Source organism: Sciurus vulgaris, assembly GCF_902686455.1.
Source record: "Sciurus vulgaris genome assembly, chromosome: 8".
NCBI lineage: Eukaryota > Metazoa > Chordata > Mammalia > Rodentia > Sciuridae > Sciurus > Sciurus vulgaris.
In genome coordinates, this window is record NC_136468.1 from 40057496 (window position 1) to 40129584 (window position 72089).

Below are 72089 nucleotides of genomic sequence, written 5' to 3' on the forward strand. Positions count from 1 at the left end.
GTCGGTGCTTAGTATGCCTGGAGAAGTGTACAAGGCTATCAGTTCTACCCTAAGATCTAGCATTTCTTATAATTGCAGGATGTCATCTTGAGACTCACAGTTAGGGGTCTGTGCATTAGGCAGTTCCTACTGCTTTTTTAAAGGATTTTAAATTACCTCATAATAACATGTTTAGAATCCTTACTGCTTTAGTCACAAATATTGATCTTTGTGAGCACAAGTGCCTTTATTTTGATAAATGTGTTTACACAGATATTTTTTTCCTGAATGCAATGCCTATTGCCAAAATAACATTTTTTTTTAATATAGAGTATCAGACTTTTTCAAAGAACAGCTCTGTTTAACCTGTTTAATATATGTCATCTATGAAAACAATTTCTAAATCTCAGGCATCTTCCTGGAAGTGTCTGTTTACTCATTTCTAAATTCATATTTCTACTGCTGTCCATAACAATCAAATAAGAAAAAGGAAAATCAGTTAATGATATTGATGACAGACTTACTAGATGTATGATCCTCCACAAAGCAGCACAGGCTATAAAACTAGTTCTTTTATTTTTAATAATCTCAATATTTTTTATGGGGAGGCTTAAAGTGTTTTTCATAGAAAAAGTAAAGCTAATAGAAAAAAACATTTAATAAAGTCATTTTAATCAAATATCTCTTAACCATTGAAATTGTACTGAATAAGTATTGTGACTTTTCTCCATTTATCTCAATTAAACTTGTAGTAAAGAATGGTTAGAACATAGAACAGATTGGAGAAAATATGTAGGTCAGTGTTATTTTGGGGTAATTGCAGTAAGTTTTAGTAAAGATTGAGTCTATCAGAATAAAATCAGTTATTTTACACTCTATAAAACGTATTACTTTGTTCTCACTGTATGGTGACTTAACTTTGAACTGGGAACCCAAAACTCTGGTTATTGGCCATCCCCAATGCAATCTCCACACCCCAAAGCATCAGGATCTCCAATCACAGGCCAAACTGAACATACATGGTTATAGAGTTCCCACACATTCGATAACTGAAAGGAAATAAATGGGAGTTGCAGAGCAGAAATCAGAAGGCTAAGGGCTAAGATGAATCCTTCTTTTTCACACATAATAATAATGTACTTATTGATCCTGTTGAAACTGATGAAAACATCTTCAGTTTTCCAGAAGGAAAATAAATTGTCTAAATTTTCAACTAGAAAAAGTTGACCCACCTTGAAACTTTCTGAGTACATTGTGAAGATTTACAATGCCTGTGGATTGCTACTTACATTTTATGTGTGGGACAGAAATAAGGATCAAATGAGACAAAAAATTTGATAAGCTGGAAAATATGTGGTTCCACAGGAGTTATGTATTAAAACAACAATGCATATATCATAAACCCTTACATAAACATTTTAGCATATGGTCTATAGATTTCAAGTGAACCAACGTGAAAGAAAATATGCTTACTACAAATTGACTAACTTCAACCTTGTAAAAACCATAAATGAATGGAAAAGAAATATGAAGGAAAATTAATGGATATCATAAATGTCACAAGAGCAAAGATGCTACCTTTTTCTTGGCCTAGGAAAGAAACAATTGGGGGCAATAAATTCTACCAAATAATATTTTGGTAATGGTGTTATTTCTATTGCTTTTAAAAATGTATTGCTAATTGTCCTAGAGATTTCCTGAAGCAAACACAAAGAAATCAAAGACTTGCCTTATCATAGATCATACCCAAAGCAAGCAATATTATTTCCAATGCTAAAGGTTTTAAATATACCAGTATATTCTACCAGTCTACTGTTCTCTACAATGTTATCTCACTGTGTTTTTATAAGACTTTTATCAAAGTGTTTTTATAAGAGACCAAATTCAAAAGAAATAGAAGTCAAGGTTGCATCTGTAGGTTCTCAAAGCATAATCTACAGAAGATTCAAGCTAATTGCTGCTGGAAAGAAGATACTACTGTATGCATTCATTTAATGTTAAAAGTACCTACTACAACTGAGTCTGACAAAATGAGGTTTTCCTTGTTAATTATAATCAAGTCAACTTCCTTCCTGTGTTCTTTTCTCCTTCACTTTTTCCCTTTCTCCATCTTTTCAGCTTATTTTCTCTTTTGTCCAATAGTAAAAAATGGGTTGCTAGCAGGTTAGACAGTCTACACGTACCTCAATTCTACCTCAGTCTTCACTGAAAGACCAATGGACTCATAACAAGTAAACATGTCACCTTTCTACCTTGGTACCTACATTAAAAGCATATGGAGTGTCACTTTTGCTTGTCATCATCCTACATCAAATGAACTATCAAGAATAATATTGCCCTCACACTCTTGCTAAATGTCCTCTCAAATCTGCTCACTTTCTACCATCTTCACTGTCTCCACCTTAATCTGGGCTCTGACAATCTCTTCCTTGTCTCCTCCCTAGGTTCAATGCTCCGCAATGCTCTTCAAAAGCAAATCAGGTCAAAGTACTTATCTGCTAAAGATGCTTCAATGGTTCCTCATATTGTTAGGATAGACTCTTACATGCCTACCAAATAATATTTTTGTAATCAGACTCCTGCTTACTCCTCAATCTCCCTTCTCCTTACTGACTTTTACAAAAATTGGCTGCATTTAAACCATCATGAACTACAAATGGGCTTTCTCTCTAAGGCTTTTGTACCTATTGTCCCCTCTTCCAGAAAACCCTCTCTGCTACATTCTCACCTTTAATCTGGCTAATTCTTATTCATCTTAAAGGATTCACCTCAGATAGTAACTCCTCCAGGATGACTTCTACCCTGCCTGCCTCAAGGTTCACACAGGAATCAACTGTCATCAATACGGTGTTCACTTTTAATTTTCCCACAAATCAGTATTTGTGGGGGAAAAAATGAGGCAATCAAAATCTTATTGCATAATTGGTTTGGCTATTGCACTTGTGTATAAAGATCCAAGACAAACAACAAATCAAGCCACTAAGCTTTGCCTCCCACATTTAAATGTTTGGACACACATATGATCAAGTTATTTTAACTGTATACTATCAAAAGTTGATAAGAGCCCTGCTATCATCAAAGATAAGTGCTATAAATAGAAAAATAGGCTTATATTTTCCAAATTTGCTGCAGTTTTATTAATATAAAAATACAACTTTATTGTTGCAGAGTTGTCCCAGTGACATGCAATTGTGTAAAAGCTGATCAATCGTTTCCTTCTCATAGTGATTAGTAACCATAGGATTAATAGAGGGTGGAACATCGCACACTTCTAACATGCTTAATGTTATCTGCATCAAAACAAATGTGAAAGCAAATTCAATCAAAGAAAGCATTACCCTTTTCTCAATGACTAATTTTAAAAAAGTTACATGACAAAAACTATATTTTATAGAACCCTTTTGAGTCTGGACTTAGGAGTTCATGAGATTCAAGCTTAGTCTATGACCCTACCACCCTAAATGCACCCAATCTCATCTGATCTCAGAAGATTCAAGCTTAATTCTGTTATAAGCCAGCTGGCATCAAGATGACCAATACCTATTCAATCTAGAAGGATCTCTTGATAAGGAATGTAAGGTTTAACTTTCAAACATGATATCTAACTTTGATTTTTTTAATGGAGCAGGTAGGGAAAGGGCTATTATGTGAAAATTATCCTTTTGTCCTGATGATCCGGAAATAAGAGGTAGGGTGAGCATAGTTATCATCCTAGTAGTAGAAGTCGTAATCCACAAGGACTCACTTTCTTGTTAACCTGCTATTCTATGTCTTATGTGGTAGGCTGAAGAATGCTGTGCCACCTTACCAAATGTGGTTGGTATGATGACAGTCAGGGTTAAAGTATCCTCCCAGTTTTGTGGAATGTTATCTGCCAACAATTCAGAAATGTCTCTTTTAGATAAGTACTGTTGGCGGTAGGACTACCTCACTTAAGTTTAAGCCCCTTACCAGGAGAAAACACAGTCAATGACCAACTCATAAGGGGAACCAAGATCTCCTCTGTTTCCATTTGGAACAACTCTGAAGGGGCATGCCAGTTCCAGAGCTCCCTGGAGGATCTTCTGAGGCTTTAGTTGCATTGTGGCATTGTGATTCAGCTTCTCTCTCTGTCCAATCTTCCTTTGCTCATTTCCTTACAGGAGCATCTATGGAAAGCTCTCCTCAAAAAACAAAAAACAAAAAAAACTTTTCATAAAACTCTGCAAATCCAAATTCTATTTTGAGGTAACCTAATCTAAAACCCAACTCAATAATTGTGTAAGGCAAATGTAGTAGCATGTGGCAGTTTTGCTGACTTCTTCAATAACTGCTCAGTCTTGGTCTTTTATTAGAGATGTGAAACTATTCATTGAGACAAAGACAAGATATAGAGAATAATCCATTACTCCCTGGATCCAGTTCCACTTAATTGAAAAAAAATTAGGAACCAACGCATTGGAATTAAAATGTATCTAACTTCCACTATTTATCCTGGAAAATTTTGCTTGACAAAAAATGTTAGGTAACTTTATATCACCTAATTATAAGAGGTGCACAAAAAAAAAAAAAAAAAGAAAGAAAAGAAAAGAAAAAAAGAAAAAAAGAAAAGGAAGAAGAAGAAAAGCAAAGCCAAGCAGTGGGTACATGCCTGTAATCTCAGAAGCTTGGGAGGTTGAAGCAAGAAGCATCACAAGTTTTAAGGCAAACCCTCGCAACTAGTGAGGCCCTAAGCAACTTAGACCCTTTCCCAAAATAAAAGATAACAAAAGGGCTGGTGACGTGGCTCAGTGGTTAAGCACTCCTGGATTCAATCCCTGCTATTAAAAACAAAAAGAAAAGAAAAATTATTTGACCACAATAGATTACTATGACTCAAAGATATGGGAAATGTATTTTGTTGGATTTTAAAGATCTAGTAAATATTTTTCTGATCAAAATTTTAAAAAAAAGTACAATAACCTCCATTTTTCATGTTCTCAATCTTTTTTTTTCATGGTAAAATCTTCTTTGGAAATTAATAAAAGGTTGCCACAGAATTATCCAATTATGTATCCAATCCACTTCTCAAGTCACAGAGTATAAAATTTGGAGTGTTTTATCTTGTATTTTGTGGTTCTTTGTGATCATTGTTGTTTGGGTGGCAACATTTTGAAGAGTAGAAGTTAAATTAATTGGTCTACCCAACTGAGGTCACATTCATCTCAACTGATGCGAACCTAAATTTCTTTTCTAGGACACATGAAAAAATACACATAGACTCCCAAATAAATGAAGATACAAAAAAAAAGTAAGAAAATATAACTTTTATATATAGAAGTTGCCAAACATAAAGAAGGTTATTTGCCCACAAAAATGAATCTTGTTTTATTTAAATGGAAAATTGTTTCAAACGCAGATAAATCACAATGGTTTCAATAACTAAAAGGCAGGGTCCTACTCTTATTGGGGAAAGACACAGATGCAAATGAACAGAGACCCATTTATTTGTTTTCTGGGAGTGGGGGCTCTAGTTCTGAATCACATGTTCCCTCTCCAGGCAGGTGGAATCTTGAACTCTACCTGGATCTGGACATGCTCCCCGTCATAGAAAAGTCACCAGACCTTGTTTCCTTCACTTTGTAAACGTACTTTGACCACTCCTTTCTTAATTTTGTGGTCATAATAATCTTTTCTGTCTACTGATAATTGAGTGTTTCCTTTAAAAAAATGAAAAACACTTCATAAAATTCAACACTGATCACATATTTAATCTTTTACTTTATCTTTTTTCAGGTTTTGCTTCCCTGAGTAGCTAAGCACCTAGACAACATGATAAGCAATGTCAACACACTTCCCAATCCTGACACATATTTTGGTACTTACATACTCAAGACAAATATACTTTGATGTCCAATGTTTAAGAGATACACTTACTTTTGAATCAAATCGGAAGAGCTAATTTCCTAGCCAGTGCGGTGGCACATGCCTGTAATCCCAGGAGCTAGGGAGGCTGACACAGGAGGATTACAAATTCAAGTCCAGACTCAGCAACTTAATGAGACCCAGGAAACTGAGTGAGAACCTCTCTCAAAATAAAACATAAAAATGGCTAGGGATGTAGCTCAGTGGTAAATCTCAGTGGTAAAGCACTGGTACCAAAACAAAACAACAACAACAACAACACTCATTTCCTACAGGAGCACCGTTTGAAATTTAGAATAAGGAAACATATAAAAATGTACCTTGATCTAAAATGAAAAATCCATGTATGGTACAATGACATGATATTTGTAAGTTTGTTAAAATTGTTCTGACTCATGGTAGAAAGCATTTTGCAGATACTCCATAAGAAATCCATTTTCAGTACATATCACATTGAAAATATTAATCAAGTTTATATTCTCATCTTCAGATTATAAACCTTTGCTGCTCTAAACAAAATACACAAAATCCATCTTTTTCACATATTCACTTTAGTCTACATGATAATTTGTGAAATAACATTGATTCCACAGGCTTGATGGTAAAACATGAATAATAATATTAGCAATATATAGTTATGTACATAAAAATATAACAAAATAACTATTCTTTTCAGAAATAGAACAAAAAAAAATTGATCCCCCCCCCCCGAGTTTGAAATAAAGATAGGAATTCTGAAATGCTAAAAATAAAGCCTTTAAAAAGATAAATAGTGGTGTCTTGGAAAACCTTGAATGAAGTCCTTGTAATGAGACCAAATACTAGCTTAGGATTTCAGGATGGATGGGAAGAGAATCAGAGAATCATGAGAATCAAAGAATGTCAATTTTGGATGCAGCCTTCAAGGAAATGTATTGTAACCATCTTTTTGAAGTCTAAATTCTTTCTACAACATCTTAGTCAAGTATTCCTTAGGCCAATATTCTGCTTGATCAAGAGTCACAGTTCACCAAGACGGCCAATTCCTTCTTAGAATACTAGAAAGTTATTCTTTGTTTTGGGTTAAAACATGCCTATTATTTTCACCAGTGGATAAAAGTAATCTAGAACTTGTTCAATTTCCTTCCTCTAGGGCCTATCCAATGGGACAAGCCATTGAAAAATAGCAGATGGTCTCAATGGGTCATCTCATTTAAATCCCATTGTCTTTCAACTGTGTTCTACCACTGAGAATTCTAGTCTCATCACAGTATTTAGTTTTTTGAATGTTTCTCTTAAAATGGGAAACCCAAAAAGAACGCCATGCTGCTAGACATGGCCCAAACTGGAAAATCAAAGCAAAACTTACCCTCCCTGTTCTGGATACCATGTTTCTATTCCTGCAGCCCAAGATCACACTCACTGAGCTGGTGGCTATATCACACGTTAATTCTGACTGAGCTTTATGCTGACTAAAACCTTAAAGTCTTAAATTCTAATGTACTCAACAAGTACTTATGGAATGCTATGTGGGTATTAAGAGTCTAGACATTACATGAGATACTGGTGTGACTAGGCCAAAAAAAGACTGGATTCTGGGCCTACACCCCACTTTATTCAGCTATAATAGTATGATAAAAAAAAAAAAAACTTGTTAGAACGGCTCAATTTCCGTAATAGGATAACTATCTTGCTACTTGCTGGTCTCAGTTGCAAAACATATGGATAGGCCCTCAGCCAGCAATTTAGAATATCAGCACTCCAGGTTATCCAGTTCCTTCCAAATACCCACTGAGAGAAGAAGTGTTTAGAGAAAATAGGTCCAAGTCCTCATAAATTCAATCCTTGGTTAATATTGTCACCAGAAAAGTACATATTGGGAAACCACAGAACAACTCTCCTGATCACCTCTAGTGAACTGCATTGAATGCTGTGTCCCAATCTTTGATAGAAAGTTGTTATAAAATATAACCAGATAAAATTCGTGACAGCATTATTGTTTCAGATAACAAAGGATATTGTCCTTCCTGTTATTCAGAGTCCTCTTCAGTACTAAGGTGGCATTTTCCCTGAAGAATCAGATGTTTTCACATCTGATGGCAAGCATTGGAATTGTTTCACATATTTAAAAAATTATATTTTCAAGAAAGAAAAAGACTGTAAGAAATAATGAGGAAAAAATCCATTTGATACATATACAAATACCATGAAATATGTGTATTTCCCACTTCATCAATAACTGGAAAGGAGTCCATAATAGTAAGATTGGTAATTCTAATTGGGTCACATTTATAGTTAATTAAGTTAAAGAACATCATTCAGTTGCCCCTGGCTCTTCTCCTCCCAAATAACCTGCCTCAATAATTGATTTTCCTCAGAGACAAAGATTCTAAGTTCATACAAACCTAAGAACAACCTGGATAATTTATTTTAAAGTACTGCATTTTCAAATAAATTCTTCATATAATTTTGGGATGCAAATGAACTGCAGAATACACTTGGAGAATGCTCTTCCTGGACAAATTCTCACTAATTTGAATCAACCCTGTCACCCTTCCTTGGGTTCTCTACTGTCTCTACAGATCTCTTTTAAAATGTAGTAACCAAAAGTAAGTAGAATCTTCTATTAAGGTCTCACTTTTACACAGCACACCACGTTCACTTCAATTCATTCACTAGTGTTAATAGGCTGCTTACAAAAGCTGTTCCTCACTCTCACTCTCAGATTGAGGGAAACTACTTATTTTGACTCCTTCTGAGAAATGAGGGTTTAAAATGCTTTAAAATGGATCTAAATAATAATCCAAAGAAACTGTGAATTGCATTGTACAGGATTTTTTTCCTCAATTGAACTGCTTGCAATCATTTTCTTACACATCACCTATTGCACCTTCAATATAAATAATTTTATTTTTAACAGAAAAACTGACAACCTCCTTGAGTAAAACTATTTTTCTGTAAAGCAAGATTTTTTGTTGCAAATTTTTTTATTACTTATGAACATTTTTAACTCAAACGGCACAACTTTCTGTACATCATGATGTCCTTTCATGATGTACAGACAACTCCTTTGCCATAATGTACTCAGGGAATACATTTATAAACAATCAAGTATTACAGGCTAGAGATTAAATTTATTGTTGCTCTCCAGCTCCCCATTTTACAGATGAATAAATCCTTCCATGACAGACTGATGATTATAACACACAGTTCTCTACCTAGATCTTCAGTAAGATTTAGCAAAAGTAATAAACTTAAAACTAAAAGTGACCAATCATTTACAATCTCTCAACTGAAAATTCACAATGGATGTTTACATAAAAAGTTCAGGTGCTCAACCAAGTTTCCAAGATCAGTTTGGAAGTCATGGCTTCCCAGACATTGTTTACCTATCAAAACTCTAGCCCTAAATGCATTCCAACATGTCTAAACTGACTCTACATAAAGGGCATTATCAAATGAATGACACAAGACATATAATATGAAAATTCATAGTCTCAAAAGTAAGTGATTTTTCTCAGAAAATGACAGAAAGAAATTTCTTAAGTCTTTAGATTTAAGGGAAACCAATCTAAGACCAGTTGGGCATGATTCACTCTCCTATGCTATTTGCATTTCTATCTGCTATGTTTTTAATTTTATAAATTTCATGCTGTCTGTCTCCATGGTTACCAGTTCTTAATCATAATGAGCACCTGGTCTATACAGAGGAATTAATATATCCTGTCAACTGCATGCTCTAAATTGTTAATAACCTCCCTATATTTTTCCAGCAACCAGTTTAAACTCTTGACCAGTACAAAGATTTTCAAAGCGTCCCTGTGACTTTGTCTTTGAATTTTATATATTATATGTACTTCAAGGATTTCACGATAATTGAGATTTGCCTGACAAAATCTATGTATTTTGATATGTAACGTCAATTCTAAGTGTGCATTTGAGCCCGAATTAGATAAAGTTCATTAAAAAAAGTTTTTTGTATGTATTTATTAAATCTAACTCAAAACAAATTGATAAATTAGAGGGATACTGGGGGTCTGTAAGTGCTTATGATCCCTTAAGAGGTCACCAGGAATAGTTTTCCTAAGTAACACTTATTTCAAAGAAAATTAAAATGGTGTTTGATTTTGTAGACATTTCTCACATGTGGGAAATGATTAAAGTATGGGTAGATTGTTGTCATATTTCCTACGTTTTAGAATGCCTTTATCACTCACTAGTTATGTGTCCTTGGATAAATTACTTGATTTTGCCTCAATTTTCTCATCTGTAACAGAAGATAATAACAACTAGCTCATAGGATTATTTTAAGGAGTAAAATATTTGTTATATTTGTTAATGTGTGGAATAGTTCCTGATAGTATTAGTGACTATTTTAAGAGTTTGTTAAACACAAATGTCATTGATCAATCTTGTCCCATGCTATGGTGTGAATATGGTTTGTGTCTCCAGAGGGTCCAACGTCATTAAAGGCTTGGTCCCCAGGTAGCACTGCTGGGAGCTAGTGAGAGGTGGTCTCTACTGGGCTGTCCTTAGGTCATTGGGCATATTTTCTTGGAAAGGATTGCAGAACCTTAGTCTCTTTTTCTCTCTGACTTCCTATTTGGTGAAGTAAGCTCTTCTACATATTCACTCTTCCATTCACTTCAGACATAGCCAAGAGAGACCCTCACCAGAACTGATGATGTCAGATCTACATTCTTAAATGTCCCAAACTTTGAGCTAAGTAAACCTTTTTTCTTTAGTTAGATGCCTCCAGTATTTCATTATATTACTAAAATCTGACTAATACACCCCATGTAGCATAAAAACATATTTACTAAGAAAATCTTTTTTCCACAATAAATATTTATTTATGCTCCCATAAAATTAGCTAATTCTGACTTTAAATTTCCTTGTGTGGCAGTTAATAAATAATTTAATAAATACTACTTGATCAATTACTTACATGTCTCTGAAAGTACTAGTCTCTAAGGATAACATACTGACATTGACCATACCAAGGCATCTGACATGTCACCTTATTTAATCTATGTTGGCAATCCTATGAATATTGGTTATTTCTTCATTACGGATAAGAATTCTCAAGTTTCAAAAAGTTAGATAATTGCATCTCACCTCAGTTAGAATACCTACTATCAAGAAGACAAAAAACTGAAAATCCTGGTGAGACTGCAGGGAAAGAAGAACTCTTATACTCTGTGGTGAGAATATAAATTAGTAGCCATTATAGAAAACAATATGGAGGTACCTCAAATAATTGAAATTAGAACAATTATATAATCCAGCAATGCCACTACTGGCATACATATCCAAAAAAAATAAAATCATTATATTAGAAATGTTTCTGAATTCCCCATTTTTACTACAGCACTATTTACAACAGTCAAGCTAAGGAATCAACCAGATGCCCAATGACAGATGAATGGATAAAGAAAAGATGGTAGACATATTCATATATCAACTAGCTATAAGAACATGGAAGTATTTGAAAGACATCATGTTAAGTGAAATTAGATAGTCACAGAAAGATAAATACCACATGTTCTTACTCATTTATGGAAGCTTAAATAGTTGATCTCATTAAAAAGCAGAATAGTGGTCACTAAAAGCTATGGATAGTTGCTGGAGGTGAGGGGGAAGAGAGAGAGAAAGAGAGAGAAAGGTATTGAATAATGGGTACTAAAATACAGTTAGAGACAGGAATTAGTTTCAATATTCTATAGCACAGCAGGGTAACTATAGTCTCCAAAAATGTATTATTATATATTTCAAAATAACTCAAACAGAACATAATGTTCTCAGTAAAAAATGTCTTATTATTTATGGGAAATACTAACTAGCTCTGTGTTGGTCTTTTTTAATTGTGAAGCTCCAATAACATGTTTTCACTCACTTGGCTTGGCTCAATTGCCAATGAGGAAGTCTGGGTTTTATTCATAGGAATTATCAATTCATAGAAATGATAAATACTTCCATACTACAGAGACACAGCCACATCAATGTTCATTGCTGCTCAATTCACCATAGCCAGATTGTGAAACCAACCTAGATGCCCTTCAGTTGATGAATGGATAAAGAAACTGTGGCATATATATACAATGGAATATTACTCCACCATGAAGAATGATAAAATTATGGCATTTGCAGGCAAATGGATGAAATTGGAGAATATCATGCTAAGTGAGATAAGCCAATCTCAAAAAACTAAAGGACGAATGATCTCTCTGATAAGCGGATGAGGACATATGATGTGGGTGGGAGGGGTTAGCGTTAGGGTTAGGTTTAGGATTAGGGATAAGAAGGGTGGTAAGAATGGAGGAAGAAAGGACTGTATAGAGGGAAAAGAGGGGTGGGAGGGGTGGGGGGAAGGGAAAAAAATAACAGAATGAATCAAACAACATTGCCCTATGTAAATTTATGATTACACAAATGGTATGCCTTGACTCCATGTACAAATAGAGAAATAATATGTATCCCATTTGTTTACAATAATAAAAAAAAGAAAAAGAAAAAAAAAAGAAATGATAAATACTTGAGGAGATGAAAATGGTTATTTCCCTGATTTGATCATTACATACTGTACATATGTACTCAATTATTATTATATATCCCACAAAATATGTACAAAACTGTGTTTCAATAAAAACAACAAGAATTATATAATCTGTATGAGTTCACAGAGTGAATAAGTAACAGAGGTGACTTTTGAGCCAAATACTTATCATCTGCAAAGTCTATGTTCTTAGTCTGTTACCATAAATAAGTGTTATATAGAGATAATCTTGCAACTTTTCAAAATTATAAGTTTATCCCATGCAGACATTCTTGACTAACTTCCAAGAAGTCCAGCAATACAAGTAAAATTTGAATCCATCATGCCTCTGAGTGAAGTTCCTCTAGCTCACAGGACAATACGAGTTTATGTGTGCATTAATTCCCACCTGAGGTTCACTGATATGAGTCAGAACCACATCCTCCATGCGTCCTAGATGGTGCCTGGAATCATGCCACAATTGGCCTTTTATAGTTCCTCCATATGCCTCTGCAAAATACCTGCACAAGAGGTATTTATCCTCAGAAGGTATTTTGTTGTTTTGTTTCTTTTTGCTTGTTTTCTCCCAGAAACTAACTAGCTCGAGAAAATGCAACTAATTCAGTCCTGTGAGCTTAATGATTAGTTAGTCTAACAATGTTCTCAGTGACAAATGTCCTATTATTGATGGGAAAAACTATCTCTGTGTTGGTCTTTTTAATAGTGAGACTCCAATAATATGTTTCCACTCACTTGCCTTGGTTCCATTGCTAATAAGGAAGTCTAGGTTTTATGAATTCCCCAACACACACCAGTCCCTGCAAAATCCTGATGTCAGCCTATCCTGCTTCCTCTGATGGATCCTAAAGGTGCCTTCCTTTAGGGCCTACAATGACTCACTTTTAACAGTTATAAAATAAAAAGAAGAAACTTCTCTTTTCTTCTCAAAACAGTTTCTTGATAACAGCTGCTTGCTTGGGAAATTTTGCCTTCCACTGCTCAGATTAAGTGACTAAAATACTCTTCATCTCTGAGTATTTGAGTATCTCTTTTAGTGAAATGGTGTTTGCTTACTCTCCACTTGAAAAACTGAGTTCTGGATTCATTCATCCTAAAGGCTTAATGTGGTCTTAATCAATGTTTTGCCATATGTGGGCAAAGGAAATAAGTAGGGAGTATTATATACAAGTTCCTAAAGAAAATACATTCCTGTTTTAGATGCTTCTGCACCTTATATTTACATAGATGTAAAGTCTTATTATTAAAAATGTTATAGAAAAGATATGTGAGACCCAAATTTAGAATGAAGATTCAAAATAATCTTAATCTAAATATTTTCATAGTTTAGTTCAAAAGCAGACTTCCTGCATATAAGGTAGTTTGTACTATAACAGTATAATGGTGACTAACAATAATCAATTTCTGGTCTTATTTAACCTCATCCATCCATTCATTCATAAAATACTAAGTATCTATGCTAGGCACTGTTCTAGTAGTTGAGAATTCAATAGTAAATAAAACAGAAATGCTTCCTGGCCCTCATGGAGTTTTCACTTTATTGTGTTTATTTACCTACTTACAACATGAAATAATACATGCATAATATAATTTTAGTTTGTGATAGGCACTAGGTAGAAACAATAAGGAAAGAGAACAGAGATTTATGGCAGAGGTTTTTTGTTGTTGTTGTTCTTTAGTGAGGTACTCACAGAAGGTGAAGTTGGAACAGAAACCTGAATGAGGCTCAGAAAAACAACCATGCCAATGTTTGTGGGGAAATTACTACTGGCAAAGAAACCAGCAAGGGAAAAGTCAACAGGGAAAACCAAAATCAGCTGTTTAATATTAACAGTCAAAAATTGAGTGTGATTGGAATGGAATGAATGACTGAGTGGTAGGATGGCATCAAAGGCAGGCAGAGGCCAAAATGTGTAGGGATTGGTGGATCTTGATAAGTAACTTGAACTTCTGCCTTATGCATTGAAATTAGAAGGTTTTGAACAAATGAGCAATTTTTTTAAAACAATGACTAGGTAGAGTGGTGAGAGGAGAAAACAGAACTAGAATAGCATCTAACTAGAAAATTATGACTATACTGAGACACAAAAAAAGCATGTACTGCACTACACTTGCTAAAGTGGCTAATTGGGGTGGATGCTGATTAGAAAAAAATTAAAAGTTATACTTTGAAACTATTTGGGCCCAAAACATCCTTGCACAAACTTCTGCCATTCTTTTGCAGATAGGCTGTCATTAATTGATCTCTTATTACAAAAATTTAAAGAAAAAATCTTACCATCTACAGATTCTTCAAACTTAAAACCAAACCATTATGTTCAATGTTTACAAACACAGATGTGAGTCTGAATTACTTTAGTCTGGAAACTTTAGCTAACTGAAATAAACATATAGGGGGAAAAATCTCCTAAATGTTCATATCAGAATGTAATGAAAACCATAAAATAGTTTTTGTTCCCAAAAATAATTGATTAGAAAGGTCTAAACTAATATAGTGCAAGATAAATGAGGCAATTAGCAAGAACTTGTTAAAATAATCAAGTTTAGAGAAGCAATGCTGACATTCTCATACAGTTATCCTCAGACTTTCAATTTGCCAGACACCTTGCTTTGGTTTGTCACCTCCTTTTCTTCTAAAATTGTCTTGGCACATTTATCTAATTAAATAATTATTATTAGCCAGTGTTACTAAGCATCTGCTGGGTAATTGTTAGGAATCAGGAATATAAATCTTTGCTGGATTTATACTAGAAATTTACATCATCATGTGAGCTGCTTCCCTATGCCACACTCTTCCAACATGATGTCCTGCCCAAGGAGTGGGGCCAGCTGTCCATAGACTGAAACCTCTAAAATCGTGAATCTCTAAACTTTTCCACCTCTACAATTGTTCTAGTCGTCTTTTAATTGTAGCCGCGAAAAAGCTGACTAAAATAACTTCAAGAGAACCTGGCAGAATGGGTGAAGGCTTACATATGCAAAAAGTTCATTATGGTTTAAAAGTAATAATTTGACATCATACAAACATTTGGGGATATTTGGGACGGAGTTGTCACAAATATTGGGGAGCAATCACGGGAGTGTACTCTTGAAAACACAAGCTCAAAACTCTGTAACTTGACTCCTAAGAGATGCTTACTGGGCTCAAACTATAGGTCCTAAACTTTGTTTAACACCACAGATGGTTTTAAATTTCCCCATATGTCTTGTTTAACTCCTTATTTTCCCAATTGGTTAGAAAAAAATATATAACAACTGAAAGCACAATTGTAATATGGTTAGAGATGTCCCTGCTTCCGAAATGTCTGCAGGCATCGCAGACGGTTCTCCTGGACTTCCCTCACCCGGCTTCACAGCAGCTTAAGAGAAAGACACAATTGCTTGGGCGTGTAGAAACCCTGAACAGGGCAGAAAACACTGTCACTTCTTTCTTTTTTTATTTCTAGGTGGGGTCTTAGCCATTACAATAACCTTGCATTTAGCACTAAAACGCGAGCGCTGTGGGGAAACCCTGGAAAGGATCTTCCCGGAGTCTCTCTGGAGCCTGCCCCGCCGCCCTCCGCCCGTCACCGGATAGCGCACCGGTGCGTCACGGGAGTCGGCCGCAGAGGGATTGTGGGAAATGTAGTCCGGAGACTCCGCCCTCCTCTCCATTCCTGTAATGGCTGCTTCCCGGAAGGTAATGTACTTGCTCAGCTCCAGGGGATAAGTGGATTGCCCCAGTGTGCATTTGCAAAACGGAACAGTTTGTTCTTGCCGGGTCAAAGGAGGGACTCTTTTTCAAATCTTTACATCAAGTCCTGGAATGAACTTGCTTCTTGGTTCGGTTTATTTTAGCTTTTTCTGTGAGAGAACTAACCAACTTTAAATCTAGTTACCCCTTTTTGGATAAAATTTTTTCTCTACTCATTAACTGTTTCTCTCCCTTCCATACACCCTCCCTGTTCTGCACTGACTCTATTTCCCTCTTCAAAATAATTATAAAAATAATAATTATTTTTTAAATCCCTCTCCCCACTCTAATAGGTGGTGTCACGTGTACTCTTTTAGTCTCAGCATCCGGAGCTCCAAAACGGGAATATTTCAAGTCAGATAGATTTTTATCAATACCGTTTCTTTGGTAAGTCTTAATTCCTCACAACCTCACAGAGTTACATGTGTGATTTAGCCAAAATTGCCTGCATTTCCTAGATTAAAGAGACCTTAAGAAAATGTAATATTTACTCACTAGGGTATTTTAAATTTCCCGGCGTCTTGTGCATTTCTTTTGTTCTTAACTGTCTGCAGCTGTTCAGTTTTTGCTTGGTTTGTGAACATAATGATGGCATTACTGGGAATTTCTGGGGCTGAAGTGGTGTCATGAGATGAACCTCAGATTTCTGTTTACTTCCCTGTTTTTTTTCCTTGTAAAATGAGATAGATCAAAATAATTCATAAACTTTCTAATTTAAGGGATTGGGTGGATTGTTCCTTGTGTGTTTGTATTGTCACTTAGAAAGGTAGAAATTTTTAATAGTTGCTTTTTGTTTCCATGTTTAATTTCTAGGAACCTTCAGTCTTCAAGATCCCAACATCATGACTTCAGTTTCAACACAAATGCTTTTAGTCCTCATTTCATTGCTTTTGGTTCTGCCAGTTGTTGAAGCAGTAGAAGCTGGAGATGCAATCGCTCTCTTGTTAGGTGTGGTTCTCAGCATTACAGGCATTTGTGCTTGCCTTGGTGTGTATGCAAGAAAGCGGAATGGACAGATGTAACTTTCAAGGGCCTCCTGAATCAAACTTTGCCCTGAAAACTTTTGTGTTATTGAGGTTAAGGCTGGGTTTTAGTCTGTAAATTTCCCAATGAACAGTAATGGTCTCATATTTTTAGTTGTTTCCCATGAAATAGAAACAAATAGATGTTTGTTAAATGGGAAAAAAAAATGTTTATAACAAATAATGTACTGAAAACTGCAGCCTATAAATTGTATTTGCTGCTTAGAGAAAGAGTCAAAGATGTGGGATGGTGTAAATTTACAGAAGTAGTAGTTGATAGTTTCAGGATTCTCAAAGCATATGAGATAAGGAGGAATCTTTTGCCCAGAATCTAGCAAATCTCCACTGTTGAGTTATCATCACTGCCTCCTGAATCCTTAAGGAGTCTTTTTCTCCATGTTTTTATTGTATGTTTGTTTTATCTCCCAAGTTAATATTGTACTTAGATATCAAATAGCCAAAATTGAAACATTTATCCTTAGGGGAAAAAATAGTTTGGAAAAAATGTATTCAATGTTTCTAATATTGAAATGGAGAAAAAATTTAATATAAAAAAACCTTTATATTGATATTGGAAGAGATTCAATGCAAGCAAAACAATCTTTGTATTAATTGAGTAACATCCCCATGGTGATAATTATTATATTAAATATAAATTCATTATGTTGTAAGTTAATGTGTGGTGTCCATTTCTGTTTATTTGGGGTCTTTGAAATTTGTGTACTTTTTTATAACCAAATGGAGGACGGTTTCCTTATCTTGACTGAACACTGGCTTGAAGAGACATAGTAAGAAATGGGCAGCATTAGGAAGAAGAGACTCGTGGTAGAATATTCACAGATACAGAAGGGAAATGTAATGGCCCATACTGATCTGCACACCAGTTAAATGAATCATCCTTTTGTGGCCTAGCTACTTAAAGGATCCTCAAACCAGTATTACTGGGTTTGTTTCTTCTCTACAAAATGCAGGTTCTTGGGCCTCACCCAGAAAATTGGATCAAAATCTCTGTTTGTTTCAAGAGCCTAAGATAATATATATGCCATTATAAGTCCAAGACTTCTCTAACTTGGTAGAATCCAAGAATCATTCCAGACACTTGACAAAACTTAGATTCCAAGGTCCCAATGTTTTGCTTACATTGGATAGGAGTGGATAGGCCCTGGAACTCCATGTCGAACAAAAGTCCTCATTGATTCATTAGGAAGATGCAACCAACATAAAATAGTAAGTCCAACTAATGTATGGTTTCACTATTTGTAGGTAACCAAGTCTTTCCCTAAAATGCTTTGTCAAATCTCTGGTTCTCCAAAAAATGACAGCAGACATCATTAAATGGACAACAGCAGCTAAAATCCTGTTGAGAGGACATTTCTTCAAATATAAGTGGACCTGACTTGCATGGTAGACATTAAGACTATACAGAGTATGGAAAGCCCATGTTGTAAAGACATAGACTGGATTTGTGTTTGTCATGATTCTTTTTTTTTTTTAATCAGAAGACTAACATTTATTCAGATGAATTGGTAGTTATATAATTAACAACTTGATTGTGCATGCTTTTTCCTTTTTAAAGGAAGAAAACAGGAATGATACAGGTTGTAGGGCCATTGTCCTCCCTTCCAAACCAGCCCAGTGATAGCAGCTTAGGCTGCTGCTTCTTCCCTGCACTTCGAACTTTTTCAGTGGAATGAAAGAAATCAGAGCTTAAGTGCATTTTAAATCACAGTGCAGTATTCATTCACCTCCAGGTACAATTTTATAATGTTCAAAATAAGACTATAGGCAAACATTTTTTACTGAATGTATATATCTAGAAGTGCCTAGGATGATTAGAAAACTCACTTTCCTATTTTCTACTTAAAAGCAGAGAATTCTCCTGAGGTACCATGCAGGAATTTCTAATGGACATGATGGGTTGCATGTCTTCTAAAAATAACCTATGTTAGACTATGTGATTTTGCCTAAAACGAACCCTTATGATGGCTCTTACTCTTTATAGGCCACCAACTCCTTGGAGAATGCAGTGAAAGGTATAGTCCTTTACCCTAGAAAAATGCCCATGCATACTAGAATTTTTAGATTAATTTCAGGGAGTTCACAGAAGTTCATTTGGGAATCCCAAATTTCAAATTTCTGTTTCTTGTGTTTTTTTATTATTAAGATTCTTTCCAGTTCTAGAGTTTTTAAATTTACTTTGAGGGATAATAGCCTGCTGTGGAGCCATTGTAGCATTAGGGAATTGATAAATGTCCCCAAGGTACCAGCACAATTCGTTGATGCCTAGTTGTCAAGTAAATGCTGTGTGTGTTAGTTCAGTTGAATTCAACTTCAAGGACAGAAGACTAAGAATTGAAATCAACCAAGTGAATAAGGTCCTTGCTAATATTTGTATTTCTGTTTTCTGTCATTTTTATGGTAACCAATCTATTTCCCTAATGCCAAAAATTTCTCTCTGCTTTTAAGACTCTTTGTACTTAGTTTTCAGAAGTTGATCATTATGTATCTTGGTATGTGCGTCTTTGGGTTTATCCTGGTTGTTTCACTCAGTTTCTTGAATCTATAGGTTTTGGTCTTTTCCCAAGTTTAGGAGATTTTCCTTGTTTCTTCAAATACTTTCTCAGCCTTTCTTTCTCCTTTCCTTCTAGGACTTCAGTGACCCAATGGTAGAACTTTATCAATCCATGCATTCCTAAGATTATTTTTATTTTTTCAGCCTTTTTGATTTGTTGTCAAATTGGGTAATTTCTAGTCTTCTATCCTTAAGTTCACTGATCCTGCTGTTATGTTTTTAGTTCAAAATTTATCATTCGATTTTTCTTAATATCTTCAATTTCTTTGCTGAGACTCTGTATACTTTCATTTGCATCAAGTGTGTTTGATTGTTCATTGAAGCACCTTTCTGATGACTACTTCAAAATCCTGGTCAGATAATTCTAATATCTGCATCATTTCAGTGTTAAGCACTTAATGTAGTTAACTGTTAGTTTTCCTAAACAACATAAAAAAGCTTAGCAGTAATGCTCAAATCATTTAAGGAGTCGCAGCAATTTGGTTTTGCCTGTCCAAGAAGAGCAGATCTGGTCCATATACATTTCCCAGTCAAAAAGATATAAGCAACATAAAACTTATTTTTTCCTATGGTAGGTAGTGGAAAAGAAGCTCCTGTTTTGATTACTTAATTCCAGACATTATTTTCACACTCAAGTGAAAACAGCAACAAATCAATAAACGTTTGCTGAATAGCATATTTATTTTTTTTCTAAATCTTAGCAACTTCAATTTTCTAAATTGTTTTGTGTGTGTGTGTGTTTTGATTAGATAAGATGCACCTAACATCTAAATGTAAAAAGTCAAAGGCCATTAAGGCATGGTGATTCACACCTGTAACCCCAGCAGCTTGGGAGGCTGAAGCAGGAGGATCACAAGTTCAACTTCAGCAATTTAGTGAGGGTCTGAGCAACTTAGCAAGACCCAGTCTCAAAATAAAAAATAAAAAGGGCTGGGGATGTGCTCAGTGGTTAAGTGCCCCTGGGTTCAATCTCTGGTGCCAAAATAAAAAAATTAAAAAAAAAAAAAAAAAAAGCCAAAGACCAGAAAAATATGTGATTACTGCAAAAACATAAAAATGACTTTTTCATTGATTTATAGTATCAGAAATACAATACTCCTTTTATTTCTGCTGAATCTATTATATATGTTGAATTATTAAAAATTTGAAAATATTAGCTACTTACTTCATACCTAAATGAAATTATAAAATTTTATATACAAGAGGGTTCATTATAAAGGGCTAATCATGAAGCACTTTGTTAAACATTGGGATTATAAATACCATATTTCTCAATATTAAGGTAATTATGATCTGAATAAATGTGCATAAATCACAACAAAAGAATTTAGAAGCAAGTGAGATCACTAAGAAACTATTCCACATTTTATTTCATGTTGTTTATCATAACAACCCTTTTATTTTGCCACAAAAATTACCAGGACATTTTGATACTGACATAAAACAATTTTTTAGCCAGTACTAAAAAAAAAAAAAAAAAAAAAAAAAAAAAAAAAAATGTGAGCTATCAAGCAATAATTGTGCCAGTAATTCAACTTTCACAATTTTTTCATCACTGAAGTTATGTCAGTGGTCTCTAAAAGGCTTCCTAGTGGCTGACTTCTGTAACTCCTTAAAAAGATTTTCCTAATTTCAAAAATAATAAGGTCTAATTTGTTTAAAATTGCAATTATCCATTTTCAAATAGAAGCAATGAAGAGTTGATATCCTCTTTGAACTTCTCACTAAGAAAAAGTCTAGTCACTTGGAACATTTTTTAATTTCAGTGAAGTGGGGGCAGTTCATTTTCTCTACTGAATGAATATGATTAGGGATTGTCTCAAGAAGGAAGAATAAAAACAAAACATAGCATTGCCACTCCCACTTGCAGCAAACAGCCAATATGCCAACTGATGTCAGCCTGGCAATATCCAGGAATGAGCAATCTTTGTGGTTCATGTTTTTTTATTACAGCATTTGCAGGTGAGTCTCAGCTAACAGACACTATCTTCTCAGTGACCAATACAGTTGACAGATGTGTGGCATTTTTCCCTCACACTCTGTACACAGTTCCCCTCCAAATCCTATGGAATGCTTCTCCAAATTATCCCCAAGATTGACCCATTGCCCTCCATGACCATGTTTCCTACCAAGTTCAAACCATGGTGATAGGATGTGGATAGATTCACAGCAGCCCCCAACTATTCTGGCCTCCCATCTTACAGGTCTACAATATTCTCTAAACACAACCATGTTGAGTTTTTTTTTTTTTTTTTTTCTTTTTCAAGAAATAGTGTATCACCCTGCTGCCCAAGCTGACCTTGACTTGGTCCCAATCAATCCTCCTGCCTCAGCCTCCTGAATAACTAGGATTACAATCAGTTCTCCACCATCCCAGTCATGGTAAACTTTTTCAGATCCAATCGATCCAATCCGATCCAATAAAAATCCATTATTGGATATCCTGTTATTGCAAATTCCTTAACAAGTCAAGAATAAAGCACTATTTGATTTGCCCTTATTTTCTCCCCTTATTTCTCCAGTCTCATCTACATTCACAACCTCTAATCTACCTTCTGTTAATCTTTTTCACTTCCTAGGAAGCACTATAGAAGAGGTACCCTGTGTTCTTTCTCCCCTCTTCCTCTCCCTTCCCTCTCTCTCCTCCATAACTCTCCCCACTTCCTCTCCTCCTCTGGGTTGCTTACTCTGACCTTGGTTAGTTGTCCCCCAATCCCACTTGAGCCTTAGTCCCAACTCTTCAGTTTAAACATCCTTTCTACAATTTTCCCCAACCTTGCAGCCTGGGTTGCATATATCACTGTATGTGCACATAGCATTGTTTACTACTTCTATCAGGCACATATCACACTGTATTGGAATCTGTGTTAACTTATCTCAAATGCTCTCACTCCCTATCTCAGGATTCTAAGTTCTATGAGAGCTGGAACGGAACCTCTAATTCACAATATTCCCAGCTTCCTGGGAATATGCCTGACATATGTTCTATCTCTATGAATATGTGATACAAAGTTAATGTAGTACATGAGACACAGTGCATCATGATAACCTCTCATTAAGCCTGGCTGTACCCTCACTCTTTAGTATAGTGCTATCAGGGTTTCAGGTCTTACATAGGACAGATATGAGATTCATTGTGAGATTTTATCATTTTCTTGAATATTTAAATTATACTTAGAGAACTTTAATAAGTATTAGGATATAGTCAGTTGATTTGAATGACTATACACACTGTTTATTAAAGTTTGCATTGCATTATTGTATTATTTAATGCTCTGTGTAGTGTTTCATTGAGAAGTGATCCACCATTTTGAATGATGACCCAGAGATGACCTTCTCCTTTGCCCTTTTCCCATTCTTTTACTCACTCTATATCTAGCATCACAACAGGCTGCCAGAGATACCAGAATCAAGTGCCTTGCCAGGCCTTCAGGCTCAGCTTTTATATACTTAACCAATTTCTTCTCCTCCATGAAGCCATCCCCAAAAATGTTAGTAATATCCATCTTCCAGGCTCTGTAGTGCTTTGTTTTTTACCTGTAGCTCTGCTCTTAGGTCTCAGTTTGTTTGCCAATATTATTCAATATTATGTGCTATGAGAGAAATGTTTCTTTATTGTATTATTTAAATGTATTATACTTCATTCGATCTTGTTTTTATGGTTTCTTAGCTATGTAGTATCCATTTGTCACCAGTTCTACTACTCCCCTTCCTTCCCTTCTAGGCCTGTACCTATCACCTATATCTTAAATATCTTAAAAATTAAGTAGTCTGGTCTGTAGAAGTTTCAATTCATGTTTGTTTATTTGTGTATTAATTCTTTTTTTGTACTAGGGATTCAACCCAGGGCACTTAAGCACTGAGCCACATTCCCCAGCCCATTTTTATAATTTATTTGGAGGCAGGTCTCACTGAGTTACTTAAGGTCTTGCTAAGTTGCTGAAGCTGGCTTTGAACTTGGGATCTTCCTGCCTCAGCCTCCCTAGCCTCAGGTATTATAGCTGTGTGCCATCATGCCCAGCTCATGTATGAAATTTAACTACTAAAAAATCCTAAAGAACAAATTGATATAGTAGCAGCAAATAAATAAATCTAAATGTTGACAGAAGTATAATATTAAAGCTAATGTTATTACTTTTTAATAACACTGAAGGTTGGGAGTTTATTATATACGAATTTGTGACCTTTGTAAAAATAGGAATGAACAGTTGTCAACTCTTATTTACTGTGTCATTCTTATGAAGTAATCACCATACAGTTGTCAACACATGGTAGTTCTTGGCTGATGCTATCATGGGGGATGCATTTCATTAAAAAGAGAGTACTGTAGGAGACAAAAAAGGAAGAAAGGGGGAGGGACAGACCTGCGACCCAAAGTCTACCTACATTTCCAGAGATGACATTTTCACGTAAAGAGCCTCAAATATGATTCTACTTCTCACCCACACTCATGGAAAATGGACTAGCAAGGAGCCACTCCATGATTTCATCTTGCTGTTGCATCTTTCACTCAAGCTCTAAGACTTCCTAAAGAGACAGTTCAGGGCCCAGGTATGACTAGAGGTACAAGAAACATTGAAATTTCTTAATCATCTTGTTCTTCCAAATGTTTTGGCCTCTGTAAAATAGCCTTCAGTGAAATATGAACTTTATTGATATTATCATTATTCAACACATATTTATATTTAGGTTGTGACATGCTCCTTTGAATACCACCCACTGCCACCCCAAAGAAGGGAAGTCTTCGTCTTCGAGCATTTGGTTTTGGAAGGAACCAGAAGTAATTCAGAGCTGCGTCCTCTGTGTGAATGAGGTGGGTGAGCATAAATAGAGCAAGCACTTGGTAAGCTAATTCTCCAGTTGAATGAGAACATAGAGCTCACATTATCACATTATTCTCACCTACAAGTGAAGATACTAATGCTTTGAGAAATTAAGTTACTTGGAGTGGTAAGCTTACAGTTTGATAAAATGAATGATTATTTCAAAGCAATGAAAACAATATTTTTCTGTAACTCAGAACCATATTAACTGGTTATTATACTATGTAATTTGTGACTTTAATAACTATGAAAATTATACCAATATTAAATATTAATGTGATGAAATAACAAAATGACCCATACCTTACATGTCCTTAAAAAAACTATTTTCACTTTTGCATATCACCTTCCACATACATAAATTTAATAAGACTGAATTAGATCATACATGTTACTTTGTTTTATAAGTTTTTCTGCTTAACATTGAAGCATTTCATGGATATTTTAATACCAAATAATATTCCATCCTATATATTTACCATCACATATTCCAGAACCATTCCTTTGACAATGCTGGACATGTCAGTGGTTTCTACTATCTTGACATTATTGACAGCACTATAATCAGCAAAATTTGCAGTTCTCACCAAGTACCCAATAGATTTTTATATACTTTGAAAATGATTCTAGGTTGGAAACTGACTTTTAAAAATTAATTTTTAAATTATAATTCAGTAGATGAAAATATGTACATAAATATATTTTTAAAGTTTCTGTCATTCCTTGCTTCCAAAAAATATCCTTTCCAAGTGGAAGGTAATTGAGATGACTATACACTACTGAATCAGAAATGCTAGAGATCTAGGTTTACAAAAGACAGTGAATTCTAGGTGTGTAAAGAAAGACTTTGTCCAGGGAGAGAATATAACAAATATTCTATTAAGAGAAAAGACCCACAGTCACTGTGTACTTTTATAGTGGGCAGTGGGTAAGAAGGTCAAAAAAAGGACTCAGCATATAAAGTGAAAGAAGTATTATCACATATTCTTGAATTGTTGTTTTCAAGATTATTCTTATTGTTTTCATAATTGTAATCAAGTACCATCTGTCCAAGGATCCCTACACTTCTTATTGTGGTTGGTCAGTAATAATGATAGCTATCTATAAATATTATTAATCTGATCATTATTAAAATAATAAGCACTAAGTCACACATTGAAGAGTTTCTTTCCTCAGTTCTGTTGCTAAGTAACAGAAGTTTATGGCTAGGAAAGGCTGTGTGATATAATGAAAAGAGCACCCAATGAGGAGTCAAGGAAATAAGGATCCCCGTTTTAACAATGCTGCCAACAGGTTCTAGCGCACTGGGAAAATCACTTGCAAATCACCATGGGCCTCATTTTTTAAAGGAAACTGTAAGTGAATAGAAACTGTCTACCAAAACATGTACTCTACTGCCAGGCACTTAAAACAAGAATTCCTCTTTGTTACAGTACTGGAATATGAAGAAAGGTTTTGCCAAACACATCACTCAGAAGTGGGGCCAGGCTTGAAAAAAAAAAAATGCAGAAACAGTTCCTTGATAGATGACATGAGTTAAAGAAAGTCAGCAGAAAGCACACAAAAAACAGAATGGGTATGTATTGCTCACTCTTCAGGACTTTTGTGATACCTGTAATTGACAATTAATGATGTTCTTCCAGGTCTAGAAGCCCTAGAAGTTTTCTGGCTCCCTCTTTTGAATGCTAATGTGACTTTGGAGTCTAAATGGATGGGAGAACATCCATTTAGAAATACTAATTGGTATTAGATTCCTGAGATTGGGATTAGGGAGGGGGATGAAGAATAAATACCAGAAGCAGGGAGTGAGGATTCTAGGGTAGACTGCACTGGAAATACACAATTAAACCATGTACCTGGAGGTTAGTCCTGCTTAAAACAAGGTTAAAAATTTACTTTATAGTCCATTAAATTAATCATGTCGACATAATAGCAACAGTCTTCAAAGCAAAATACTTGTTTTGTGTGTGTGTGCGTGTGTGGTTTGGTATTATTCTTGAACATCCAGGATAATGCATTTAGTACAAGAGGCACTCAGTAAACATTTGTAGGCTGATTCTAAGATCTCTGTCCATATAAAAAGTCCAAATGTTTTAAATGTCAAAATAAAGGATTCAATATGAGAAAATATAATCTACTTTGGCAGCCAGACCAAAAAAAAAAAAATCAAATCAAAATAAAATTCAAATTAGTATTACCAAAAAACATAAAATAGAAGCATAGGAAGAGCACTCATGATTTTGTACTAAGATGCCCGTGTCCAGTTTGTTTGTGTTTTATTTTTGTATAAAATGCTGGCATAAAATAATTGCTGTAGTGTTTTGTTTTTTTTTTTTAAGTAAATGCCAGCACTGCTACTCCCCTTTAGTCCTCAGTAAACACAAATAACAGCAGTCTAAGATGGAAGGAAGGAAGGAAGGAAGGAAGGAAGAAAGGAAGGAAGGAAGGAAGGAAGGAAGGAAGGAAGGAAGGAAGGAAGGAAGGAAGGAAGGGAGGGAGGGAGGGAGGGAGGGAGGGAGGAAGGAAGGAAATTACTCTCTTTTTTATTCTGTTAAAGAGAATCTATGGTCAGTTTGAAGATCTTTCATTACAATGAAGAATTTTATAGGTGAAGTGAATTTTCACTTGTGCTTTTTACTTGCTCTAAAAGCAAGAAGAACCAGATTGGTGGTTCCTACCTGCAATCCCAGCTACCTGGGAGGCTGAAGCAGGTGGATCTCAAGTTTGAGACCCTCAGCAACTTAGTGAGAAAAAAAAGCAAGAAGAAGAAAGAGATACATACTTTGTCCAATTAAAAGTCATGCTCACTTTAATTGAAGTCTCCCAGCTGCCACGTAATCCTTTTTTTCTTTATCTGGCATGTCCTCTTTAGAACCAGAACTATCTCCTGAGACTAAAACTTTCCTCTCTCTCTTCAATGCCTCAGCTCCCCTCCCCAGTAAATCAGTTCATTTAAATAAGTATTTATTGAATAAGATACAGTTTTATCAAAATTAAGAGAGGTAGAGTTGAAACAATGAGAGAAAAAGGTCTGAGGTATAAAGATGATCCCATCTCCCTATTTACTTAAAAAGACAGATGCTGTCTGAACTTTGCTACCCTGTACCTCTACACCTCTGTACTCCAGTGGTCCCACCCTTCCCAGCATTCTGTTCCTCTCCCACATCACTGACCCTTGATCTGGACTGAACTTTGCTTTCCCTTGTGGCAAGTGATTACATCATGAGGGTGGAGCCCCAGTGAATGGGATTAGTGCCCTTATAAGAAGAAGAGACCTGACATCTCTTCTGTGCATGTGCTCTTTCTCTCTCCTCTCCTCTCTGTCCCTTCCTCCCTCACTCCCTTTTCTCTTCCTCCTCTCTGCCATGTAAGGATAGACAAATCTCTATCTTATATCAGTAGGACTTGGTTCTACCCAGTTCCCCTGATCTCACCATCCCAACACACATATACAGGAACACATATCCACCCAAATATTTTTTCTGGTTATGTGATAATAATAAAATTGCCTAACAGTTATTGTGCTGGATGTTTTACAAACACAACAGTGCTGACATTTATTGAGCATTTATTGTATGCAATTATTGTGTGGGATATTTTGCAAACATAATTATCTCCTTTAATCTTCACCATAAATCAATGAGCTAGGTTCTACTTTATCTCCATAGTACCAGGGGAAAATTCAGGTACAAAAAGGATGTAATTTTCCCCAATATTGCACAGCTAATTAGTGATGGAGATAGATTTGAAGCAAGGCTGTCTCCACACCACGGGGATCTCCTACCCATATGTATGTTTGGTAAGGGAAATCTTACCATCCAGTTGAGTCATTTTCCAATGTTGTTTTCCTTTAAATAGTCTATACCCATTGTTTATGCCTGTACTGCTTGTCTTTTCCCTCTCGTTTAATTCATTCATTTAGCTGTGTTAATTTACCAAATGCTGAGGATACAAAAATGAAAAGCCACAATACAGTTTTCAAGATACTCACTGCATAAAGATAAGAGGAAGATATTTTTCAATGTTACAAAGCCTGCTCTATTATATGTCATAAAATGTACATGGACACACCTGTGGAAGTACTTAGAAGCAGATGGTTAACTCTGAATAAAGGTGAAACACTTTCTGATTTTCTCTATCACCAGGAACACTGGTAACCTGAAAGTCATTCAAATGCCCTCTTCCTAATTAATTTCCTTTGTGGCTTCTCTAATGTACTTGACTCTGTTGATTCCTCCTTGGGACCATCTGCTCCTTTGTCTTTTGTAGTATTGCATTCTCTTATTTATTTATACAATGAGTGTCTATTCAACATCAGACTCCTACACATTAGTGAGACAGATGTTAAACAAATGAACAAATATGTGCCAGTTGATGATAGTGATAGCAAGAAAAATAAAGCACCATAAGAAAATAGAAAGGGAGGTTTGTGGAGGGATGCTGCTTTATAAAGCATGGTCAGGAAGAGTACCTCTCTTAGGCGATACATGAGCAGAGATCTGAAGAAAGTAAAGGACTAAGTCACGTGGTTGTTGAAGAAAATGTGCACACACAGAGAACAGCAGGTCCTGAAATGATTGTGTGCTCACAGCAAACAGTGAAGAAGGTACAGACTGTAGATGAGTTCAGAGTGTTACCAGAGGTCCAAACAGCATAGGCCATGATGAGGACTTTGGCTTCTATTCTGAGACTGATGAAAAGCCTTAAAGGGTTTCTGGCAGAAAGAGGTATGCTCTAATTTAATGTTTTTAATGAATCACTCTGTGCTTTGGAGGATAAACTACAGGTTGGCAAGGGTATTACAGACAGACCAATTCAGAGGCTATGGTGATGGTTTTAGGAAGACAAGATGGTGGTTTTGGCAAAGGAGTCAAAAGGGAGAGGCTGTGAATGTTTAGATTCTTTCCCTCCTATCTCTCTACTATTCTTTTGCTGTCTTCTTAACTATTCTTTTTCACTCTTCAGATACTTTAATGTTCATTCATTAAAGTCTTGGACCTTGATCTTCTCTTCTCTCCATACTGCCTATCTTAGAGAATTTTTCTATCTCTTGACTACCTCTGATATAAGGCCCTAGGGCTTCCACTTATGAACATACAACTGCTATATAGCCAGCTTTGACTCTACAAATTCAAATTTAAGATCAGTTAGTGCTTTAGATGATGTCATGCTAACTCATATTTATTTGCTAACATTAAACTCATCTCTGTCAAAACTGGATGCCTTGTCCAATTTCCTTGAGTGAGCATGTGACCATTGATCAAATCAGTCAATCTTAAACTTGTTCTACCCCACTCTATAATTCTGACCTACCTTGGTTCATTTTCCTTGTTATTCTTTCCACTGATTCTTCTCTAGTATTCATGCCTGCACAACTTTTCAAAAGATTAAATATTTTAAAACTAAAATCTCTGGCTATCATCAACGTGGCAAGAGAAAAAAATGCAGGTACTAAATCAGTGTTTTACAATTGTGTTAATCAGATGCCTAGGTTCTGCAGAGAGGCCTTAGGAGCCACCAAATTAAACGATAAGAAAGTAACAGACAATGGCTCCAGTCCCCAGCTTCAGTGCTGCTTCACTCACAACAACTTCATTTTATATGTGAGTTCCAAGAAATCAATAATAATAAAAAATTGTACCACTACTGTTTTAGTCAGCTTTTTCATGGCTGTGACTAAAAGACACAACCAGCACAATTATAGAGGAGGAAAATTTTATTTGAGAGCTCACAGTTTCATAGGTCTTAGTCCATAGAAGGGTGGCTCCATTCCTTGGGGTTTGAGGTGAAGCAGAACATCATGGTGGAAGAGTATGGCAGAGCGAACCAGCTCACATGATGATCAGGAAGCAGAGAGAGAGGTCTCCATTTTCCAGATATAAATATATGCCCCAAAGCCAAGCCTCCCCCAGCCACACCCTACCACTTCAGTTACCACTAAGTTACCACTCAGAATTAATCTGATAGGGATTAATTCACAGATTGGGTTAAAACTCTCAAAACCCAATCACTTCTCCTCTGAACCTTCTTCATTGTCTCACACATGAGCTTTCAGGGAACACCACATCTATACCATAACAACTACCTTAAGGAAAAAAGTTCAAATATCAGTCAGATGACTTTGCAAAGTCTTTCTTAACTCTAAAATTCAAATCCTATAGACTCTAGCAATAAGATTATGAAAATAATAATAATTGAGAAAGAAATGTTTACTTTGGGCTCCTACCTAATATTTAACTTAGGTCAGTTCTGGCTTTGGTAACTTGAATGGTTTGAATAAGTTTAGGATAAAAATAATGGAATCATTCTGGATTTTCTAGCATTAAACTGGAGGACAGAATAATAAACTTGTAAGTGACCAGAGTAACTGTAATGAAATCATAAAATGTCTCTTAGAGAACACGCATAAGTTTATGGGATCCCAAACCTCTTCCTAAACTGAAGTACATTTTGAAAATACACTTTCCATAGCCCATCTGTATTTAAACAGAGAAAATTTATGAGTACTGGGAGTTTCTGGGTTCCTATGCTTGGTGGGGATTTGAACTTTTTTGCTTCCTTTATGTGTCATACAACTTTCAAAAATAAGCAAATACATTAACAAGTATTTCACTGGAGAATAAAACTAGCTGGTCTGGCCTTCATGGTGAAAGATTCAACCCAGTATCATGAGTTGTGGTCATAAGGTCTAGATGTGACAGGCTGCTGAGAGGCACCAGGGAGGAAGAGGGTCTCAGGGCCAAACCGTACACTCTAGTCCTGCTGAGACTTTACCACAGTCTTGGTAACAGATTTCTTTCTTCAAGTCTGGTCACTAACTTACTTTCATGCATCTGATTAACTCTGGGACTATGGAAATTTACTACTCCAGGCCTTATTATTCTTTTTTTTTTTAATCAGTTTAAATTTATTTTTTAATTATTTATTTATTTTTTACAGACTGCATTTTGATTCATTATACACAAATGGGGTACATCATTTCATTTCTGTGGTGGTACACAATGTACATTCATACCATTCGTGTAATCATACATATACATAGGATAATGATATCTGTCTCATTTCACGATTTTTTCATACCCTTAAACCTGGTGTAAAGAGCTGGCTTGAAGAGCTAATCTTAATCAAGATGTGTTGTGAATGTTGTAAAATACACACTGAATTTTGAAAACTTAGAAAAAAAAAGTAAAACATCTCTTTAATACTTTTGTATTATTGCATGTTGGTATAATACAATTTTGGATATATTGGGCTAAATAAAATATATTATTCAAATTAATTTTATCTATTTCAACTTTTTATTTTGATTAGTAGAATATTTAAAATGATTTGATTCATGCTAAATATCTATGAATAGAACTGGTTCAGACTCTAGAAGGATTATGGTATATGAGAGTATATAATATTTAGTGTCAGAAAATTTTAAATCAAGTTTCAGGTTTTACCACTTCTTTAGGTAAGTCACTTAGCATAAATCCCAACTTTTCCACTAACCTTGGCAAATTGCTACATGTCTCTATGCCTCAAGTGAAATGGATTTCCTCACCAATAAAATGGAATTATGGAGCCCATCCTGTAAGGTTTTGTGAAAACCAAGGTAGTTAATAAATGCATGTTAAAGAGTTCTGTTTGTTTAGTTTATTCTAGTGATCCCATAGCTAGCTGAGAGATGAAGCTCACTGCTGTCCAGTGTCTCAAGAATGTATGTACTGGGGCTGGAGTTGTGTCTCAGTGGTAGAGTGAGATACTGGGCTTGACCCTCAGCACTACATAAACAGAAGTAAATAAAATAAAGGTATTGTGTCCATCTATAACTAAACATTTTTTTAAAAAAAGAATGTATGAATCACACATCACTAGCCAGGAAAAGGTCAAAATTCAAAATTCAAAGTATGGTTTCTATTTAAAGCATATTGCTTTCACACCATTATAAGTAAAAAATTTTAATTGAACCACCTTAAGTCAGAGATTGTGTTCTGACTTCTTCATATCTCTCAACATTTTTTATATTGAAAGAATGATACTTATAAGCCAGAATCCAGTGAAATAATATATTTAAAATTAATTTATAAAACATAAAACTAGGCAAATATTAATAAATGTTCATCTCTAAAAAGTTAATAAATCTAGTCAACCCTAGTGGTTATTACAAAGTTTGGGTCCTGCCAGGGTAAATATGAGTTAAGCTTTCACAATTCCTCACCACAGGATATTGATCAAGTATGTTGTCTCCAGTGAATAATTTTTTATCCTATTACAGAGTAAAGTCCAAAGTGAAGTTTTAGTAAAAATCAAAAAACTCAGGGTTGATGCCAACCTTACTCTCAAATTTGGGGATATGCACATATACTACGCATTTAACTTGAAGTTTCAACAATTTTGATACTGCATAATTTTTCTGTTGACTTGGAACTTTGTACAACATATTGTACTTTAAAAAATATTTGTATCTATTGTAAGAGAAAGATTTTAGCCATAATATATGGTGCAGCTCCCAGTAGAAGGAAGATATTATTCTTTAATTTATTTGCCAAGTACCATATGTGCTCAAAGATTTGTTAGGATAAATAGAAGCAAAAGACAGTCAATTAATTCTTAATTTTACTGATTTTTAAAATAGAAACACTGATTTATTTATTTCTGTAAGAATTGCTGAGTGCCTATCATGTGCCAGTCACTATTCTAGGCACCAGGGACACAAGAACAATCAGCACAGACACAGATTTGTCTTCATAGGGCTATGCAACAACAAAATTATTCAGAGAACAGGTTAAATGTCAAGCATGTGTGTATATACACAGGTTTGAGGGTGATATTGCCATCCATCCATCCAACTTTCTTGACTTTTTGCTAAAATATCATTTAGTTATAAGAAAAAATTCACTTCATCTCTTCACCAAATGTCAATTTATGTATGTTCTGTAGGACAGTATTAAGAATCATTATGGAATCCCCGGCAAGAATCTCACCTATTTGATGCCAGACGGCACAAAAGCCAAACCATTTATAGAGTAGATTACAAAAAGACTACATACCAAAGTGCCATCTCTGCAGGATTCCTAGTCTATCAACCATGTGTCAAGGATTTATGTGCTTAATTCCCATTAGGATTCACAGGAACTAACGGTGCATGAATGGGAAAAAACAAATCCTGAACTGGAAAGTGAAGACTTTAAGAGCCCCAAGATAAAAGTGCGATTTTACATGTATTTTTCATAAGGGTATTTTAAAATCAAATTTTAGTACTAAGTTGTAAGAAGAGAGCAGATTGGTCAATGCATTGACTTGGTTTAATGGAGGCTGAATGTTGAAGAGGCTGCATAGTAGAAAAGACTTGCTGGGTTCATCTCTAGGCCAACTAGGTTTTAATCCCTTACTCAGGCACTTACAAATATTTTGAGCATTGAAGCATCTGTGTATGTGGTTGTTGTATATAAGGATAAGCTAAATGTATACTTTGACCTGTATACATTTATATACATTTGTATTATAATTTATATATATTGTGTACATTTATACCAAGTATGCAGAATATACTTGAACTACTGAATGCCTGATTGAGAGGGAATTTTAAATTTTATATGATGAAGTTACTTTAATTGATCATTATCTACTAAGAAAGAATTCCAAGAGACCCTTGGTTCCTTTAGAATCAATCTTCTGGAGAAGACCGGGAACTTACAAAGACCTGTGACTGGACACAAGTAGAACAAAATGACAGTCTTGGAACTACATGCCACAACCTCATAGTGACTGGAAGAGACACTCCACTAATTGAAACTGCCAGAAATTTTCACACCGAGAATTCTCACACAAGGACAAATCATTTATTTGGATGCCTAATCTGTAGTACTTCAGCTTTCCTAGACAGCTGTTTGCTCAGACAAGTAGCAACTAGTTCTGAAAATGTTAGAAAATGTTAGCTCTCTTCTGAAGTCTTGATTGTTATTAAAGGATATACAATCTATAGATAAAAATACTTCAAATATTGGACTCTAGGCATGAGTTCATTCCCACCTACACCCCCTAAGCCTGTTTGTCTGACACCCCTATGCAGCAGAGTGACATTTTAAAGAGATGATGACCAACAGAGAGAAGTCCAGATTTTAGAGATTATGGATATAAGACATTTGGTATTTTGAATCTCTATAAACAAGAAACTTTTTCTTAATGCATGCATGCAAAAGTATTCTTTATACTCCATGGAAATGATTAATGATTTATTAACTATAGCCATGCCAGAAAACAACTGCTATAAATCACAAACCAACTGCCAATGCAGGATGCTATGATTCTAGATCAGATAAAGGAAAAAGGCAATCCCATCCAAATTCTATGCAGTAGAATTTTATATACCCACCATAATTTTTGTCTTTTCAAAGTGAGCTGCTACTGTATTTTGAGTTGTTGGAAGTATTGCTTTATGCTTCTCTATTCCAGATTACAAACTATCATAATATCTGATCTTTGTTCAAACTAAGAGGACTTAAAGAGTGATTTGGCTGGTAGTTTTTTTTTTTTTTTATTTAATTAATAAGATGAATCAGCAATTTTTATAAGAACTTCTTATATTCATCTCTAATTTATATGCCTGGCAAAGAAGAAAAATGTATACCTCGTAAAAGAAGAAATACAAAGAAAATGCAAAAAAAGATTATGCTGATTTTATCAAGAGTAATATCATCCTTAGAAAGTCTTTTTCTAGGTGTATGATCAGTTTCTGTTTCAATACCTTTTGTTCTTTTGTCTATAGAAAATTACAAATAAACCACAGGCAAAATCAGAACAGAGAGTATTATTAAAAGGAAAATCTCACACAAATTAAATTTAGCAGTTTATTTGAACAAAGAATGATTCATGAATTGGGTAGCACTCAGAACTAGGAGAAGTTTGGAGAGCTCCATCCAGCAACTTATGTAGGCAATATTTATAGAGAGCAAAAAGAAATGCCCTGAGAGACATCTTGATTGGTCATATCTCAGGCATTTGCAAAATTTGGATGTCATTTTAGCAGATTGTGATAGGCTGAGATTCAGCTGCTATCATTGGTTGTAATTCAGATACTTATTGCAAGAATATAATCTTAAATTAGGCTTATTTATATGCTAAGTCAGAATGAAGTTCATCTGGCTTTACAGAGGCAGTTTTATACCAAGTATAATTCAACAGTATTCATCAATGAAAAAAATTTATATTATTGAGATTTTTACCTCTGTGCTGATATATTAGGTTGTATTTTTTGCTTGTTTGTTTAAGTATATGCCACCCTTTTACTATTAAAATACTAAAGACCATAAGTTCAAAACCAGATGAAGGCTACAGATATTTTTAAATGTATTTTAGCCCCAAGTTAGAAGCTCAAAGCATAAGATATCTGCTCTTGGCTCATCTCTGCATGCGAGTCATTAAGTTATTAGAAAATGGTTTGAAATTACTGAGTAGTAAGGCAAATAAGAATTGTGTAAATGCTAAAGTAATAAGACTAAAAAGCAAATAAAACTCCCCCAAATCCAGAGAAAATCCTTGGTCAAGAAAATTTTCTACCCATAATACAAATAATTACCCCACCCTTATTCAACTAAGAAAAACATAGAGTCCAATTGGAGCCTGTGTCACTGTCTTTTTCCTTTTTCATCTTCCCCACAGCACCTAGTGCAGAACCCTTTACATAGTAGGTTCATAATCACCCTTTCAACCAAAGCAAACTGGGCATCCTCTATGTGTCAGGTTCTTTTGGAGCACCAAGGAAGAACAATAACAAACACTAGGTCTTATATTCAAGCACTCTAGTGGAGACTAAGACATTTGTTGAGTGAGTGAAACAACGCTACCTCAAGGATGTAGTAAAGTTCTTTTTAATACAAAGTCAGCACATTTCCATTTTAACCAAATGTTAACACATTAACGTAGTAAACATGTTTATGAGTGGTGTGAAATTTGATTTGTCTTTGTTTTTGTTTTATAAAGTTATACTTCTGTAAACAGAAAATAATAACGCTTAAAAATTAAGAGAAATGAAAATCCGATTGCAGTTTGGGATGGTCAATATGGGAACTCTTAAAGTCTAAGATAACATTCTTTACTTAAGTCATGCCTTAATTATGCCCATTTGTCAAAAAGTTAAACACTACAAAGCTTAAATAACCCCAATCTACTCATATCATTGTATAACTGGTGCTGATAATAATGACCTTGATGTGCTGCAAGATTGAAGTAACCTCTGAATAATCAAAGAAAAAAAACCTTGCATCTCTAGAGTTTTAAAAATTACATTGCATTTTTATTTTGTGAAAATTTACAATCCATGTAAGTTCTGTGTGACTCTCCATTAACCTAAAAATTAAATTCTCACTTCTTAATCATTTTACCAACACTTGCTTCTTCTTCCTACCTTCCCTCCCAACACACATACACAGTCATTTTGATTTCCTTCTGACTGAACTTAAATGCATCTAAAATATGAGTGCAAAGGTGAATAAGAAAATTTAGAATATTTTAACAGACCAAGGGCTTTTTCTCTAAGCTCTAAAGTTTTATAAGGCATTAGTAGAGAGAAACTTGCATTTGCTCTTCTCCTCATTTACAGTATCACATTTAAATAATGTGTAATAGAAGAAGAGTTTTAAAGATTTCCAGAAGAAGAAGACATGGTTTATTTACTCAAATAACTATCATTTTGTTCATAAAACATCAAGAGAATTCAATAAAACCTTTATCACTGAGACAGCACTGTCATTAACAGCAAAGTGTTTCTTAGGCTGATGTTATAGGCTTTTAAGCTTGTGCCCCTCACTTTTCAATTCCTTCTAGTCTGACTTGCTTTTCTGAAATTTCTCTCTCAAAGGTTTCTAATTTCATCACCAACCCCAGGATATCTTCTCATTCATCGTCTTTCTAAACTTTCTAGTCATAGAACCACATATGACCCAGCTATCCCACTCCTCAGTATTTATCCAAAAGATCTAAAATCAACCTACGATAGTAGCCACATCAAAGTTTATAGCAGTACATTTTGCAGTAGTCAAGTTATGGAACCAGATCAGCTGCCTATCAACAGAAGAATGGATAAATAAAATGTGGTATAGGTACACAATGGAGTTATACAGTCATAAAAAAGAATGAAATCATGGCATTTGCTGGTAAACTGATGGAACTGAAGAATGTCATGTTAAGTGAAATATGCCAGACCAGAAAGTCAAGAGTTGAATGTTTTCCTCTTATGTGTGAGAGCTAGACCAAATTAAGTGGGGAAAGGGAGTGAGGGAATCCGATGAAAATAGAAAAGAGATCAGTAGGTAGAGGAAGAAAATTAAGGGGGGGGGGGAGGGAGGAGGGATAGGAAAATCGAGAGCAGTGGAATGAAATTGACCAAACTATCCTATGCACATCTGTAAAGATATCACAGTGCTTTTCACCTTTATGTATATCTTTAAAGCACTAATTAAAAATAAGTAGAAAGAAGACCTGTAGAGGAAAGGGAATAAAGGGAGGGAGAAAGGCAGGGAAAGGGGGAAGAACTGGGGACTGAATTGGGGCAAATTATAGTCTGTGCTTGTGTAATTATATCAAAATGAATCCCAATAGTGTGCATAACAATAATGCACTGATTAAAAATAAACTTCCTAGTCAAAATTTGCACTGATGGCCTGCTTCTTTAAATTCTCTTTTCCCTTGGGTCTATGACATTGAACTCCCTTTCCTCCTTCCTTTCAGTTTCTCTGGTTCTTTCATGACTCCTCCTTCTTTTTAAATGTAGACATTCTCTTAGTTTTGTTGTTTATTTTAATGGAATGGAATGGGCACGTTTGTTTGTCTAACTTTAGCCTCTTCTTTCAACAATCACGCCCTTCACAGCCTATTCCCCAGATTCTCCATCACCTGGGTACTTCTGAATTGGGTCTCTTCATTTCCAACTGCACATAAAACTTCAGCATTTGAATATCCCACCAGCATGTCACGTTCAAAACATTTAAAATGAACTCATTGTTTTCCATCTTCAACTTTTTTACTTTTGCCACTTCTGTTTAATGGAGTCTTCTGACTTCCCTTTATCCAACTCTGAGAGTCAGTTCTTAACTTTTCAATCTCCTTTGCTTCCCCCTTTAATCACTTCATAAGAAACATGACTCCTTCGTACCAATGAGATCCATCCTTTTGTTTCTGTTCATTTACACCCTCCACTTTTACCAGCTCAAGTCTTCCCTACTTTGATGCAACTGCTTGTCCCACTTCTTGACTTTTTGTTTTTTGCAAGATCGAGCACAGGACAGCATATAGAAAAGGAGGCCAACAAATGTTTATTAAATGAAATGAAGAAGCAAGTCTCAAAGTTCTCAGAGAGTAGGCCATTGTCTACATACAAGTCACAGAAAATGAATTGTTGAGTTTTCAAAACTGGGTCTTAAATTGAAAAGTGAAAAAAAATTTCTTAGAGATACTAGCCTTAAAATTAAAAGATAACTATATTAACACTTTGGCACCTGTTTTGTGGCAGAGCAGGGAGAAAGATTTGCAAATAATGAGTCTTTAAGCATTTTGGAAAGGAACATGCCAGATTCCTAATCTTTTAAAAAATTTGCTGAAATTCTGAAGAAATCTCATTGTTGGGATGTTCGCAATTATAATTATTCCCAAATCCTGAGGCACAATTTTAATCCAGTGGTAGTTCTTTAGGTCTAGTATATTCTTTTGATTTCTGCTTCTGAAATAGACAAGCACAATGTCCTAAAAAGTTTCAGTTCCTTAGATGTCATGGTGAAAAAGATCACTTTTTGCAGCAACTATAATGTGAAAAATATTTTCAGAATAAAAATGTATAATTTCCCTGTGTTACAGGTCACAAATTCTAGGTTAATGAATTATTTTTGAATAATCTATCAGAAAATGCTTCTATGCAGAAGTGTCCACGGGAACCTTTGTGGCCAACACAGCTTCCAGAAAACTTATAAAAGGCTCTTTCTCACATATTGTTTTAGATTTTGATAAAAGTTGAGAACCCCAAAGATATTGTTTTAAATTTTTAATGTCAAGCTTTAAGCAGAAGAAATGACATTTTAAATAAATACTTAAAAATCTTTTCTTAGAATATTTTCTTCAAGCTGACCATTCTCTACACCCAAGGTTGTTATTTTCTGACATACATTTTCACATAAACGATACATAGAACAAAAACTGTTTGTTCATCATGAGTCTATGCATCATTTGGCAAAAGCCTGAAATAGATTAATATCAAAAAGAAGGTGGTTGCTTTTTAAGATAAAATTGTATATATTTATTACAAGAACCAAATTAAGCAAATTGCATCTCTCTTCCTAATGCAGTGATCAATACAGTAAATGTAATATGCCAAGAGCTTGAAAACCTTTAAAATCCTCAGACACAAGGATTAGGGTATAAAGTACTTTGTTGTGTTTGTTGTTCCTTTACTCTTAACCTGAAAATCAATTTTTTCTAGGTTTAGTGATAGAAGGAATCAAAAAAGAAATTAGCTAAGATCAAATAACCCTATGATGTGAACAATTTGAAGCAACACTTCACATTTTAGAACTTGTAGATGATATGAAATTTTGTCATCTATTGAACATATTTTTTAATCCCTGTTGATGGAAGAAGGAGATTCCAATGTTTTCTCCAGTAGAGTTAATGAGCTAAATGGAAAATATCTCATTAATTTCTTGAGGCCCCTTGTGAGGCAAGAAAATGACATTCTCATCTAACAGCTGGAAAAACTGAAGAGCTACTGGAGGTAACTTCTCAATTGCAAAGGATAAAAAAAAAATTAGCTCAATATACCCTAAGACGTGGATATAAAAGAATGTTTTATACACACATACATTCTCTATTATTTTTAAGGATTCAGTATCTACTTCCTAATGTACAAGCCTAGTAAAAACTCTTGGATCTTAGTCCTATAACTTTCTGCAGAGTAAATTATTGCCTTACTGCCTGACAGTAAAGTCACCTTCTTAATTTACTTTCGGATAGCTCTCCCCTAGTCCATACGACCTAATATTTAGTCCATCATAACTCTTTGAAAGCTTAAGTCTCTTATTCTAAAAATTCAGTAATCAATCGTTCTTTGAAAAGTACTTTGAGACAATAATTGGGAAGCAAAAGAATAAATTGAATTTTGTAGTTCTATAAAAACAAACTGGATGTTTCACTTAGCAGTTGCAAAGTATCATAGTTTTGAGTTCCGAATTCATTTGTTTTGCAAACAAAAAGAAAGTTCAATTATTTTCAATTAAAAAAAGAATTCGAAATTCATTTAAAAGGTGCAAATAAGCATATAGTTTTGATTTCTGCTGAATTCGTCTTTTAAAAAGCAAAATTTTTTACTTGGATTGAAATGTCCTCAAGTTACTTTCAGTATACAGCTTTAGTATTGATTTTGCTAGGTTAAAAGAATACCAAAGTTAAGTGCCTTATGTATATTCTTCTTTTTAAACAAAACATTATCCATTTTTTTAACAGGTACGGATATCTAAAATCAAATCAGGGAAATTAAACAATGTTTTAGTATTGGTAACACTGGGCTTTGTGTAACGACTGTGACATCATGACAGTGAAGTATTCATTTTTAAGCTTTAAACAGCGAAAGCTTTACCTCGGTGTGTCCAATAGAAATGCAATATGTAAATTAACCTATATTATCTGTACGCTGATTGGCTTGAGTTCTCCCGAATGTCACAGTCTCACCACCCAGCAGTGAGGTATTTTACTGCTGTCTAGAGATCAAATTATTACTGTAGAGAAGATTTTTATTTTTTCTGTTTCATTAACAGGTTATTATAAAGCAATAAGCTTGCAGGAAGAGAAGCAGACGTTTTACATTGAGGATTAATGAAAGCATGTCTGCTTGCTTTTAGGGGGTGGGGAGTGGGTGGTGGTGGTTTGAAATCTTATACCACCCTCACAAACAAAACTCTTCGGAAATCGTAAAATAAGGAAATGCATGATTCTAGAGGCATCCCTAAGCACCCAGGTATCAGACTATATGTGGTGTTTGTGATATCATCGGACCGTTTGGACTGGTGTAAGTTTTATGTATTCGTTATGTTCCTGGTATTTTTCATCTGTAATAACAAAGGGGGGAAAAGGAAACTCATACACACAACTGCTTTGACATCACCAACCTATTGGTCATCCGAACTTGAAAAAAGGGAAAAGAAAGGATGTTCTTCAGTGGGGTGGAATGCGAAAAATAACCATTTAATTTTTTTTTCGTACGCCGAATGATTCTTTAGTCATCTCCATTAAGGTAGAATGAATGTAAATTATTTTTGCAATTGTCCTCCGAAGTTAGCTTCTCCCTACTAAAACGCAGATTTGCGTGCATTCGGAAATAGATGATGACTAACAAAGACAGGGCTGCCCTAACCTGCTTTCCCTTTTTCCCCGTTGACAAGCTTTTTGACTGTGCTATTTTTTAAATTCTCTTCTTTCTTTCTTCATTCTTTCTCCCTCCCCCCAATCCCCACCCCCTCCAGCTAACCTGCAAATTCAAAGGTCAGCAGAGGAAATCATTTAAGAAGAATTCCAAAAGAAGCTTCCAATGCTTTGGACTACCCTAAAAGAGAAAGGAAGAAAATGTTCCGGGAAGTCGAGGGTTCCGGGAAACTGGGGAGGGGGCGGGCGTCCCGGGCACGGTGGCTTCCTCGTGCGCTGCCCTAAGGGAAGAGGATGGGCCTGAGGTCCTGAATGAGCCTTTCCAAGCCCCCACTTAAAATGCGGGGAGGGAAAAGTTCAGAAGCAGCCACAAGGGGACAAAAGCCTAATTTTGTCAGTTGAACTGGACAGGGCATTCAACAAACCCAGCTAGCTCTTGGAGACGCGAAAGGGTTCCTGGGGCTCCACAGGGGCTGCCTTCCTGCTGCCGCCCTCGCCACCGCGCCGCCGCCGCCGCTGCCGCCGCCGCCGCCGCCGCCGCCGCCGCCGCCGCGGACCCTGCGTTACTGGGGGAGACGGTGCCGCTGCGACAGGGGAGGACGCGGCTGGAGCTCAAGGAGGCTCCAGCGCGCAGGCGCCGCCGAGCCCTGCCTGGATGCTCAGTCAAGGCACTAAGGCAAAAAAAAAAATCAGCAATTTATAGAAAGAAGAAGCTATAGTCTGCCGGGATATCCAACACCAACAGGTAGGAGGATATACTCTTGGTTAAGTTTGGGGGGAGGGGGTTTGCACAGTGTTGATGAAACTGCAGGTTCACGGGGAAAGAGCCCCCCCTGAGGGATTTTTTTTTTTTTTTTATAATAAACTGCATAATGGAAGTACATTCAGACAATGCATCTTCAGTAAGGCTTATTGAGAGCTTCGTTTCTGGAAAGCGTTGCAAGACAGGAATATCAGACTGCGAATCACCGAAACCCTTCCCTTGCAGCACAGAGGCAATCTCTCTCCCCATCTTCGCGTATGTAATGCATGTCTCTCTCCCCCTCCCCCCTCCTCCCCCCATTATAAATCCAGGGGTGGCGGATTTCAGGTTTCGTAATGTTGCATGATGCGATCGGTATTTACCCAGAGATGTACCGGTGGGGAAATTAAAATCATCGAACGCAGTTTTGCCTGGGCTTCCATCAGCATATCCCCGGCAAGTGAAAAGTGGCTAAGGAAACATGCTTCTTGGGAATAACAGAGAAAACCAATTTCCCTGATGTAGCTCCCAGGCACCTAAGAGACAATGTGCATTTTGTTTTAAAATGAAGCCACTTGGAATTTGCAACGTAGATTTTCAGTGTAAATGAGAAGGGCATAATTGCCTAAGAGATACAGATTCGTGTTATATTCATTTGAATCTAGGCAGCCAGGGTTTACAGATGGAAGTGCATTATTCCTTTGGGTGTGTTTCCCTGGCCAATATTTACAATAACCATTTTTAATAATTGTGTGGGCTTAAAAGAAACAAGATTTGACAAAAATGGGGGGATGGGATAGAGAGGGAAAGACAAAAGATTAAATCACATCTAATCTTGGGAAAACTTCCTATTAATTTTGAAGTCTTGTAGTAAAATTATGCTTTAAAATGAATCAACATATACTCTTATGCAGCATGAACAGTGGCACTTGAGTTAAAAGACACACATTTTGCAGGGTTCTTTGGATCCATATGAGCAAGGAAGCTGCCTATAAAACACTGACAGTACTAACACACCTCAGAAAAATGTAGGTAGTCTTTCTGTCTCCCAAAACCAATCTTGTAGATTCCATTGCAATACCAGTGATTAAATCTTAGACTGGCATAATTTATGACTGGAACATTTTATTCCTTCTATCCTCAATACCCATTCAAATGTATATTCTCCAGAATAGGGACATTTTAAAATCACCTAGCTTGAAAACTAAACAAGCTAATTCCTTGAAACCTCAGGCAAAAATACTTATGAAAGCAAAATCTATTTGAAATTAAAACTTTATTTGCTTCCCCATAAATGAACATCTTCATGTTAGCACTGACATCATTACTTGTTAACTTAAGAACTGATAGCTCATTTTTTTTTTCCAGATATTCTGATGGCAAATCAAATGGAAGAAAAGAGGAAGCATGACTGCAGATCGGATCAATTCTCTTTGTGGATTACATTTTCAGTAAAATGTATGGATCTATCTTTTCCTTGTTCTTATATCTAGATCATGAGACTTAACTGAGGCTGTATCTTTATCCTCCATCCATCTATGGCGAACTATAGCCATGCAGCTGACAACATTTTGCAAAATCTCTCGCCTCTAACAGCCTTTCTGAAACTGACTTCCTTGGGTTTCATAATAGGAGTCAGCGTGGTGGGCAACCTTCTGATCTCCATTTTGCTAGTGAAAGATAAGACCTTGCATAGAGCACCTTACTACTTTCTGCTGGATCTTTGCTGTTCAGATATCCTCAGATCTGCAATTTGTTTTCCATTTGTATTCAACTCTGTCAAAAATGGCTCCACCTGGACTTACGGGACTCTGACTTGCAAAGTGATTGCTTTTCTGGGGGTTTTGTCCTGTTTCCACACTGCTTTCATGCTCTTCTGCATCAGTGTCACCAGATACTTAGCTATCGCCCATCACCGTTTCTATACAAAAAGGCTGACCTTTTGGACGTGTCTGGCTGTGATCTGCATGGTGTGGACTCTGTCTGTGGCCATGGCATTCCCCCCAGTTTTAGATGTGGGCACTTATTCATTCATTAGGGAGGAGGATCAGTGCACCTTCCAACACCGCTCCTTCAGGGCTAATGATTCCTTAGGATTTATGCTGCTCCTTGCTCTCATCCTCCTAGCCACACAGCTTGTCTACCTCAAGCTGATATTTTTTGTCCACGATCGAAGGAAAATGAAGCCAGTCCAGTTTGTAGCAGCAGTCAGCCAGAACTGGACTTTTCATGGTCCTGGAGCCAGTGGCCAGGCAGCTGCCAATTGGCTAGCAGGATTTGGAAGGGGTCCCACGCCACCCACCTTGCTGGGCATCAGGCAAAATGCAAACACCACAGGCAGAAGAAGGCTGTTGGTCTTAGACGAGTTCAAAATGGAGAAAAGAATCAGCAGAATGTTCTATATAATGACTTTTCTCTTCCTAACCTTATGGGGCCCCTACCTGGTGGCCTGTTATTGGAGAGTTTTTGCAAGAGGGCCTGTAGTACCAGGGGGATTTCTAACAGCCGCTGTCTGGATGAGTTTTGCCCAAGCAGGAATCAATCCTTTTGTCTGCATTTTCTCCAACAGGGAGCTGAGGCGCTGTTTCAGCACAACCCTTCTTTACTGCAGAAAATCCAGGTTACCAAGGGAACCTTACTGTGTTATATGAGGGAGCATCTGTAAATCTTTAGCCTTGTGAAACACTAACCTTCTCTGCTAAGCAATTGTGGCCCGTAGCCATATCTTGAGAAGAAATTCAAGAATGGGATCAGCAGTTACAAGGATTTGGGCAACATTCTGCAATCTTTGCAATAGTTCACCTATAATCCTATTTTAAATCTCAGAGTGATCCTGCTGACTGCTGGTGAAGGTTTGTAATTAAGAAAGGACTGAACCACTGCCCTAAGTTTCTTTCTGTGGTTGAAAACTAGATAATGAAAGTAGCAGGTGCTAAGTATCAGTGCTAAATGCTGTGTATATCACTATGTATGAAAAAACATCAAAAAAATTAGCATTGGACATCTTAATAAATTAAGTTGACATGAGGTAAATGTGTTGATAAAAACTAATTTTAGAAGTTTGAAGACTTTAAAACATTTCATACTATTTTTCTTTTGCAAAGACTAAACTATTTGGGGACTTAAAAGTACTGTAATACACTAAAGATGTGCCATGAATTATTGGAATATCACACTTTAAAAATCGCCTTGTAAGTTTTGGGGAGATTCCAAAGCAGTTTATTGGTTGCGATTAGAGTTTACCTTTTTTTTTTTTTTTTTTTTTTGTATTAATACATTGCTATTTCTAAATACCACTTTCCTTACCTACTAGTGAAATTGCTAGCATTGAGCTGTATTATGTGGTTTCTGTTGATTTAGTATAAAGGTTTTCCAATTCATTTATACTTTACAAATGCTAGATATTGGTCTGGGAGGCAACATCAGTGATACCAGCCAGTCACAACTGAGCGGTTCTAATAATGCAGAATAAACACATGTTGCCTTAAAGGGTTATCTAGTATCCTTCATCTTATTTAGCATTGGAGCAAATACGCAAGGGACATCGAATCAGTAACTGGTCATGGTCATTCATCTGGAAGTGCATGGAAGATCATTTAATACTCTTTTTTTCCTTTTCCTCACATGGTTTGAAAATTAAGGTGCACATCACTAGAATAATGAGATTTTCTTCTGAGGTGTGCTACCCATTCTAGAGTGTTCTAAGGAGCAGGCAGTTGATGTATGTTTATATTTTAAGTCAGCTATCAAGGGGAGACCACAGCCTTAGTATGACATCCTGCACAATTTGTGAAGCATTTATTCTATGGAAGGCACAGTCTTGTTTATACTTTCTGCACATTCAGTGTATTGGTCGTTTAAATTATTTCAGTTTTAACTTGTGAAAGCTTATAATATGATTTCTGGTATTTTAAAAATACATTAGATTCTGTGAGTCTCATTCTTTAAGAAACAGATGTGTGAACTTCAATATAAAGTTGCATTTGCCAAAATTTATCTGTGTAGCCTCTTAATTTTCTTGGAATATATTTTACATTTTTGGCATATAATAATCAATTTTTTAAAAAAATCTGGGAGGCAAGCACAAAGTAGGAAGGCTAACTTTATTATTATTTAAAATTTTTATTTGTTTTTATAGCTACTATAATCTGAAACCGAAAATGTTTGAATGATAGCATAAAGCTGAAAAAGATATATTACCTATAAAAGCATTATTTGATAACTTTTCATAATCATCCCTCTATTCTTATGTACATATCATACTTAGAAATATGCACCTGTTTAATTGGTTGGCTCAGAATTTTAATATAATTATCACGCTTTAATTTGATGCATAGTAGAAATCTTGGGTTCTGAATATATAACTTGTTTACAATAACATTAACAAAACCAGAGGAAGTTATTATATTTGTTTCTTTTTCATTGTTTTGTTTTATTCATGGTTTTTTTTTTTTCATTTAAAAATATAAAATCAGGAATTTAGTGAAATAGAATTTTTATTGCTATTGTTCTATAAATACAATATCAATATAAAAAAGAAAAAAGTAATTGAATTATTTAAATGATAATGCAACTATTGAGTTTTGCTCTTCTAAGGACAGCTCAAGCCATGATTTAGTGAGCACTCGGGCCTTATTTTTACTTTATACCAAAGTTGATTGAATTTGAGACAAAGTTTAATGCACAACAGAGAGTTTGATCTAGCAATAAAGTCTCCTTCTTGGTACTAAAACCGTTATATAGAACACAATAAAGAAAATGTTATCCAAAGATGGTCTGATAACATGTGTCCATCTTGAAAACATTTACAGGAGAGACATAATTACAATAATTACCCTTATGGAGAACTCCATGTAGAGGTTCAAATATCAGCAATTGGTAGAAAAGTCAATAATCTTGAGGAGAGAGAAAAGGTTTTACCAAGACTCACCTTCACTACATGGATAAGAAAACTGAGGTGGAAATTAAGAGTAGGGAGCCTGAGGAATCGAGAGCAAACATAAGCAAAGCTATTTACCTCTACTTAGCTGCTTAGAAAAACAAATTCAGTTTGGGCAAGTGACCAGCCCTAGTAAGCAGTGAATACAGCTGAACTGTAGTGACTCATTTCAGCCTGCTCTTTACTAACTTGGCATTTACAGGCCAAGGAGGAAGCAGTGGATAAGACCTATTCCTAGTTATGAATGCCATTTGTAAATCAGTAATTAATGGTTGTAATCATACAAAACAAAAGTTGGCCTCATTGTCTTTATGACTAAATCAAATTGTCCATTTTGGCACCCATTCTAATATTCAATATTTTAAAACATTTTGTAACTAATTAAACTTGAAATTTTACTGATCTTCAACCCATACAAATGCATTCCCATCAGGGAATCCAACTTCCCAGTGAGAAAGACTCATTATCAATAATAATGTGTCCCTCTTGGAGTAATTACACATTGGAAATGAACTGTCTTTAAATTGTTTTCCATCATAATGGTGATGTGCTTGCATGGATGTGTCTATACTTTCTCATCTGGTTCCTTTTGTGCATAATGGATTTATTTGTGAGATGCCTGGCTAGTTAGGCATTCAGTCTTGACTGTGGAGTCTCATGCAGATATTAACTAACACAGAAGGAGGTGAGTGACTTTCCCAGTTTCTCACACAGGCCCCATTTAAATAACAAAATTAATCAAAATGAGTAGATTAAAAATTATTTGTAGATAGGACAATCTATTGACTGAATTATCTTCTTTAGATGTTAGTTGACTGGATTTCAACATCCACAATTTCCTGGACTTTAACTGATTTGTTACTATTAACACATGGATATGGCCACTTATCCATTTGTCTCTACTTCCATGAATGCTACCTGTATTGTTTACTCATTTGTTCATTTGTTCAGTAAATGTGTGCTGGTCACTGACCTTGGTGCTAGGGACACAGTGGAAAACATAGCAGAACAGTTTCTCATTTAGATTTCTTAGTCTAGTGGGAAGGAAACACCAAATATGTAAAAGCATTGAGTTATTACTGTTAAGATAGTGAACATTGTTAAGATGGAACAGGTATTAACAATCATAAGTTGACTGCTTTCCATTTTCCTTTTAGTGTCTTTTCCTATTTTTGTCCAGCATTTCTTGGGATTGCCCACATCATACTCCCTCAACTCAGAGGGAAGCCCCTTATTCTACTCAAAGTATCAGGCCTCTTTCACCCACACTTAGAATATTTACAACTGTATTTTGGAACCAGTTTCCATGTTATTGATTCTATGTACAAATTCCCCTCATGTCCTAATTATTCATGTCCACAAGATAGAGATTTCAATTCCTTTCAGAGACATGGAGGTGAGTCTTTTCTGTTATGCTCATGATTTCCCTAATGTTAGCATGAGAATCCTGCATAGAGTGCAGTCAAACCAAGGACTTGTCTATGTGCATCTTAGGATCTCAGGGGCTTCCCCTAATGCCCAAGCAAAGATGAAATTTTTTATTACTCAATTTTGCCACCAAGCCATCTTAATTGCTTCTTATTAGGGATACAAAAACACAAGACAAACAAAAAACTGTAATATACTATCAGTTGAAAAGTTAGTTTGGCCTCCAAAATTTACTTTTGTTGCAAACATAATTAAACATATCCATAAGTACATAGATATACACTTTTCAACTAAGCCATGTAATGAGTTGTGTTGAATCTGGGGTTACCATAGTACAGTTGGAAATAAACCCAAGACTCTTCTGTGGACTCACCTTAAGATAATTTTAAATGGTTTTGTTTTCATTTTATTCCATGTGTAGCAGAGACTATATGTTCTTAACACCAAAATACCTCAGCTTATGTTAATTCATATTAAGATCAACATTATAGATGATTATGTTTCAAAGATTGGCTAAAGACATGATTAATTAAGATAGATGGTTGCCAGACTTGTAGTTTATTTATGATTCCAAAATCTTGTGAATTAATTCACTTTTCTATGCAAAAATACATTACTTTTATGTTTGTTAATGTTCTTTTTTAAATGTATTGACTGGAAATTCCAGCATCTACTAAGAGGATTGTTTGGTGCTGAAGTTTTTTGTTGTCATTTTTAACCGTAGGCATGTAAATGTTCTGTGACTTTCCTGTTCAGAAAGAAAAATAAAGTTTCACTCAGAAACTTTATTTACAACAAATTGAAATGATAGAATGGCTCTATGTTGAGGCATAACTTCATAAATAGTTTGTACAGTTGTTAAATGAAGATATTATTTGTACATTGTTGAATTATTATTTTTACTTTGCCACCAGTCAAAATAGTCAATAAGTAAAGGTATATTGAAAATTGGAGTAACATAGGGGAAGATTTGGGGGAGAGGGTCAATAATTCTTTCCTTATGCCTATATTCTTAAAAGATAATAAAGTCAAAAGGTTTTAACTTTATAAAAACATTATATAAGTAAGACCTGGTTTCTCAAATGGGGAAAGAGCTTTTACATCACCTCCTTTTGCCAAAAGGATGATGTCCATTAGCTGCTCAAACCCTTTGGGTTAAAATGCTTTTAAAGCCAGTTTTACTCTCACCATATCAGGCAGCTAATACAAGAACTAGAGCCTGAAAGGCCTCAAGAGGAAAGCCAGGAGAATGTGTTTCCCTCTGAGTGGTTGTGGGAAAAGGCCTCCAAGAAGTCACAGGTAGTGTGAGATTTGCAGTTGTTCACACCCAGCGTTCACAGCTAGCCCCCAGATCCTTCTGGAGCCACAGGACAATATCACCCTCAGAAAGTCAGGTTTCCAGGTTTGGGCTTGGAAGCAGAAAGCAGTTTCTTTTCCTTCTCTCTGGGTTTAGAAATAATAGATTCCTGACATACATATTAAAACTGATACTGTAATGCATGGCCCAGTTTATGAAGTTTTGAATAGACAATGAAACACTGTAGTATTTAACTTATGTGGGTATTAAAGATCATGGGAGGAGGAAACAAGTCATTTATTTTACTATGGGGAAAATTATTATAGTACTGAAAATTTTAAAAACTGAATTGATAATAGAGCTTAACTAGCTAAAGTTAATTAGTTGCTTCTTTTCATGGTTTAAGGGAGGAAAAAAATCTAAAAGAGGTATTTGTTCTTTTCTCTTCCATCCAAAAAAAAAAGTTAATTGTTGAATTGAAAGTTTATTTCTCTCAGTGAGAAGAGATTTTTTTAAAATTTGGTGTAGTTTTAACTCAACAATTACGTATTGTGTGTCTATTGCATCTAGGTTCCTGGGAAAATTACTTAACCTTCTATGCCTCATCAATCAAAAGGAGATTACCATAGTATTTGTGTTCTAGGGCTAATAAGAAGATTCAGTGAGTGCATCCTTGTGAAGCCCTCAGCAGAGAATCTGGCATATTAAATAAACTTTACTTTTTACTGTAATAAACTGCACCATCATCTAGCAGTAGAGACATAAACACATTATGAGACAATGTGATAAGTGCCGTAAGGAAGATGTGTGAGGTAAGTGTTAAATGAACACAGACAAGCAATTAACTCTGTGAAGTTGGGAAAAGGAAGGTGAGATAAAAAAGGTGCTGACAGAACTAAGCCTTGAAGGATAATTTTAATTTCATCTGCTTGACAAAGGTAGGAAAGCCATTTAGGATAGAAGGAGTATTAAGATGAGCAAAAGGTTGCTGGTGTGTCCAACATTGGGATCCACTAATCAGAAATGTTCTTGTGACACGTGGCTGGAGCTTAGGAACTGCAGTGGGAGAGCCAGCATGGCATGATAGTTAGCACAAGACTTGCAGCTTTAAGTCATTATTCTGTACCTTACTAGCTCTATGGTCTTGAATATTTAGGCAAACTTTTTGAGTTTCAATTTGCTTTTTTGTAAATTGGGGAATAAGTAGTAGCAACTTTTACTTTGAAAGATTTGCTTCAAAGATTAAATAAGATAATCAACAGTAACTACTAAGCACTATGTACCAAGCACTATTCTAAACACTTTTCATATATTTACACATTTGATTATCACAAGTAGGTGCTATTATTATATAGACAAATTTAGAAGCTGAAATACCAAGGAGTAACTGGCACAAGGTTAGTAAAAGGCCCAATGTGGATTAAAGCACTTAATACAACACCAAGAATAGAGTAGACATTCATAAATGTTGGCTATTCTTGTTGCTACTGTTAGTACTGTTAATTAAAAAAAAAAAAAAAAAAAAAAAAAAACTGAAGAAAGAGACTAAAGGGAGTAGAAAGGACAGATCAGTGACAGAGCTGTAAGCTTTCAGAATTGAGCTTCACCTTGCTGTCTGCCCTCCTTTCCCACCGAGAATCTGAAGAAAGCAAAGAATAGTAGGTTACTAAAACCCATCTCTGCTTTCATGTAGGATCCTGTTACTGCAGAAAGAGGAGAATCCATCTGATTTTTTTCAAATGACTTTGTAGAAGAACATTGCTCAGATTTTAAAAGCGGGTTACACAGCTCACACCAGGTGGACAGTTTTACCTAAATCTGGCTGCTGTTCTTCAGTACTATATCAGTTTTGTTACATTCTGTAAAGGAAAGTTTGGAAATAGCTAACTCTCTTAGGTAGGGTAAAGTCTTTTCACACTATCTGCCTTTAACGGTTCACCTTCCAGGGACACCATTCCCTGTCTGAATGCCTAGTAATTGCACCTCTTTCCCTAACCCAAAATCTCTCCACAGCCTTTGGTGATGCTAGTGTTTAGATCTATACATAGTAAAGGATGATTCATGGAGAATATAACAATTACACCATCAGTATGTTTACTTGGGATTCAAGCATTCTGGCAGTTCTCACATTCTTTATTGACAAATGCGCAGTTGTTTACACACCTAACCATCCTTCACTGCATTTTTTAAGCTGTTTGGTTTGTCCATCTGAATGCTCTGCTTTTATGTCAGCTGAGCTTCATTCTTCTTCTTCAACTTCTTACTTTAAACAGTAATTGTATGAAGGCGAGTCCACCTGCTGAAGTGATAGCTGCTCTCCTCCACTCACTCCAAAGTGGTGGGGTCTGTGGTCTCAGTAAGCCTGTTTCTATTTCATTGTCCTGAGCAGCGAGGAAAAGGGTGTCATACTGGGTGTTAGGAGCTGGTCTGCTGATCAGCTACAGGTCATGGCCAATTCACTTGTATAACGAAATTTCTCTGGCTTGGAAAAAATCTATAGATTGTCTATCTGGGTCACTGATATTTTCAGGACATAAATGGCATGATTATTCCTAACCAACATAGCTTCCCACAGCTGATAGTGGTGCAATGAGAGTACCTCCAATGAACAATATTTAAACTACCTGGATTCCTACCCAGGCAGATCTTAGTTTGTTGACATCAACACGGGTGAGTATCTATTTATAGCATATTAAAATACTTTTTCACTGCGTTTTTGCTTTATTCATGTGCTAACTTCATAACTGCACTTTTAATTTTAATCAGGCAGACTGGATGCTCTGCTTCCATTGCAAATGACCAAATTATGGATATTTGTGCCCTGTTATTCCTTTTAATGTTCTGTCTTCAATTATGCATAATTTATGGATTTCTTTTGGAGGGAACCAAACCTGTTTCAAGTTCTTATTTCAAATATATGAGACATAAAATAGAGGAAGATGTTTTAGAACCTCCGTGGTGTGTTAGTTCAGAATGATTCACCTTTGAACACATACTTAATAAGTACCTACTCTATACAAGAAGTCTTTGTGACTTGTAAAATGAACATACATCTATTTGTCTTTTTGTAGTTGGTTTTGCCATATCTTACATACGTGAAGACACTGACTTTTAAATGCAACTCAATGTAAAATTATTTTCCTATTATTTTTAGTCAATTCAAAGCTCAGATTTTAATGGCTAACATTACTGGTGCATTTATATGTACAATTTTGACTTATAGACAGCAGTAAGATGATTTAATTATTATAAATGCCCTCCCCCTTTGGTACCAGGGATTGAACTCCAGGGCACTCAACCACTGAGCCATATTCCCAGCCCTATTTTGTATTTTATTTAGAGACAGGGTCTCACCAAGTTGCTTAGCGTCATGCTTTTACTGAGGCTGGCTTTGAACTTGCAATCCTCCTGCCTCAGTCTCCCAAGCCACTGAGATTACAGGCATAGGCCACTGTGCCCGGCTGTAAATGCTGCTTTTTGTATTTTGAGTCTTGTGGCTTGTGCCTTTTAAGAGAATGAACTAGAAAAGACATTATTCTTGTGGTAGTAACTTTTTAGCTACTAATAAAGAATTTGGTAGGCATTCATGGGAACATATTCATGCATGCATCCTAGAATTCATAATTCAAGGAAACAAATGTACCTATTTTTACATGGTCCTGATATACCAGCAGTGTATTGGAAATTCTGTACAATTATTGCATCAGTGCCTCTAGATATGATGCCACTCAGTTCCCCGATGCAGAAAGAACCTGTGTTCTTCTCTGTGGTGCTATTATTTGTTATGCCTGGAAGGTCTTGAGCTTTTTCTGCAGTGCCTGAGTTCCAGTGCTTTGAGTTTCCATCATAAGCGTGAAAAACTGTCATTTTCAGGAGAAAAAGTAAGAAGGGAGAAAGACATTTTCTACTGTATTGTGTCTTGCTAAGGAAAATTTGCTGTTATAATCTTAAGATCAACTGAAATTATATGTACGTGACAAAATACATTCTCATAAATATTCAAGCAAGAACTATTCTATTTTCATTGAACTAAAACTAGACTTGTTTTGATAATTGTGGACAAGTAGAGTGTGTTCATTATAAAAAGTGACTCAACTTACTGCCATAGATACTTCTGTGTGGTGGAAGACAGAAAGATACACTTAAGGTTATTTCATAATCAGCAGCAGAAACCAGGATATAACTGTAAATAATCACCAAAGAGATGCTACACAAGAAATGATAGAGAATGATAGGGTTGTTTCAGTGATGGGAATAGTGACACCAGGAAAAAAAAATCTTCATGAATAGAAGAATCTGAAAGTCATAAATAACAACAACGAAACACAGATAGGGCCATTTTTAAAAATGGTCTAGAATTTGACCTCACTGTTGAGAACCTTCAGTGTCTAAGTGTACATGGGATCAAATTCAAAGCCCATTTTTCAAGACCTGTTATGATATAGCTATTTTCATCTATCGATTCTTCTCCCATTCTTTCCTTTTTCATTCTTTATCACCACCCCATAAACACATGTGCATATGCATGCATACTCACACACACACACCTACCCCAATAATTAGACACACTTCCCCTTCTCTGCAGAACTACTCAGCTCAGTCCATAGCCCTACTCCAGTTTCACTGTGGTCACTTTGACTCACATAAATTTATTTTCTCTGCAGTATGTAAGTTATATGTAATTTCTGTGTAGTTTTACATGATATGATGGTGCTCTTTAATTGCTTTAAAAGATAAAAGATTGTAAGTTTGTGGGCCTTATCTCCTACTTACTTTCTATCCTACAGAGCACCCTAGTTTAGTACTAGGCAATAAATAAATGCATAACAAATAGAAATATTATTTTCATATAGGGAAAAAAGAGCAAAAATGTTAATTTTAGAAATTTTGTCTGCCTTTTGACTTTTTTGCTAACATTCTCTTTGCCTTTGTCCCAGCTAAGATGTTAACTCAAATGTTATTTCCAAATAGGGCAGGAGGCAAAGAAAGGAAGAGTATATAACCAAAATATGAATAATCCTGCCCTTTCCTTTGTAAATAAATGTTCTACTAATCTATTGATGGAAAATGGGCTCAAAAGTTTCCTTTAATGGTGACAAATTTTGGACTATTTATACTGTTTCGTTTAGCTGCCTTGTTTTTGGTTTCAGACAAATGGTGTACATGATCAGAATACTATATGACATTTTACTTAGACTCAATTTTCATGTAAATATTTTAAATAATATTGAAACAAATATATGTTCAAATTTTAAAAGACATATGTTTACTTCAGAATTTTTTTACCTTATACAACATTCACAAATTGGCACATTCTATTTATCATGGATATCTCTTGATCTATGCTTCAACAAGGACTTATATTAGATTCTTTTTATAGATTCTTGTCGTGACATCAAAAATGTCATCATGGAGAAATAAGCTAAACTGTAGTAGAATTTTCTAAAAGATATACTAGCATATATTAGATTTTAGAGGATAAGAAAAGAATAAGAGTTAATCTTATCAAGTATCAACAAATATTGTCTTAATATCAGTAATACCAGTATGTTTTCCACAATAATGAAAATAAATTGTAAAATATAGTCTAGAGTAATTCAATTTTTATGGACAGTTCAAATGCAGCGATTGGAAAGTCCCTCTGAAATGTCATTAAGAATATGACCCTATAATTTTATATTCCATTTTTATTTGCCAAGAATATTAACCTAATAATAATTGAATTCTAATGTATATTCAGGAACACTTTAGGGTAATTTTGTTTCATTTCAAATAGTTCTAAATGTTGTTGAGTTTGGTGTATAAGAGTTCTTGTTATTTTATTAAATTATTATTATCATGATCATAATTATTTTAAATGAAAATAGGGACGACTCGAGTGTCCATTTGGCATAGGAGTAAGGCAGACATACATCATCTTAACTTGTCAGAGAAATGAGCCCTCTGAGTTTTTATGGGTGATAAATAAAACTGAATGATTGGATTTTTATATTTTTAAGTTATTTTTTATAAATGTAAACCTTGGGCTAATGTAGATATAAGCCCAATTTTACAGCTAATGTCTTTTTTTCACACTAAAACCTTCAGTTCTAACATTCTACCAAGACTTAAATAATTATGGGAGTCAGAGACAAATAATTAAAACATTTTGTTAATAAAAACTAAAAATATTATCTTTATTCAGCTAACTGAACTTGACCGTAGTTTGTTTCTAAAGGAAGAATCATAAAGAAAATTATTTGACTAATGTTAATCACTTTTCATTTATTCATTCAATCAGCAAACATTTGTGCAACACATACATATATACATTACATGGTAAAGATCCATTGTATTCAGTACAAATTATACCACAGTGAATAAAATACAGGCACAAAATCTGATTCATATGCAATGGTTCTATAAATATGAAAGAGGCTTTTGCATATTTTATTAATCTGGAAATGTTATTATTTCAATTCCAAAAAATAATTTTGCCATTTAGAAAGTATTACCAAAACTAATGCTCTCACCCTCACTTTCAGATTTTAATCATTAAAGATGTGTAATAAAGTCATCCCACAGATTCATTCTTGAGACTGTTTACCAAATCAGGAAAGCAAATGCTCCATCCTACCAAAAGTGATTGAATTCTAGGCATCTTAACTTTAATAAAGATCACATATATCATGGAACTGCATTTCACAGACAGCAGGCACTGCTGGGAGAAGTAAGCTTATAGTGATTCCCAACAGAGTATGCTTGCGCTTTTGTGCAGTGATTCAGGGAAGCTGTTTTGCTGACCAGCTCCTCAAACTTCCTGGTTTCTGAAACACAGCAAGAGTATTCCTGTATTAGGACTATGTGATTTAGTGTATTCTATGTTTAACAGGAAGGAAATGAATTATCATTGATTTGGTTTTTAAATTGCAAGGCAAGTTGCCTCGAAATGAAAGCAAGCATGGGTTTTTTTGTTTTCTGTTTTTTCTTTTGTTTTGTTTTGTATTTTTTTTAGCTTAGAAATATCTTCCCTGAAGCCACCTTTTCCATAAACATAGGCAGTGCCGGCAAGCATAAGAAAGGGATAAATTTGTAGCTGGGATGGAGTCTTGTGTGGGTCACTGAACCTAATATTAGGGTACATTGTTATGACTCTGGGAGGACTAAGAGTAACTCACTGGTAACTTTGGCTTTATTTAATAGTCAAGTAAGTTTTAATTTTTGAAATTTTAACAAACCAACACTGAGGGGAAGACAAAGGACAAACTAGACTCTTTGGAAAGCAAAAGAAATTGACAAACTCTTATTATTTCTCTGTGGCTACTTCTACCTCTCCACTCCACCATTCACCTACCATTCTTTCATAGAAGAGCTAAAAGTAATACCAGCCAAGGGATTCAAATGACTTTTTTTTAATTTGATGGGGACATACAGGGAGTGAACTTGACCACTGAGCCACATCCCCAGCCCTATTTTGTATTTTATTTACAAAAAGGGTCTCACTGAGTTGCTTAGTGCATTACTGTTGCTGAGGCTGGCTTTGAACTCAGGATCTTCCTGCCTTAGCGTCCCAAAGTGCTGGGATTACAGGCATTCACCACTGCCTGACATGACACATATAAACATTTCTTCACTGACTTTATTTGAAGAGAGAAAGAAAGAAGAAGAAAGGTGGGGGGAGGAGGAGGAGGAGGGGGAGGAGGAGGAAGGGAAGAGGAAGAGGGGAGGGGAGGAGCGGGAGGGGAGGAGGGAGAAAAGAAGAGAAAATACAAGACAAAGGTTATGATTCCTGTTGATAAAAATAAATGGCATTGTGGAATGAATGATACAAACAACTGTTTTAAGTCTATGGAACTAAAAAAGCACTTGTAATGCACAAATGTCTCATAAGGAATGAGTTAATAGGAAAATGGAGTCTGAAAGACTTTGAAGAGAATAGACCTAATCATGTCTGAGCTTATGAGTCTGATGAATATTCCTACGCAATAATATCAGAACAGATTGAATTCTTATTATAGCACATCACATTGTTTCAGTGAAATAAAAGGAATTACAAAGTCATACGATAGTGTGAAATTTCAGGGGAGCAAGAAATGTTTTCTTGGCCATCCTGGAAGCCTTCTCCAAAAGTAATTGTCTCCTCGTTTCTATAGTTGCAAATTGACGTGAATTATTTTTTTGTAAGTATAGAACAACAACAAAAAAAAGTTATATGGAAAAAAACAGTTAATCTCTTTGTAAGTATTATGTGGCAAAAAGATATTTATATTATTTGTTTTCACTCTTAAATTGAATTTTGTTGGCATATTTTAGAAATATGCCTTTTATATATCATAAGATGACAAATACACAGTTCTATCCAAGAGTCAGAAGACCTGAATCCTAGTTCTGGTGCTGCCACTAATCTGTGGCAGTCAACATCATCTAATCTCGCTGGACCTCAATTTCATCATTCTTAAGAAAAAAGAATTCTCTGAGAAAAATCTCTACTGACACTCAACTAGTCTCTTACATTGTTTAAATCATGCTTTTTAAATCTAAGACTATTGCAATGAAATTTTCATTCAGGTTCATCCATTATTTCTTTTAGCTAGATTGAAGAAAATAGACCTATGTAATAATAAACTCTACTTTCATAAGAGTACCCAAATGTGGCCTGAAGGAAATTACAGAGATTCTAAATGTGTACAAGGAACCTAGCGTACACACAGTAAGCCCTCAGTTTATAGAAAGGAAATTTAAACAAGTTTAAATACATATATGCACACAAATATCTACATATATATGTATACACACACATTGAGGTACAAATTTACATATGTCCTGTAAGTTATACAACCTGTAAAGTGACTGAAGAGAAACATTTTAAAAGTTAATGTTTTGAAGGAAGATAATAATCACGTTATTTTGTTACTTTTAGGAAAATAGAGAGAGAATGACTGAAGTAATAACTGAGATGGATGGAAAACTGACTTATTCAGACTCAGATCCTATGGGGACTTGGTAAAGGAAAACAATTTTTATTTTATTTACAGTTAAAAGAACCAAATAGTGGCAGAAACAGCATACAATGAGAGATCAAGAAAACTTGATAACTTAGAAATAATAATAGCTTTCAGTTTAAAATCAATCATCTGTAGCAAAAAGTTGCATTATTGACCCAAACATGGAGTGTAGAAACTTTGCAGGAAAGAAGTCAGCTTCTGCTATGAACCTCTGCAAAGACTAGATGACCATCTGCAGGTATATGACTTGAAAGACCACCAGATTCTTTCCCCCAAAACATGTTCATGTTTTTCCTATTAGCAGGCCTGAAATTCCTGATCCACAGGAGGAGTCACCTCCAGAAGGACACCATTAAATTATTAAATTGTATGTGCGTGATGTCCCATCTTCTCCCAAACTTGAGAGCGACCTTGTTCTATCATCTACTATCACCCACCTCCTGGAACTTAAGCCCTTTCTACTGTTTTTGTTTGTTTGTTTTGCTTTATTGTGATCAGCATTTAAATATGTTTATGGCTTTCTTGCCTCAAATAAAGTGAAAAATGTAATTAACCATCCTACTCTTCCTCCAGCTATCATGCCTTCTCACCTCTTCATAATCCAGCTTATCTTCTCTTCATCCTCCATTCATGGCAGCCCAGTTTCCCCTACCATTTCTACTCCTGGGGTCACCCAAAACATCCTGGCTGGCAAGTCTTATGCCTTTCCTCAGTCCGTGGATTGCCTGATTTCTCTGCATCATTTGGTACACTTTACAATTCTGTCCTCATTATACTTTTTTTTTTTTTTTTTGGCTTCCATGGTATGGTAAGCATCTGGTTTTCCTCTTAATTCCATGGTCTGACCCTTTCAGTTTCTTTTCCAGATTTTGGTTCTTCTTCCTTCAACATTGTTGATAATCCTTAAGGTATTAACGTAGGTCTTTCATATCCTGTTTCTGACACTCTCTCCTTGAGAAATCTCATATCACATATGTAGCGTTGGAAGTCAACTGAATTAGGGCCACTACTAACTATTTTAGCACTTTTGTAAAAACTAAAAAATGATACCCATTCTTTGTTTAATATGTACCAGATATATAGATAAATAAATAAGTCTGTAATATCTGTGATGTTAATGACACCAACCTTAGACTACTTTTGTGTAGTGCCCAAAGAACACAGTGTGATTACCAAATACATACCCTAGTTCTAGATATAACAGTATCTAACACTTACTACTTACTATGTGTCAGACATAGCTCTAAGCACTTAACATATATTATTAACTTGTTTAAGCACACAGCAACCTTACAAAGAAGCTGCTATAATTGTTCTGATCATACAGATAAGAAAACTGTGGTACATGAAGACTAAGTAATTCGTCTAAGGCAATGGAGCTTATAAGTGCATTATATAATACAATTACTGAAGAAGTCTTGTCTGACATCTCTTGAGATCTCAAACTCAGAATGTACAGAACTGAGCTCATTGTTTATTACCACATTTGCTCCTCCTCCTGGATTCTCTGAACATTGGTCTGCCTTTCATCTGATCTTTCTCATAATCAATCTTTTCCATAAAATTCTCTGTGGTTGGACTAGGGTTGTAGCTCAGTGGTAGAGCACTTGCCTTTCACATATGAGCCACTGGGTTAGATCCTTAGCACCACATAAAAATAAATAAAAAAATAAAGATATTGTATCTGCCTACAACTAAAAAAATCTTTCTAAAAAATTCTCTATTGTCATCTATCAAAGCTTCCCACTGATACTCATGAATCATAAGATCAGAAAGGAAGCTTTCCAATAGAATGTAAACTCTAAGACCTGAGGAAATTTATCTTTTCCATTGCTATATCTTCTATACCATGGAGAGTTCTGGCACATAGTAAGTATTATTAAGTATTTATGGAATAATAATCTGAGCTTGCCTTTTATTTTTTTCACTTCCCTTTTCAGTTGAACCCTCCAAGTCCCTGCCAGATTCCTAACTCTGCAGTGCTCCAGCATATGGTCCCAGCATTTATCGCAACTAGTCAGAATCTCCCACTACAATTTGGGACCCTGTCTTTTCCACTAACTATTTAAGCTTTAAAACCAAGCACTGTGACTGACACAGAGTCAACATACATTTCTTGCTCAAATTAACAAATGGTTGCATGAAGGAATGCAGAGTCCCTCCACGTCTATGGCTCAAACCATTTTGTTGTTCACCCAAATCTCTGCAGAAGCCTTCTAACTGGATGGATTGTATTCTCTGTATATCAACCAAAATGAGCTTTCTAAAACCAAACTTGATGGTGTCTCTGTCCTGTTAAAAACCCTTGCATGTCTCCCTAATGTTCTTTGGATAAAATCTAAGATCCTTGATGTAGCTTATGAAACTGCTTTCCACCTGGGTCCTATTACTTCTTTCACCAAATCTATTTTCAATCCCTGTTTTCTTTCCAGCCATGCTGAATATTTCCCATGATCATGAACAGGTTCTAACCTGTCTTTTCTCAGAGCTTTTGTTCTGGTCTTAGTCTAGATCACTGATTTCATCCATCTCTTTCTTATGCTTAAGGCATTGCTCCAACCAGGAAGCCTTGGATCCAGAACTCATCAAGTCTGGATCAGGTGCACATCCTATGTTCTTCCTTTGCTATGGAAGAAATAATTAGCACCTAGTATTTTAATTTTTTACTTTTCTATTTTCCCTTATTGACTATAAGAGCCATGGAGATAAATATTGCATCTATCTAAATTTACCACAAAACCTTCTATAGTGTCTGGCATCTGTGCATACTCAGAACATATAGGTTAGATGAATAATATGTTCTAGCTTTTTCCCATCAGTTCAGAATAATTTGTAAAATTAGTTCATTGTCATGTTGGGTAATACAAAATCCTGGATCCAAAAGAAGGAAGTAAGGGAAAAATAAATTTGAAGGATTAAGTATTACTTTAAAGGCAAACAGCTCTGAGTTGAAATTAGAGTGCATTAGGTAAAAGACAAGAGGATCAAGCTCCGGGGATCAATGGCCATAGTATATGACCTCAGTAATCATAGCAGGACAAGGAAGAGTTGCTAAAGACTTGAACTTAAGTCTACACAGGGGAGACTTTGGAGACAGGCTTGGCTGTCAGTTCTGAGAGAAAGTCCAACACACAGAGATCAAAGAAAAGATGGCAATAGCTATTAATAGATATTTGTTGCATGCATGAATAAATCAGTGAATGGATGAATGAGTGCAGATTTTCTCCAATTCACTGGATACTGCATTCAGCTTCTGGGAGACAGGTGACAGTGTAACCCAGTCTTCTGGAGGAAGCAGACTACCGTGTTAAAGAATGAAAGAAAGGCAACATAGGGCAGTGTGGACTTGCTTCTTCTATCCTTTCTCTAAATATACCATAGAGTGATGAGTGATCCATGAGCTATTACCTCACGAAATTTTCTGCAAAGTGGCACTATTCTTCATCCCATTTTACAGATGAGAAAAATTGAGACTGCAACAAAACGACTTGCTAATGAGAGCTAATGTCAAATGTCTACCTACCTGCCTCTCAAGTCTAAGCTCTGTTCCCTACACTCTCTGACCTCCCACTATAATAAACACCAAGCTTACTTAATCATATTCATTGCATTAACTACCTATCTTGTTTAGGCCCCCTTGCAACTTTGAGAAGTAGAAACTGAGACATGGAAAGGAAAAGTATTTTGCCTAATGTCAAACAGATAAAAAGAGTTGAAGTTGAATTTTAAAACTAAGTGTTCCTGCTTCCAAAACCCAATGTTTATGCTCTTTTGTTATCCTTTGCAAAAAATTTATCTTCCTCATAAGAGACGTCCTAGGATAAGGGCCTCATTATCAATAAGGGAGAGATGGCATGAAGTCTCCCAACACTGAGCTAGAAGAAAAGAGCTTTCTTTAGCTACCTTAGTCAGGGCCAGCCAAGCTGGGATGAGGGTTAGAGAGAATGGGAAGAGACCTCTGAAGGGAAAGGAAGAATCAGTGTGTGTGTGTGGAGGGTGTGTGTGTGTGTGTGTGTGTGTGTGTGCGCTCAAAGCACAGACAATCTGGACAGAATCTGTCCAGAGAACCAAAAGGTTCCAGCAAACTGGCAGGTTAGATATCAAGCCAAGAATGAGCACACGCTGATAGAAATAATGAAAGGGAAAGAAAGGGTGTAGAGAGAGCAATACAAAATCATCTTAAATACGTAATTTATTTAGCCAAAGCCTTAGCTATAAACTAAAGTAATTTCCACACTTAGTTTGTTTCTTTTTCTATTCACTTCACATCCTACAACTTGGTTTTTCTGTCATGTTGCAGTGAGACAGAATTTTCACTGCTGGATTCATTTGTTATGGAGAATTTCTTTAAGTCTAAATGGACACAGCCATATACCATACAACTAGATAAGGGGGAGACTAGCGTGGTGATCTTTCTGACTCCAGGAAATATCTACAGTATAGAATGATCTAGAAAAGATCAGGTGTTTGCAACAAACTTTCTCTCAGCTTACCTTAATTGTTTCCTCTGTAATGTAATCAGATTATATTAAAAATAATAATGACTGTTAATTAAAAGATTTAAATTGATTTAAATTAGACTGCAAATATTTTTCCTGATATGCTAATTGCCAAAGAAGAAGGTTTATGTGGAAACCCAAGTGGTGGATCTGCCAATTAAGGAAGAGCTGTCTCATTGCAAAAATGCCAACAGACAATGAATTCCTTTGTTTGTTTCAAAAATATACACTGGGGGTAGGGGAGGAAAATAAGTCAACAGATGATACTTTTAGTCTCCTTTTTAAGAGCTTCACAATATAATGTGATGTCAACAGTGATCAATTCAAAGTAAGAATCAGGGGTCTGGCTGTAGGTGTATCACTAATTAGCCACATGATTTTGGGCAAATCTTTCTCTATGCTTCTTTTGTCTCATCTATGAAAGTAAGATTTGGGGACAGAGTATTGCTCAGAGATCCCTTTCAGTTTTGAGATATAGTGATGCTAAATGAATTAATTCTAATAGGTCTAATACTTTAGGTATCTGAGTATTGAAATCCTGATTGTGGGCCTAGCTCTGCCTCAGCAACAGTTGTAGCAGTAATTCATATCACAGGAATTCCCAACTTGTGACCATTCATTCCTCTTCCTTCTATCCCTAGTCCTTAGCTACTTCAAAACAAGGAATAATGCTAGAGTGAAAATGGAAGCCAAATTCCCTGCAGCACCCGGAGAATAGTTCTGTAGCACCTGCTTCTCTCTTCTGTTCATTATAATAAAAAATGAAATCTCCTATGTCCATCTGGCACCATTCAGAGGTTGCCAACCTGGCATCATTCATGGGTACTAAATTCACTGACTCTTATCTAAAACAAATTTTAGAATTCCTGGTCATAAGCACAGCATGAATGAAATCAGTAAATTTTGCTATAACTGCTGACATTAACTCCAATCAGCAAACCACAAATTCCCTATTACTAATTTTGCTCTATGATCTTCAAAACATGTTACAGAAATAGCAATTTAAACTTTGGAAAATGTTAAGATAATCCTAACAGTACTCAGTTAATTTTTGAATGACTAATACTTTGAAATACAATTCTAAGAAAATGGATACATAAAATTTCAAAAACAAAACTAGAATTTATTACTTAATTGGGTGACATAAAAATAAATTAGAAACTACCAAATTCATTAAATAATAGCCAATTAACATTTTCTTTTTCAAAATAAAAAGTGACTGGAGCAGCCTGGAAAGTCTTCATAATTAAAGAAACAGTCAAGAAACAAACATTACACAGTCATGCCAATAAAAATAGTAAAAATGAGTATATGTAGTCACCCTAATGAGCTGTGAAATTTTTCTATAACTATTAAAGCACAAAAATAAAAATTTGTGTTCATATGAAAACATTATCAAATATCCTTTTGGCTCTTGGAATATTTTTCTGAAAGTAAAAGTGAAAAAGATCACTAAATCTCTTGATGTTTATAATAAATTCATGAAAGTAAAAACTAGTTAGCCAATTGTACAAAAATAAATTTTAGTCTTTTATTGTTTCTGGTTTATGTATGTTATCATTCTAGGACTCATAATTATACAAAAAACATAAAAGGGTGTCTGATCCTGAGCCAGAACAGACACTTAAATGGCCATTTTATATTAGTTCTTACCAACAGTGTAAAAAAATACCAAAGGCAAGAAAAAGTGTTATTGTAGTTGGATCTGATCATTTGCTTGGGCTCCATTTCTATTTTGTTACATATGGACTCTTATAGAACCTTATGCAGTTAAATGAGGATAATAATCATAGCAAAAGAGGAGAGAGAAGGACATCAGTAAGGACAAGGTGACAGACTAAGAGAGAGTTGATACTGTTGAAACCAAAAAGTCTGAAGCACTGGCACAAAGATCCTGGGCTTAAAGGAGGGAAGATGACTGGTTTGGGTTCTGGTCTTAGCTCAATTTCACTTCAAAGGAGGTTCAAAATCTGCTGAAGACCTGGGACTCTCTCAACTTCAGTTTCACTGATGGTTTTGGTGCCCCTGTGCATTCAACTCTATCTCTAGAGCTCCCTCCTCCTCACTGTGGAGCCCACTAGACTCTCATCTGTGGTTTGTCTGTCTCAGCTTCTGAGCTCCTTCTTAGGTGATTCGGCATTAATTCAACCTAGCACAGTAGTTTTCAACATTTGTTGTAGATGAGAAACTTCCAGGAAAGTTCAATGTCCAAGTCACCAGATCAATTAAATCCAAATCTGAGGTAGACTCTGGAATCATATTTATCAAATCTCTCCATATGATTTCAATTTGCATCCATGATTGCTGATTAGACTGATGGTGATTTTTTTTATCCTGATCACAAATACATATTGTAATGGGGTTTTGATATTTTCTACAAACTACACTACCCATTTGTACTCTAGTTGTAGTGATTAGTTGTAGACCTTATCCTTTGGACTCAAGTTCCTGCTTTAATATTCTGCCTGGTGATCAACTCTCTAAGAGGAAATTACTCCCTTATTCTAGTTTATACCATCAGGTCTGGACTTCAACCCCTGATCTCCTGTCTCCACATCTGCAATAAAATTTCTGATGTTCCAGAAACCTCACTATACCTCACTCCCCACTGGACTATTTGAAAACTGCATTTTTATTATTAGTAGTAGTATTATAGTATTATGTGTAATATATAGTATATATTATATGTAGTATTATAGTATTATTATTTTATAAGTAATACCTATCTATTAAGAAATTACATTCATAAGCTACTTAGAAAAGGTGAAATCTGAAGCTGAATAAGTCCTAATTAAGATAAGAGACAAGAAGAGAGGAGAAGAAAGAGAGAGTGTGTTCTATCTTAAAGGGGAAAACATTTGTAATCAAAAGTAGGTGGAATGCAAAGAAGAGGAAGAAAAAAAAAAAACAGATACATAAAACAAAAGCATAATCTGAAATATCCCACAGAGAAAGATTATTGAAGACTCTGAAGAACAAGGATAAGGTATATAATATTCACTTTGAATTTATTTACATTTCAGATCATAAATATTATATATCATACATGTGTACTTATATAGGTTTTATAAACTGATATGTAACTATACATATATGTATTATATATATTTACATATATATAATACATATATATGGACAGAGTAAAAAATGCAAACAGTGCAAGAGTACAAAGTGAAAAATAAAATTCCCTTTCTCAACCAAACCCCAAGTAGAGACAGTTGCTTGACTACCCTTCCAAATATTTTCTATGCATATGTGAGAATATATATAAATAGTGTTGTTTTTTAATTATTAATCCTACATAGATTTAAATGCAATGGTTTTAAGAAATATACACTACTTACATTAAGATAACTCTATAATCTGTTGAGTTTGGTATGCCATGTTTTATAGTGTTTATCCAGTACCTGGTGAAGACTTGAAACCCAACCTTCCTGTTATCTTCCTCCTATAATGGGATGATGTTTGGTAGTCGTTCACTTATCATGTGAGGCTACAAAACGCAAAGGGAAGGTTTATTGGAAAGCTAGTTTGTTTAAACACGTTCCAAATCATCCCCCTGAGACATGCTTAGGACATGGCAGGTACAGTAGCTGTGTACCCCAAAGGCACAGAAGAGAACAAAGATATTTTTTTATTTGGTTTACCCCCATCTTGGGCAGTTTGAAATTATAACCATTATCTGCCAAATCTTTCACGTTGTTCTCAATTCCTTTGTGTGTTTAGTCAGAAAACATTTTGCAAGGTTGACCCTTCTTTAATCTATGTAAAATTCAATGGTGCCCCTCAGGAGAGCTAAAGTTTAGACATCCTGCATAAACTTTATTTCTAGCAAATGGAAAAGGAAATCTTTTGAAAATTTTATAGTATCCATCACCTGGAAGATCAAGGTACCTAAGAAGATTTTTCTCAAGAGAGTCATACAAAGCTTTTCTCCCCCAAGGTGGTAAGTCTCTGTAGATGTCGAATCCTGGGTGGATCCAAGACTTTAAGGTTGGAAAAGTTATGTTGTTCTTTGTCCAGAATTTCACAGCAGACATTGTTTCCATGTGTGGCATTGAAGAAGAGTAATACCCTGGGGAGATGGAAGACGAAAAGACAGTGGAATGTGGGCAAGTTACATGAGAATTTCATGGAAGAGAGAGCATTTTGTTTCCTTCCCAGTTACATGAGAATTTCATGGAAGAGAGAGCATTTTATTTCCTTCCCACTCAATTTGCAGTAATCATGAAACTCAGGAGCTCATCTTCATCTTTTCAGAGAAAGTACCTTCCAAAAGTAAATTGGAATTGTAAGGAGAGGTGGTGGAGGAAACATGAGGTAAACTGGATTCATAGTTAGGAATCATCAGAATTATACAAAGACCATTTAGTCAATGAAATTTGTAGAATTTAAATGAAAAATATTATTATATTTTCCCAAAGTGAAAACAGAATAATACCCATCATTTATTAAGCACCAGCTATGTCCCAGGCACTGTGCTATATGCTTTACATACACAATTTCGTTGAAAACCCCCAACAACCCTACAAAATTAATGTTGCTATCAACTTTGTTTTAAAGATAAGGAAATTGAGGCGAAGAGAGGTTAAACAATTTGCTCAAATCACGGGGGATAAATGGTTGGACTGGAATTTGAATTTAGATTTATCTAATTCAAAAGCACATGCTTTATTCATTAACAAAAATGCCTTATCAAGTCAACGTTGTATGACTCAAAACTATCAAAAAATAAAATGCTGTTGCAACTCCCAAAACATTCATTGTAGGTCCTATAGCTCCATCTTTCAACTCAACTACACAGCAAGAATAAGAGAGAAGTTATAAACAGAATATTAGAAGACATGAGGAGAGCTAAGAATAAATGGGGAGAGAAATGCCAGCAATTCCCAGGCATCCCTCAGAAGGGGGTGCAATGCACTAGAGCACTAGATATAAAGGATATTTCTGTGCTAAATAAAAGAAAAAGCAGAACAGAATGTTTGATGTGGATTTTTTTCATGTGATGGCGTTTTATGCATTGTTGCATTTCTGAGGTTACAGAACAGAAAAGTCCAGAACAGAGAAGTTATTCTCCTCATTGTATATTTCCATCTCTCAGAATTATGTTAGTGGAGCTTGATGCAGACAAGATAAAGGCAAAAAAAAAAAAAAAAAAAATACCTACACTGAAAATTTCCTAGGAAACAATAAAGAATGTTCGGAGTAAATCTACAAAAGGTATCATAGACATACACACTGAAAAGGTACATTCCAGGTATCTTTGCACATCTTACTCACCAACACAGAAAAAATAATGGATCTGTTTTCTCCTTTGTCCTCACAACTTCCCTTGATTTCTTACACAAAGAGAAAGTAAAACACACTGGTTTTGGCAAGTTGTTTCATGAATTCAATATGTAGTATTTTCTGTGTTAGGTTTTGCTTAGGTTTGCATTTGGTTTGGAAGATTATTCTATCATCTCAAAAAAAAAATGAGGTTCTGTGTTGAGATTTCTATGTTTAAGTATCTCCAGAGAGCAGGATCACAAGATGGCAGAGTAGAGGAAGGATACACTTCTTGCTCTGCTGTTTGGAATTTGGACAGTAGGAATACAACTTTTTAACAAGTTGTCTGTCTGATGAAAACTGTTTTATATTATCATTTGTCAGAGATTCAGAGGAACCCCAAAATACTGGTGTAGTGAACAGTCCTTATAATGAAATGTACCTGAGCCTGGTAGGAACACAAAGTGAGGGGCAAAACAAAGTGAAAGAAAAACACAATCAACAAATTTGGCATGCAAAATGTGCACTGTATTTCTCAATGTCCAAGTGAAGTACAGAGGTGGAGGTCAAGCTTCAGAATTTATCCAAATAAGTTTGTTCCTATGGGAGCCTGAGAGTCCTTAGTGGATACTTTCACTCTGTCTAAGCCAGTGCTTACTGTGTGATCTAAAGTACACCTAAAAAATCAAAGTCCCAAGCAATTATAGAGAAGAATGGATCCAAGGGAACTTAAGAGAGAAGTACAAAAGAGTGTGTGCATCCTGCTCTGCCTTTGAGGCCTGCCACATCTATGACCAGCTGAGAGGGATGGGGGAAAATGATCAGGTGGGCATGATTACATTTTGGAACATAAACTTAGAAATTCATATTTTGGTTGTGGGAAGGCTACAGGAAACTTGCCATGTCCCATGCATCTATAATGGTCTATAGGTGCCTCACAAGTAGAACTGTGGGGAGACATTAAAAACCCAGATGCACAGTCGAAAGGGACATCTACTCAGACCTCCTGGTGTAAGGATTTAAGCAGGTTCTATAGTACACACCCCAAGGTTCCAAAGTTCCATTTAGATTGGATCTCTGCACCATTTCCAACCAGGAAGTTCAGTGATTTAAGACATGTGGACAAAAACCCAATAGAAGGTACTTCCAGCTGCACCCCTGCTGCCCTGGGAATAGAGAAGCTGAGAACCCCCTCAACCCCTTATACTTCCCAGATAGAGTGGCAGAGTGGCAGGCAGAGTGGCAAACTCACAAAAGTAGATTAGCTTTTGTATCACCCAGCCCTGGGTCTCTCTAAGAGGAATATAACCCAAGAAGTAAAGGTCAAAAGGGCAGTACAGAAGAGGATGTAAATTCTCCACATCAGCTACCTCAGTGGAAATCTTTAAACCTTTTTAATTAAGAATTTCTTATTTTTTATTATTGATATTTTAGCTTTTTTTCTACCTGTATTTGCTGATCCATGTACATACCTGTACACCTATGAAACACCTATGTTTCTAGGGGTTTTCCCCCCCTCTATTTTGTCATTTCTTTTCCTTTCACTAACCATTTACCACTTATCCTATTTTTTAAGGAGTTAGTGACTTCTTTGTCTTATTTTTTGGTTTATTTGTTTGTTTGTCATTTATCCGTTGCTGGTGATGGTAGTTTTGTTTTTTGTTTGATTTTTTGTTTGTTTTGGTTTGATTTTTTTTTTCTTTCTTATCTTTTAGTTTTGTTGTTTGGTATTGAGGGATTGGTGTTGTTCTGCTCTACTTGTTTGCTTCTTTTATTACTTTAACTCTCCTTGCCTGTCCCTCTAATAGCAAAAAAATCTCATTTTCTCTCTTCTACTTCTTCACTTCCTCCTTCTTTAGGGCCTTCACGCCTGACCTTACTTCCACTTTCTCTCCCCTCAGCTTTTGAATATTCCAAACTTTCTTTTGCCTTTATGCTTCAACTTTTTTACTTTTTTGAACTATATTCTTATTATCCTTTTAATCTATGTAGTCTATCCCTTGGGGAACAGGGTAAGGTGGTTCAAAGGAAGCCACACTATCCTAATAGATCCCCAAAAGTGAATCAAAACAGCAGGTCAGCACTGGCAAAATGAGTCCACAATGCTACGAAGAGTGAAGAACTCTTTCACTTAAAACAGGAGACCTGAGCTCTGGGATTAGGAGCCAGACTTGACAGTGAAGTGAGGGGGAATGAGACCAATCAAATTAAGACCAAATCTGGTTGAGGCCTGAGTCATTGCTTCAAAGCCTAGTAGGTTTCTCTCCTCACCCTAGCACATGGTCTGAGATTCCTAGAAAGAGAGGGTCATTAGAGCTGTCCAGCCAAGAAGAGAGTGAAACCCTGCAGTGCAACTCTACATAGTAGTCTCTAACAAGTCTGACCACTCGGGTCAGAGCTAAGAGTGAACAAATTGCAGGATAACTGAAACTCCAGAAGGAAAACACCCTACTTCAAAAACCTGAACAAGAACAACAGATGCTGCTGAACAACACTGCTGATAAGGTTTTTTTTTTTTTTTTTTTTTTTTTTTTTATTGTAAACAAATGGGATACATGTTGTTTCTCTGTTTGTACATGGCGTAAAGGCATACCATTTGTGTAATCATAAATTTACATAGAGTAATGTTGTTTGACTCATTCTGTTATTTTTTCCCTTCCCCCCACCCCTCCCACCCCTCTTTACCCTCTATACAGTACTTCCTTCCTCCATACTTGCCCCCCTCCCTAACCCTAACTCTAACCCTAACACTAACCCTTCCCTCCCCCCCATTATGTGTCATCCTCCACTTATTAGCGATATCATTTGTCCTTTGGCTTTTTGAGATTGGCTTATCTCACTTAGCATGATATTCTCCAATTTCATCCAGTTGCCTGCAAATGCCATAATTTTATCATTCTTTATGGCTGAGTAATATTCCATTGCATATATATACCACAGTTTCCTTATCCACTCATCAATTGAAGGGCATCTAGGTTGGTTCCATAGTCTGGCTATTGT

General features: G+C 35.6%; 2 protein-coding genes across 5 annotated transcripts; both read left to right on the forward strand.

Annotated features, from left to right (window-relative positions):
- Positions 1-16025: 16025 nt before the first annotated feature.
- LOC306667354 (small integral membrane protein 30) lies at positions 16026-17825 on the forward strand. The gene is made up of 3 exons (XM_079149858.1): positions 16026-16073; positions 16421-16514; positions 16941-17825. The coding sequence occupies exon 3, from the start codon at positions 16970-16972 to the stop codon at positions 17147-17149; it is 180 nt and encodes a 59-aa protein (XP_079005984.1). The 5' UTR covers positions 16026-16073; positions 16421-16514; positions 16941-16969; the 3' UTR covers positions 17150-17825.
- Positions 17826-25698: 7873 nt separating this feature from the next.
- Positions 25699-49142, forward strand: GPR85 (G protein-coupled receptor 85). Of its 4 annotated transcripts, none has more exons than XM_079150863.1 (3): positions 25699-26120; positions 42034-42677; positions 44043-49142. In XM_079150863.1, the coding sequence occupies exon 3, from the start codon at positions 44213-44215 to the stop codon at positions 45323-45325; it is 1113 nt and encodes a 370-aa protein (XP_079006989.1). In that variant the 5' UTR covers positions 25699-26120; positions 42034-42677; positions 44043-44212; the 3' UTR covers positions 45326-49142. The 4 variants fall into 4 exon arrangements, with proteins under 4 accessions (XP_079006989.1, XP_079006987.1, XP_079006986.1 ...); XM_079150861.1 differs by lacking the exon at positions 25699-26120 and adding an exon at positions 41358-41804; XM_079150860.1 differs by lacking the exon at positions 25699-26120 and adding an exon at positions 41358-41579.
- Positions 49143-72089: the final 22947 nt, after the last annotated feature.

Coding starts and splice junctions, on each gene's coding strand:
- LOC306667354 (XM_079149858.1), top strand. CDS start 16,970: ATGACTTCAGTTTCAACACAAATGCTTTTAGTCCTCATTTCATTGCTT.
- GPR85 (XM_079150863.1), top strand. CDS start 44,213: ATGGCGAACTATAGCCATGCAGCTGACAACATTTTGCAAAATCTCTCG.